This window comes from Mytilus californianus, unplaced genomic scaffold, assembly GCF_021869535.1.
Source record: "Mytilus californianus isolate M0D057914Y unplaced genomic scaffold, xbMytCali1.0.p SCAF_27, whole genome shotgun sequence".
Classification (NCBI taxonomy): domain Eukaryota; kingdom Metazoa; phylum Mollusca; class Bivalvia; order Mytilida; family Mytilidae; genus Mytilus; species Mytilus californianus.
The window spans coordinates 347,209-419,297 of record NW_026262676.1 but is presented as its reverse complement, the minus strand read 5'-3'; the positions used below and the strand labels follow the sequence as shown (position 1 = coordinate 419,297).

The 72,089-nt window shown below is 34.9% G+C and overlaps 2 protein-coding genes across 2 annotated transcripts; both read right to left on the bottom strand.

The window, feature by feature from the left end:
• Positions 1-43,674: 43,674 nt before the first annotated feature.
• Positions 43,675-50,022, bottom strand: LOC127732772 (RE1-silencing transcription factor-like). The gene is made up of 2 exons (XM_052241957.1): positions 49,878-50,022; positions 43,675-44,696 (listed from the first exon to the last, which is right to left on the bottom strand). Exon 2 carries the CDS (start codon positions 44,685-44,687, stop codon positions 43,803-43,805), a length of 885 nt encoding a protein of 294 aa, XP_052097917.1. The 5' UTR covers positions 44,688-44,696; positions 49,878-50,022; the 3' UTR covers positions 43,675-43,802.
• A 3,631-nt stretch (positions 50,023-53,653) lies between these two features.
• LOC127732771 (uncharacterized) lies at positions 53,654-65,071 on the bottom strand. Its single transcript, XM_052241956.1, has 3 exons — positions 63,739-65,071; positions 62,495-62,566; positions 53,654-57,569 (listed from the first exon to the last, which is right to left on the bottom strand). The coding sequence occupies exon 3, from the start codon at positions 57,557-57,559 to the stop codon at positions 55,460-55,462; it is 2,100 nt and encodes a 699-aa protein (XP_052097916.1). The 5' UTR covers positions 57,560-57,569; positions 62,495-62,566; positions 63,739-65,071; the 3' UTR covers positions 53,654-55,459.
• Between the last annotated feature and the right edge of the window lie 7,018 nt (positions 65,072-72,089).

The following is a 72,089-nucleotide window of genomic DNA, read 5'->3' as shown; positions in this document are numbered from 1 at the left end:
TTGACTTTGCTGATATTCGTAAGAAGCATTTCAATGTCATTAATATGTATGATTTATTTAATAATGTTCCATTTACAAATATTGTTTCATTCTTAAAAAGAAATTGGAATATATTATAAAATATAAAAAATGTTGTTATATTTAAAACGATTTTAATTTCAATCAAGTATCTTTCTGTTGATTTTAATTTGTAAATAATCAATTTGCTTTAGTCTAGAATTTTAGTTTATTGAAAGACATTTTGTCTGATTTTAAAAATATACCTTAAATTGTTATAATATTCGAATTAGCTCTCGCCGCGATAAAGCCTTTCTGTGCTAATGCGGCGCAAAGCAAACAACAATCAATCAATCAATCAATCATTTACATAAAGGGAGGTAACTGTAAGAAATTTGATTGGAGGGAAATTCAAATTTCAAAACGGTCTTTTACCAAACTGAACTGTTAGACATTATCACACGGTTTTCTCTACCTATATAATGAAAATGATCAATTTTATTTGTTTTAGACTAAAATATGAATTATATGATTTGTCCATCAACTGCAATATTTAAGTTCAAGTTTCACTGTACAATCCTATGGAAAAATGGTTGAAATGCCAGGAGTAAACTCAACCATGTCTGATCTGTATCATCACTGGTGTAATGGTGTTTGTCAAATCAAGGAGTGTGTCTGTAGGTGTTTGAGATTCTGGTGATGCTGGAGGGTTGGTATTTGTGCAGTCTGATAATATTGGAGTTTCTGGTTGTGAAATAAATGACTGGTTGTTGATGAACGCGTCATTGGGTCTTTGAATGGTTCTACAGATACGGGTTCTACATACTTGCTAAAGAGGATGTCAGATGGTATTTATAGTGATGGAGACAGTATAGGTGTGGTCATTTCATACCTAAACCCCTACAGCGGTGAAGGTGTCTTTGGCTCATTTAGGAGCTCAGCAAAATCTGGCATCTGTTCATCCAAAAGTGCTGTTATTTGTTGTATGGTTGCCTTAGACTGCCTTGGACTTGTACTTGTGGACGGATGGGTATTAACAGAGATACTTCTTGAAGGAAAAGTCCTTTCCACTCTTTCCACCGATGATCTGACACTGACTGCATGTCTTGTTGTGTCCCCTGGGTAAAATTGACGATAATCATGTCTTGATGTTTCATATTGTCGCAGTCGGTACTTATCAGAACTACAGGTCAGGGGGCGGTACCGGCAATGTATTTTGGTCACATGGTTGTGGCGTCCGGTTTATGTCACTTAGCTGTGGTAAGAAATCTTTTCTCACAGTCGTCACATTGATGGTTCCTTACTGGCATATCCATGGTCAGTGGTTGAGCCATACAAAAGGACTGACTGACCAGTTGATGTGGTAGATTGTTGAGACCGACTGCTTGAACTGGATGTCATTGGCCGATTCACAATTAAGTTGACTTCTGATTCAACAAAATGGCTGTTTAAGAATTGGCTGTTGTTGAAGCTTTATCTTAAGACAATAAGACCATGTCTACAACGGGCAACATATCTGCCAAATGTATCTTGTGGTGGTGTTGAAGCATTATCTTAAGACGAGAAGACCATGTCTACAACGGGCAACACATCTGCCAATTGTATCTTGTGGTTGTTTCCATTGCCTTGAAGGCAATACCTTTTTCCTTTCTTATTGCCTAAGCATATGAGGTTAACGAATCTTTGATATCAGACATAACTTGTCTAGGTTTGATGTTTCTGACAAAACTATAGGTTCGAAAAGATCAGACTGACCAAGAGTAATATCTTTGAAAGTTTAGCTATCGTTTACAATGAATTCTGGGAATGTGTCTTTAGAAACACTTTCATTGGAAGAGCTGACTTAATATTGCCATCCAATATCGGAACTTTGATCATGTCTGCTTAAATATTATACAATTGATGTCATGGAGTCGGCTTAGAAGAGTTCGTTCAAAGAGCGTGGCACTCTCTACACACGAGGCATTGGATTTAACAAATTTGATCTAGACCTTGAGCTTCTAGACACCTGTAAAAATGGTGAAGATGAAACAGCGTAAGTGGAAGATGAATGCATTTAAACAAAAAAAAACTAAGCACGGACAATATTAAAAGGTAATTCTACTCTACTTCCCTTCCGTCGGCGGCGTCCACAAATATTTACTCCGTGGTTAAAGTTTTTGAAATTTTAATACTTTTCTTAAACTATACTGGATTTCTACCAAACTTGGACAGAAGCTTGTTTATGATCATAAGATAATATCCAAAAGTAAATTTTGTAAAAATAAAATTCCTTTTTTTCCGTATTTAACTGATAAATAGACTTAGTTTTTCTGCCGGGAAACATTACATTCACTCTGTGGTTAAAGTTTTTAAAATTTTAATAACTTTCTTTAACTATCCTGGGTTTGTACCAAACTTGAACAGAAGCATGTTTATGATCATAAGATAGTATCCAGAAGTCAATTTTGTACAAAAATTAATTTATTTTTTCCATATTTTACTTTTAAATGGACTTAGATTTTCTGCCAGAAAAAAACAAATTCACTCTGTGGTTAAAGTTTTTAAAATTTAATAACTTTCTTATATTATTTTGAATTTGTACCAAACTTCGACAGAAGCTTGTTTATGATCAAAAGCTAGTATCTAGAAGGACGTTTTGTTAAAATTTTGTACCTGTGTATCTGTGTTGTACTTATAAATGGACTTAGTTTTTCTTCCAGTTAACATTACATACAGTCTGCAGTTAAAGTTTTTAAAACATTTATTAAGATTCATTTACTATCCTGGATTTTTACCAAACTTGGACAGAAGCTTCTTACAATCAAAAGATAGTATCAAGAGGAATGTTTCTATTGATTTGTTTTCCTCATTTTTGTTGAGCCTGCGATTAACAGCAAAAGTAGGCGAGACACTGGGTTCCGCGAATTTTTTTTCTATATCAATGGGGCGATATTAATAACGGATGACTGTCAGTTCCCTGGGGTAGCTTCGTCTCAGTAGTAAGTGCTTCTGAATGGAAATCTTTATTAAAACATTCGATATTTGTTTTATTTTGTCTATAAAAAGCCCACAGTCGATACCTACATACTAGTAGTCAGTATATGTTTGTGAACGGGATTTATTTAGTAAAACCAGCTGTCACAGATTTAACTAGCTTCAATTATTATAAAACTGTTTAACGGGGAATAATTCTTCAAATATTATTCCAAAGAACACTTTTGCTTTAGAAGATCTCATATTAGTTTTTCAAATTTTGAAATATTGATTGATTGTTGTTTGCTTAACGTCCAGTGGCAAATATTTCATGCATATTCAGGACGAGAACAAGTTAACAATAAATACAATAGGTAGGTTCTGTAATAGGTGCGTCCGGGATTAAGGTTGGAGAAATTTTGACTGCCACGGGAAATGAGGGTAAATTGGATAGGGACAGAAATTTAGCCTTGCAACAGGCCACCTACGGACCCCTCAAGGAGTTGTTGCAAGGGTTCTTAACGTGCAAAGAGCATGGCATTCTCTTTACACGAGGCATCGGATTTAACGTCCCCATTCTGACCGGACGTGACTGCGAACTTGTACATCCCGCACAGCCAAACGGACGCCCCACTTTAGCGAGGGTTTTACCGCCGGTCGGAGGAAGACCAATGGTGACCATATTTCTATTCCCCAGTCACCCTTGGGGGAGAAATTTTGAAATATGTTCAAAGGTGTAGGAGATAATACACACAACCTTTGTTTCCTGTCGGCCTATTGCACTCTCATATCACATAATTAATTTTAAATGGTGAATCTTGATTTAAAGTTTATGTTTAATTCTTTGCACTGATGATTATTTTGTTTATACAGTGATAACACAATAAAAGTTGTTGTTTAGTTATATGCTAATGATCATATTCTACAATGTGTATTTAATATATAATTTTTCAAAACAATATTTATATCTGTACATCCCGCAATGTCATACACAAATCCCCACATCTAAGTGAATAAGAGACATATGACAAGATGTAAAGAAGTTTCTACTTAAATTTAAATTGTAAAAAAGGAATATTTTAGAGAAAGTAAAGAAATACATAGTGTGGCTAAAAGATATCTTACCCTCCATGCCTCAACAATGTGCAAATGAGGAAATTGCTGTCTCTTTTGTAGGTAATTTCAACCAACAGCTTCCCACGGACAACAGTCAATATACCTGTACAACTGACTGCTTTCATCACAATCTAGACAATTACGATTATGCAAAAATGCAGTGCACAGAAAACATTCGTACAGCTGTTTGCTTATATTCTTCCAGTCCTGCAGGCTGTCATCCTTCTTTATAGCATAACGATTCTTACCTTAAAAAGAAATAAATAATTTTGTTCGCTTAAAAACTAATGTTAAATAGGATAGAATGTATACATATCAATTTAAATGGCAATTTGAGCTTGACCTTTGACAACATTTGAAATGTCTGACATCTTTTGTTAGCTATTATTCGTGTGTTTCTCTGTCCTATATTTTCTCCCATTTATTTGTATTATAGTTCCGTCAATTAATGTTGTCATCTTAATGTTCTATTTAACATTACCATCAGAACGGGAGATTTTGCATGCCACAAAACCAGGTTCAACCTACCATTTTTTTAAATGACCTGAACCAAGTCAGGAAAATGGTCAGTGTTATATTATAGTTCGTTTCTGTGTATGTTACATTTTAATGTTGTGTTTTTGTTGTGTCGTAGTTTCCTCTTATATTTGACGCGTTTCCCTCAGTTTTAGTTTGTAACCCGGATTTGTTTCTTTTTCTCAATCGATTTATGAGTTTAAAATAGCGGTATACTACTGTTGCCTTTATATATGACATACCTGTAATTTCATTGGACCATTCCTCGTCAGACGACCATTGGTAATCCGACATCGAACAAATCTGTAAAGAATTTATATCCGATGTTGATAAGCATACCCTGTTCAGTAAAATGTTCAATAACATTTTGCAGTCTTTACTAATACTTATAGACATGTCATTAACATAACATAGTATTAAAGATTAAAGTATTAAATAACATCCATTGCTAAGTTATAACTTGATGAATTTTAATTTATTGTTGCTTTGACAGAAATAACTAATAAGTTATCTCATTGGCACTATCTCATTGGCACTCATACGATCCTGATCTTTTTATTTATACAACATTTCCTTGTGAATATATAGTACAGTTCTGCAAGTTTTATTTAAATAAACTGTTCACATTTCCTTCTAATTGTTCTTTCATTTCCATTTGCATTATCTGGATATGTCTTATAATTTAAATAGTTATACATTTCTCCTTTCCACCCATTTTTTGTTTGTTTATTTATCCATTTCAAATTAAACATTCTTATCTGTTTAAAATTCAAGCATAATAAAACATTATAATGACCTTTGTATTACTTCCCTTTGAGGACACAATTTACCAGCAGTTAGAAGAATTTAATAGTGTATCCCATGAAATAATGTACACTAACATTTTGTAGTCAAATGGACACTATTTCACAGTTTTTGCTATAAAAATCTGTCCACTTAGAAGACAATATTTCATGGCAATGGCCATTATTGAATACGTATATTCTATGAAAAACTGTCCATGTGGACACTATTTTACAGGACACTATTATGTCTTACAAAGCTTTTGTTATTGCTAAGGGTCTTTCCGAACTGAATTTTACTCGAAGTTCAGTATAATTGTGAGGTACCTTTCTATTTTGGTCCTCGATGATCTTTACCTTCGTATTTTATTGGGCCTTTAATTTTTTTTTGGAATCGAGCGTCACTGATGAGAACACCATTGATGTGATAAATCGATATTAGAATGCAAATATACAATGCGGTATGGTCTGTGCTCATTGTTGAAGGCCGTACAATGACCTGTAGTTGTTTATGTCTTTGTCATAAGGTCTCATTTGGAGAGTTTTCTCATTAGAAATCTAACCACATCTTTTTTTTATATTAACTAGATATACCTCAGGTGTGTAAACATCAGGAACTTTTCTTTGCTCACTTGGTTGTAATAAAGTGAACAATTTTGAATTTAAACCATCAACCTTCAACGAAAAACAAACAAGAATAAAATTCATTGCACGAAGTGATTTTTAATATAATCAACAAAACACTTTAAAGACCATCAATTACTTTTTTCATAACAATATATTAAAATAATTTAATTTGCTCTCGGAAGATATTTCGGTAGAGGTCATGAATTTAAGGGTTGCACTGAAAGGCATCACTCACTATTTATCATTGACATCTGACTTAAAGTCTTTTAAAAAGGTAACGACATCAATGCTCCAAATGCTTTTATTTTCTTATGGTTTTTGAAATTCAATACAATGAGACCAATAAGGCTGGATCTGTTAGAAAAGATCAATTTCATCCAAGTTTCCAAAATAACGTATTTCAATTTTTCCAATAAATCCAAACCATGTAATTCTAATTGAGATGCCTTCCAGTTGGGAGCGATTGGTACTTTTACCGATATCGGTACTTTTAACATGGTCGGTAATTTTACAGATGCTGGAACGGTACTTTAACCGATGTCAAGGGCGCGACCTTTCTTTCCTCTCAGTAACAGATTGTATACAGCAAAAACAGATTTTTTTTATAAGTATAGACTAACAATAAAATTTGTACCAGGGGAAAAGAAAATCTACCGGGTATTTTAAAAAAAAATATTGCATTTCTTAATCCATTAGTAAGAAAAGTGAATCAGACTGATTTTGACTAAGAAATTCTGGTACCATCTTGTGCAAAATTACCATTCGCCATTGTCTTACGATTATCTCCCTTATTTACCGTTATAAATAATTCCTCCAATACAAAAGAGCGCTGTCGTGCTTAAACCATGGGAGATTCAGAAATTTGCTGTATAATAAAAAATAAAAAAAAGTTGTGGGTAGATGTGATTGTCTTTATACAAGAAAAACATATTTTTTGTTTTAATTAAAGATTGACAGATAACAATACCAAGGGTGACAGACGGTTTTGGGTTGGGTGCAAAGAGGGTGGGAAAGATAAATAAATTGCTTGGAGAGGAAAGACTAAATTGAACAATGCAATTGTAGTTTGAAATATGTACGATATATATGTCATCATTGGTCATTTAATTATGTTTTGTTTCAGATCTGCTGCAAAATCAGCTACCCCTACAACAAAGTGAATTTTACAGCTGAAAAAAAGGGGGGGGGGGGGGTTAAACAAAGATTAGGAGGACCGGCAAGGCAAGAGCTGATGCATATTTTACGAGGGGCAATAACATAATTTCTAGATCTGAAGAACTTCATACCATAACAGGGATAGAAATCAAAGTCATCAGAGAGGAGGGAAGCCTAAGGTACATTTTCATGAATATTTGCGTAGTTGAAAAAGAATCCTTGGCATCTTATGATATCGTTGTTAGTACGTTGATTATCTCTGTCAATTGGAACAATCAATTACTACATATCACCAGTCAAATCTATATTTTACACCTACATATACACTCATTATAGATTCATATATTTTGCATGTTTTCAAATTTGATATGATCATTGATGTAACTATTATAACCACTAAATGAAGGTTGCTTTTATAGCATCATGCTGGAATCGGTGTAGCTCTTTATTTCACTATTTACCAATCACTCAAAATTACCTCTTTGTTTCGTAATACAGTTATTGCAGTCCAATGATTTCCCTGACATACAGGAGGTCAATGTAGACCCCACCGTGAACGGGAAGGAAAATGCAGAAACTGTAGAGATGGCAGCAGTGGGAACATCCCCCAGTCCAAGGAAGGAGCCTTTGTCGGAGATCCAAGCCACCAATATAACTTCAACTTCAGCCTCAAAATCAAAAACCAAGTGCGCTATTTGCCACATTGTTTATGGTTCTGAGGCTGATATTGAGTCTCTATGGGTTCAGAGCTCTAGGAATGGCTGCAATTAGTGAGTACATTGCAGGTGTATCTGCATACAGTACCCAGTAACTGATGCCGGACATAGAGCACTGAAAAAATGGTCTATTTATAAAGTGTTTTGTCCCAAACATTATAAGGTATATGGTTCGCTACTGACCCCCTACGGATCCATAGAGGATTTTATTCACCCTCTATGGTTCGTAGGGGGTCAGTAGTTAACCGTATAACGAATTTATCGCACGCTGGACTTTTTCTGCTGCGTTTTGATGAAAAATAAACCACGAAACACAACAACATTAATAGATGACGTCACCATTAACGCGTCATGAACCCCCTATGAAATTAACTAACCCCCTACGGTCTCATAGGGGGGCACCACGTGACAGCGTTAAAACAATCACCACGTGATAATTGATAGGCAGTGCGATAAATTCAGTGAACTTATCATTGTAATACATTTTTTTATTGTTACTTTTTTGCTGTTTGAATCTGTTGAATTTATTTACTGATCTCGTACGTTTATTTAGATTATATGTTTATGTTTATATGTTTATGTTTATATGGGCTTTATATGTGGCATATTTGTCTCCCCTGTTTGTTTTATATTGTGGAGTATGGGATCTAAAGACTCTCTGGCCATAGATGAATGAACGTTCAGACTTGATTTCATAAGATATCCTCTTATTTCCCGCCTAATCATTAACTCCTCATTGTCTAATCTTGGACGACACGACACAGAACTGGAGTTTGATGAAATTGACATTTCTTTAAGTGATTTCAGTTCTTCGCACTTTCGCGAGACTCGTTGCCACACCTCTGAATTAGGAACACCCGGTGGTAAAAGGACTTTAAGAGTTTGTTCTTCTCTTCATGAACAATGTCTGCACCTCGGGCATTGTTATCAATTCCCGAAACGGAGAAAGACTCATTTTCAACCAATACTGTTGATAAACTATCGGGTAATTGCATTCGATCATAAAGATCTCGAACGATAAGTTCCTGATTTTTGGGATGATTTCCTGCAAAAAAACATCGGGGTAAAGAATAACCTAGCAGCCATCATATTATCATGATGGTTTTTACGAAAGCTTCGTTGTACATCTTAAACGACAACAGGAATGTTGTACATAGATCATATGGATAAAGAACACTTGGACTTTTGACGCTGTCTCGTACCTACTCGTGAAATGAACTTGCAGAAATGTTTTGCGGCGCTTTACGGATGAAAAAAACTAGTAGCTCTTTTTAAACGGATTCAAAGAAGGTAAAAAGGATTTGCTTTGAATATTGGTGATTTGGTTCACGTTTCACGACACCTTGTGCCTTATTATTTCTGAACCCAGGTAACTGAACAATCCTCATCTCGTCATCATTGACTCTGAAAACAGGCAGGTCTGTGGCATCTGTTTCGAGATGTCTTTGTCTGGACATGTTCATGATGTTGATCTGTCATCTCGTCATCCTTGACTCTGAAAACAAGCAGGTCTGTGGCATCTGTTTCCACAACACTGCACTGTCAAAAAGAATACAGTACTGTCAAAATAACTACTATGTCATACTATCAGGGAAGATTGTAATAAAGCTCTTTCTGGCGTATTAAATTATGATCCTGGTACCTTTGATAACTATTTATAAATTCGGAAATTGTTTGTTAACAGTTTGTTATTCAGCAAAAAAGACACTTGTTTGTTTTTTTGGTTCAGGAAAATTGGGGAGGGGGAATATGTTATTCATGAATTTAATTGATTAAAAGTAATATTTTGTAAATATCAATTATAAAAAAATGCATTGTAAAATTTTACTTTTAATCGATATATGGTAAAATGTTTTAGGATAAAAGGAAAACTCACAAACTGATTTGTTTGGCCAATATATCATGCCATTGCAGAGGGCACAACCAGAGCATGCATCAGTACTACTTATTGTAATTGATGTGCTAATAACACAATTTTGTAACAAGAGATATGTAAGCATTTATGATTCAGACTAATTAAAGTACCAGAATGAATACATTGATTTGTTAATTATAAAAAAAAATCGTAGTGGCCAGATGAAAAATGGTAAAGCATATACGAAAGTACTTGTAAGTTCAAGTTAGAACAATTCCACTAAAAGCTATTCACATATTAGATTGATTGATTGTTGTTTGCTTTACGCCGCATTAGCACAGAAAGGCTATATCGCGGCGAGAGCTAATTCGAATATTATAACAATTTAAGGTATATTTTTAAAATCAGACAAAAGGTCTTTCAATAAACTAAAATTCTAGACTAAAGCAAATTGATTATTTACAAATAAAAATCAACACTAAGATAACGTGATAAAAATTAAAATCGTTTTAAATATAACAACATTTTTATATTTTATAATATATTCCAATTTCTTTTAAGAATGAAACAATATTTGTAAATGGAATATTATTAAATAAATCATACATATTATTGACATTGAAATGCTTCTTCCGAATATCAGCAAAGTCAATACAATTGATTAAAACATGTTTAATAGTATACTTGCAGTTACAAGGTATACATTGTGGTTCTACTTCATTTTTTAAAAGATATTCGTGTGTTATTCTAGTATGACCAATACGACATCTAGAAATAACACACTGATCTTTTCTGCACATAAAATTATTGAAAGGTTTACATAAATTAGGTTTAATTTCATGTAATTTATTGCCATCTTTTTTACTCCATTCATTTTTCAATATATTAAAAACATATTCTCTAATATTAGATTTAAAATCGGTATATGGTATATCACAGTTGGATAAAGGGTCACCCAGGGCATTCTTTGCCTCAAGGTCTACAGCTGTGTTTCCAAGGATTCCAACATGACTCGGCACCCATAGAAATAATATTTCTTTAAGAAGAATTTTTAAATTCCTCATTACATATAAGATTTTGAGAATTGTTGGGTTTTTAATTTTAGTATTTTGTATAGCTTGTAAGCATGAAAGTGAATCAGAACATATAATAAATTTGGATTTATCTGAAGAAGCAATAAATTTCAAAGCCAAAATTATTGCTTCTGCTTCAGCAGTAAAGATCGATGCATCAGATGGCAAACGGAGAGTTGCAGCTCTGTCCATGAAGACAGCAGCAGATGCAACTCTGTCACCATCTTTTGATCCATCCGTATAGACAGTTGAAAAATCTGAATAATTGGCTTTGATTTCAGCATAGTGTTGCTGAATTAAAAGAGGATTTGTTTTATTTTTATTGTGTTCACGGAGATCAAATATCATTTTTGGTTTGGGAAGTTCCCATGGAGGACATTTGCAAGTTTCAACTTGAGCAACAGATTTAAAATCAAAAGAAGCTAAATGTGATTTTAAACGTATACCTAACGGAGGAATTTTATTTTCATGTTTTGCAAAAATATCTTCATAAATTGGATTAAAAACACAGCTGTAGGCAGGGTTATCTGAGTAGGCTTTTAGTTTGACAGCATATTGAAGTCCAAGCTTCAAACGTCTGTTAGAGAGTGAGTGCTCATCAGCCTCTACATACAGACTCTCAACTGGTGAGGTTTTAAATGCGCCAAGACAGAGACGCAAACCCTGATGATGCACAGCATCGAGAATCTGTATGTAGGACTTCCTTGCAGAGCCATACACTATAGAGCCATAATCTAGTTTAGATCTAACTAGAGATCTATATAAATTAAGTAAAATGTTGCGATCAGCACCCCAGTCGGTGCTGCCGACAACTTTTAAAATATCTAATGCTTTTAAACATTTCGATTTTAACATTTTGATATGGGGTAGAAAGGTTAACTTTTTATCGAAAATTAATTCACATATTAGAAGAAAGAATGTAAAAACTTCAAATGTATATGCAATTGTATGTCAGAATGAAATTTTAAAAAACTTAGTAAAAGCCAAGTCCTTTATGGTATAAAGAGGGATCGGGACTATTCTAAGCATGAATTACCATGCACTCAAAAGTTTGTGGCGTAATTTCACTATTATTTTTTTTAATAGTTTGAATGATTGAACATGTTAAATTATTGTATTTCTGTCACTAAAAGTTATTATCGTTATAACGTGTCTCTTAAATGACATTTCACCCAATTTCACCATTCACTAGCCAAAATTGTGTAGATATACTAGCGTAGGATTAGACATTTAGTATTACCATATTGAAGAACGATGTTGGAGTCTCATTGCAAAGAACTATGAGAAAACCGGCTGTAATTGGCCGAGGATATTACAAAATATTCAATCCGAAATATATGAACTGCCCGGACAGCTAAAAAAAAAAAAGGGGGGGGGGGTGTAAAAAGTTTAGGCGTTGAATGTCTGATGTAGTGAATCAATCAATCACCAGATGTTTTTTTTCTGATATGTGATAGAGAGGACTTATGTGAAATAGCATCGGATTCCTGGCTGGAAGCTGTTTCTCTGATGATTTGGTAACCAGGCCGTTGTATAAACTGTAGATATATTAGCGTAGGATTTGACATTTTGAATTTGCACCATATTGACGAACAGTATTGGTGTTTTCTTGCTTTCAGTTGTGCTTTTCTTCTATGTTCCAAGCAGGAACTGGTCCTTCTATGTTGAAGGACAATTGTATATGGTATATATGTTTTTTTTTTTTATAGAAGTACTTAGAATAGATTAATTGGAAATTCAAGGGGAGATTAATGAACTGGCAGCAATAGTGACATCTGTATTTATTGAAATTATAAGTATTTTTGATTTAATGGTGATAAATTTTTATATCATAGCAATATGTCGGGCGATTCGGGGTTGGACAACTCAATGTATGTGTTTTAAATAATTGGAACCAGTTATTAGAAAAAAACGGTGATCTATCGTCTCATATTGAGATGTTTCCAGAACTAGGTCTTGAGAGTTTGCTTGCACTTTTGGTCAGTGTGGAGCTTGGGCTCAGGTTACGGAATAACCGTTTCACAAATGATATCAAATATGTTCCTTACGTCGTAACTACAATCCCCTTCCCTTTCATGAATGTGACCTACCGAATTAGACTATTTACCGGATTTGTTATCACATAAATAAAGGCAACAGTAGTATACCGCTGTTCGAAACTCATAGATCGATAGAGATAAAAACAAATCCGGGTTACAAACTAAAACTGAGGGAAACGCATCAAATATAAGAGGAGAACAACGACACAACAAAAACACAACATTAAAATGTAACACACACAGTAACGAACTATTTTATAACAATGGCCATTTTCCTGACTTGGTACAGGACATTTTAAGAAAAAAATGGTGGGTTGAACCTAATTTTGTGGCATGCCAAACCTCCCGCTTTTATGGCAACGTCAAACACAACACCAAAACGACAACTTCACATGACAGGACCACAATACAAATAAATGGGAGAACATATAGAACAAAGAAACACACGAATAATAGCTAGCAGAAGGTACTAGGCTTAAAATTCAATACGCCAGACGTGCGTCTCGTCCACACAAGACCAACCAGTGACGCTCAGATAAAAAAAAGTTAAACATAAACAACACGACGGGTGCCACATGTGGAGCAGGATCTGCACACCCTTCAGGAGCACCTGAGATCACCCCTAGTTTATGGTGGGGTTCGTGTTGTTTATTCTTTACTTTTCTATGTTGTGTCATGTATACTAGTGTTTGTCTGTTTGTCTTTTTCATTTTTAGCCATGGCGTTGTCAGTTTGACTGTCCCTCTGATATCTTTCGTCCCTCTTGTAATGGGTAAGTTATGTACATGACAATAACAATCAAAGCCAAGGAGTAAACAAAGACTCACAAAACCAAAAGACATTAACATCAACAATTACAAATAAGAAACAACCACTAAGTTATGTACAAGACTGGTGATTCCAGGAATGGTACAGGCTGTAAGAGAGTTTGTGGTGCGACTTCGGTTATGACCAAGTACGTAATACATAAAAAGGAAAAGATTTTTGTTATTCTTTTAAAAATAAAGATTCATGATTCAAGATTTTTATTATCCAATCATGGTCCCTCCTACATTTAAAGTTGTAGGGTTTTCTGAAATAAATAGAAATTTGTTAGACAGAACAAGCTAGAAAAGATGGGCATTCTTTGGTAATAATACTAATATAGTGAAGAAAAAATTTTCTTCGCTGATTTAAAGAACATTGTAAAAGAAAATGAATCATATAAAATATTAGTAACAATGTCATATGTATAAAACTATTTGATCTGTGAATTATCAAGTGTAAAATGTTTCAATATGTATCAGGAATCTACCAAATTCTTAAAATGCAGCATTTATATCTTTTTGTAAAAAAAATAACCCCAGGCTCCACACACAGCCATCTAGGAACATCTGCGACTGCTGTTATTTTAAAACAACGCAAATGTTCAATTAACAGAGACATCTGAGCAGAGCTACACACTAGCGGCAAGTGTTTTTAACATTAGAGAACAATGACTCTTTCACACCTGGAACTATTGAACCCCCTTCGGATTAGTTCGTGTCGACAGCCTTCACTAGCGTCAGTGAAAAATACATATTAATACATGCTCCATCTTTATCACAAAGCAAAGAATCTGACAATGATTACCAGGAAAACCATGAAACAGCAGCTGAAAATGAAAACTGTAACAACGAGACAGTTCAATCTGACAAAGCCCCAACATGGTATCCGTTCTCATCGAAAACTGAAATGTTGCTGTACATCTTTATGAATTCTACAACACATCCTGTTGTAAGATTGACATTTTATTTAATATTAGAGGTTTAAATTATGTTTTCAAAAGCTGACTACCTGATCTTACTGTAAAGAGCCTGGGATTTTATTTGTTCTTATATCAATTAATTCACAATTGTATAAAATACAGGTAAGAAATCAATACAGTGGAATAAGGTATTAAAGAGCTTTGTTAATTATAAGTTGACATTTAATGTCAGACCACATTTAATATAAACAACCATTTCGTAAACATATGCAAAATTTGAATTTGAACATCAAACCTACACAATGTTGAAAATAAATATTGGTGACGCTGAAAATATAAATAACAATTCATTCTGCTTCATTTAAAATAATAAATGATCTGTCTTTGAAAACACTATAAATTAAATTAAGTGAGTGGCAGAAGTTGGCGGTTGTCAGGATACCCAGGGACCGTCCCTTCTGGAATCGGATGCACCTAACTTCAGGCCCCCTGGCTTCCACATGCTGGGTATGGTCACCCCAAGTACCGGGCAGAGGTGGCGAAAGGTATCGCTGCGATTAGACAGGGAGCTTCTATGGATGGGGCGCGTCAAGGCGGTGTGATGAATGCCCTGAGGTTTTATGGCTTCAGTTGTAAAGACGGAAGGACCATAATAATAGACAAGGTGTTCAAATTGTGAATACATTAATTGTTAATACAGTTTCATAGTATTATTCACTGGGGTAAATGTGATCTCCGTACCTGCAGTTACGCATATCCAAAGATGGCGGACGATGTTTCTGTTCAATTTTCTGTTGTCAATTTTGTAAAAATAATGTATTATTCTTCAGTATTTCGTGTCTTTTTTTATATATGACTAAATTTGAATCTGAAATACTAAGTGTTTTTGTCATAATTCAACCGCTAAATGGAGAAAACAGCCATCTAAAATATCGTGATGATGTGGGTAACTGAAGTAAATAAATTATCGGTGATATACATAACTGGCAATATTGATATCCGTAACTGATTGTATTTCCAAACAATTCAATCATGTTCGAAATGAAATAAATGTCTCCGGTTATTAAAAGTGTAATAAATATGAATCAGAATTGTTCTTCGAAGTCTTAAAATTATATGAAAATATTGATCAGGCTACCAATTCTGATATAGTCAGCAGCATGCATAGCGAGGAAGAGGACAAAGATTTGGTAGCTTATTACAGATGAAATATATAAGTAAAATTGAGAACGGACAGTCCTATAGGAGGTAATAAAATCAAAATCTCAAACACAACAAACAAATTGATAACAACAGTCATATTCTTGATTCGGTACAAGCATTTCCTGATGTAGAAAATGGTAGAGTAAACCTGGTTGTAAAGATAGCTAAGCCTCTCACTTGTACGAGAGTCACATATTATTAATTCCATTATATTAACAACAATTTTTTAGCAAAGCAAACAGACATGATAGGTCAAAATATCAAAATATGGGATACAATGTATCACAATCAACATAATTTTTAAATCTTAATCCCTATAAAACAAAAAACACAGAAACACAAAATGGCATATACACACTTTTAAAGATTAAGTTCTGGATCCAAATTTGAAGGCAAGAGTACAAAATGACCATAGCACCGTAACACAATGGAGATATGTGTGAATACTGAGCCACCAAACATAAAATATTCCAACAGTAACATAGAGTATAGGTTAATATTATACAGAGACAAAACACAATAGTACAATATCACTTACATCAGATGATAACCAACAGTTTCATAAACATTACATTTCAAGACCCCCAAGAGTAAATGTGGATTGGAAAATGGTCTCCATTGGTCTACCTCCCCTACAACCATAGCCAAAGTGGGGCGTCCGTATTGCTGTGCGGGATGCAAAAGAACGCATCCACGTCCGCTCAGGATGGGGACGTTCAATCAGATGCCTCGTGTAGGGAGAATTCCGTGCTCTTTGAACGTAAGGTACCATTGTAACAACTCTTTGAGGGGTCCATTGATGGAAAATGGCAAAAATAAATTCCGTTCCTATATCCAATCTGCCATTGCGGTGGCAGTCCAAATATTTTCGACATTCATCCAGGAAAACTGCTGATGCAAGACTCAACTACCGTATCTATTTTTTTTTACTTTTTCTAAATACATAATAAAAAAAACGAGGGTCAATGAGACAATTCTCCACAAGAGACTAAATGACACAGAAATTAACATTTATAGGTCACCGTACGGTCTTACTTGTGAGCAATGTCCATACCGCATAGTCTGTTATTAAAGGCCCCGAAAAGACAAATGTAACACATTTCAAACAAGTCAACTAATGGCCTTATTTGGGTAGAAAAAAAACCCGATGATTTCATATATTTTGACAAATTTATGACAGTTTATTTCCGAAATAATGATGGTCCGAACTATTAATTCGAACATAATAAATGACGCAGAAACAACACCACTCAACAGTTACGGATATCAGTCTATCCAGTTACCCATATCCTCGCGATTTTTTTAAATGATGATTTCTCCATTTAGCTGATGAACTATGAATTGGAGCTTTTATTTAAGTTTCAAACTTATCCATTCTTAAAATAAGACACGAAATACCGAAGAATAATACAGAATTATTACAGAATTGACAAAAGAAATATTGACCAGAAACATCGTCCGCCATCTTTGGATATACGCAACTGCAGTTTCAGGAGATCACATTTACCCCAGTGATTATTGTTTGATGTGTGCCAAGAAGGCTTGTCATTGTCCTTTTAGTACAGTGCTGGGTATTTTTCAAAATATGGGATTCCGACTTAATCAGATGGGTGGGGGTGGTTTTTAGTTTTCAAGACAGATGTGAGAGGATGTAAATCTTAGAACTGGCGCCAACACCACCATGATCATTGCAATTTGTTGGGCCCAGCCAAACAGGATGGCGGTATGTCACCTCTTGATCTCGGTTGGGGCCCTTCAAACAAAATAGGGGGAGTGTAGTGCTGGTTCCCGGTTTTACCTGGCCCTAATCCGGATGTCCAGGAATACCCGCACACGCACAATCTCTCAACGTCGCGAACCATTAAAGAAAACAGATAGTATTGTAATTTTTCAAATATTTATCCGTTGTATCTAAGAAATCCTTAGGTCGGAACAGCCATCGTTGATAGCATAACACTCGGAAGACATAAACACATTCTATCACATGCATAACACAGGACTTCATCGGTTGAATCTATTATGTCCTCTAAATAGTAATTTCAGGACGGCAAACGTGTATGCTTTCACTTTTTGATGTGTGACTGGAAAGTTCAGTGTTTTAGTGTCACTATCCAGTGACCCAGTATCTGAAAAAGCATAATCTTGTTAGGGATGGCATTTTACAGCTTCTCAATATAATAGCTTTCATTCTTCCCCCTGGATATCAACTTTGTACAAGTCTTCATCAATACAAGAAGTATTTTCAGAATCTAAAAAAGCCTATACTTAAAAACTTTTATTGCAATCATTGTCTTGGATTTATCGTAGATGAAAATGTGCTAGTGTGTCCTTATCCAGGATACAACAAAACATTAACTAAAGATATCAAGAGTTATTTTATTCAGATACCAGTTGAGTCACAAGCGCAAAACCTTTTTGCACAACAAGGATTCTATGACAAATTACAAAATCGATTTACTTGTTCGGAGACAACTGATGGTGCCACTTACAAAGACATATCAGATGGATATTTAAATCAATTATACAGTGAAAATGATGGACCTTTAAGTCAGCCAGAAAATATTTCCTTTACCTTTAACACTGATGGTGCTCCAGTCTTTAAAAGTAGTAAAGTTTCGGTTTGGCTATTATTTATGGTAATCAATGAACTCCCATACAAACTACGGACGATGAAAGAAAACATGATTTTAGCTGGTCTTTGGTTTGGTAACCAAAAACCACCCATGAGCACTTTCCTTTCACCTTTCTTAGATTCATTCAAGATTGATTGATTGTTGGTTGCTTTACGCCACATTAGCACAAAAAGGCTATATCGCGGCGAAAGCTAATTCGAATATTTTTACAATTGAAAGCATATTTTTAAAATAAGACAAAAGGTTCTTCAATAAACTAAAATGCTAGACTAAAGCAAATTGATTATTTACAATAATAAAAATCTACAGTAGGATAACGTGATAAAAATTAAAATTGATTTGAATATGATAACATTTTTAAATTTAATGAAAAATTCCAATTTCTTTAAAGAATGTAAGAATATTTGTAAATGGAACATTATTAAATAAATTATACATATTATTACATTGAAATGCTTCCTACGAATATCGATACAATGGTATTAATTGTTTCTCTCCAGAGCGAGGAAACTTTATAAGCAAAGCTTATTTACTATGTGGTACTGCTGACCTACCTGCAAGGTGCATGTTATGTAATGGTGTACAATACAATGGAAGTTATTCATGTTGGAAATGTATGCAGAAAGGTGAGACAGCAAAAAGTTGGAACGGACAGTCACATGCACATGTTGTTCCATTTATGCAATTGATTGATTGTTGGTTGCTAAACGTCCAGTGGCAAATATTTCATGCATGTTCAGGACGAGAACAAGTTAATAATAAATACAATAGGTAGGTCTTGTCATAATCGAGGCCATTCAGGATGATGGTCGGGGAAATTTGGACTGCCACTGGAAAATGAGGGTATATTGGATAGGGAATTTTGCCTTGCAACAGGCCACCTAAGGACCCCTCAAATAGTTGTTGCAAGGGTTCTTAACGTGCAAAGAGTGTGGCACTCTCTTTACACGAGGTCCCCATTCTGACCGGACGTGACTGCGAACTTGATACATCCCGCACAGACAAACGGACGCCCCACTTTTGCAAGCGTTTTACTGCCGGTCGGGAGAAGACCAAGTGACCATATTTCGTTTCCCCAGTCACCATTGGGGGTCCATTTATACAAGACAATCGCAAAGGTCCACAAAGATGCAGAGAAAATGTGATTGAAGATTCAAGAAATGCCTTTTAGAATATATGGGAAACAAATCAAAGGTCATTGCAGTGAAAGGAATAAACATTTTCCCATTGTTTAATATAATAGATGGAATAGCTATAGATTATGTGCACGGAGTATTATTAGGTGTAATGAAATTAATGCTAAACTATGGTTTTCCCCACAACTCAAGAACAAGGTTTTCAGTATTCGTATTCACATTGCTGATGTTGATAACAAAACTGGAAAGTATTCGCCCAACATTGAATATATCTCGTTTACCTAGTTCTATTGAAAATGATTTACAATACTGGAAAGCTAATGAATATAAATCATTGTTATTGTAGTATAGACTTCCTGTTTTACATGGTACACTTTACAATACTAGATTTAACCATTTTGCTCTTCTTGTAAATGCAATACATATTCTTTTAAAGAATGGTTCAACAAAACTTAAATTATTAGAGCTGAATCATTAAAAATATGTATATTTTTGGTTTTTGCAATGATTATTTTTCAACCTTTAAACGAATTGAAATGAATAACTTAGTTTATGGTATGGAATATGCAAGAATGACTAAAAGAGATAATTCAGCCATTATGTTTAAACACAATGAAAAAGTATGTTTTGGAAGAGTGTGCTTTTTTGTTAGACTAGATTGTATAGAGCAGAGACCTAACACAGTTGTTGCATATACAAAATTTTAAAAGTGTGCAAATTATTCTGACCATAGTGGTTAAGTTTGTCCGTCAAGAAGACTGAAATTACACAATGTGTACCTATTATGAACTGAGAGTTGTGTGTATGTATCACCTGAGGGTTCAAAAACATCGTATATTTATCGTTTTCCAAATAGGCTAGAGTCTGAGTGATATTTATTTAAATAAGTACGTACATAGTAACATAACTTAATCACTAATCATCACGTTTACAAAACTTTAAATTTTTCGAAAAACTAAGGATTTTCTTATCCCAGGCATAGATTATTATAGCCGTATTTGGCACAATTTTTTGAAACTTTGGATCCTCAATGCTCTTCAATGTCAATGATTCATAAACAATAATACAGTTATCCCACAAATCTCTTAGTCTCATAGTACCACCATATGTGATGATGCAATACAGTAAAGGTATTAATCTTCTTTCATATATAAACATTATCAATGTTGTATCAAAAAACTCAATTACTTACTATATATCACTAAAAGTTATTTTCCGCAGTTAGATTACTCTTCTACGTTTGGAACGAAAAAATGTTGTATGAAGAACACAAGAAAAAAAAATATTTTGCGGAACATTGTGTATGTCAAATGCGGAAAAATCAGTGACGAAAGCGTTGGCTTAAAAGAAATCCTGTACGACAGAAAAAAAGAAAGTCTGTCTGAAAGTTCTCGTCGTTTTAGCCATGTTTTAAAAGAAAAGTATACTTGTACTTCACAATAATGGAAATTGAGGTATTTATTATCCGCATAAATTCGGATTTGTATTTTCGACCTCACAGCCTTAATCCATTCGGAAAGAGTATCTACGTTTTTCTTTCTCGCGTTTAGCCCATTGCCTGACATAATCCTCGACTAAATCCATCAGTATTTTGAAGTTGTATGTCCAATTGATGGATTTAGGCTCACGATATTTCGGACCTTTGGATAACAAAATTCGTAGAGAAGTGTTATTGACAATGTTGAGGTCTCCGGTAATAACGTCGCCAGCCGGATTATATGTGAATTGGGAACTAGCACAGATGCAATCAGGAGGTTTAGAATTAAAGTCGTCAATGTTGAGGTCCTGCAAAACGTGTTTGTAATTGAAAATTTTAGTTGCAATTAGTTTGGTATAGGTATAAGAAATTATAGGTACAGACTGATCCTTAAAATAAGTAGGTATTTTCGACTTAACTAATTTATGATGAAGGATATTGCCTAAGTTGACGCCATCGAGACCTTTATTGGCAAAGGAAAGTTTAAGAAAAGATGTTTTCTCTTTTTTCATCTTTTCTAATGCTTTTCTGCAACAGATGAGGAAAGAACAGTTGTTTGTTAGTTTTACTAGAAATTAATTGTCAAAGCTCAAACTGTTTGTGATGATGATGTCGATTTCAAGGTACTAACCGCTATAAAGAATATCATGTCAGACCGGGCAGGTACTGAAAAAAAAAATTACTAGATAAATATCGAACAACCATATTGACTGAAATTATTAATTTTGATTGTTAGTAGAAATTCTTTTATGACCTGTGGTCTAGTTTGGTAGATTAAATATAGTGCAGCCTGTTGATTGAAAAAAAAATGTATATAACTTTATTTTCAAGTCATTTCTATTGTATATATTTTTTCAGAAGACTCGGATCATAAAGATGAACCCCCATGTTCATCCAAAAAAGTTTCAAAACTGCCAGTGCCACCAATGTTATCACCATTAAACAGAAGTTTGACCGGAGTAAATACCAGGCCATCAACATCAGCAGTTCATTGGCGGCCTTTTACCAGAAATGGCTAGACAGTTGACGCTATCACCAGCAGTAGATTGGTCACCACTTCATACAAGTAAGTTAGTAACAACATGATAGTGAGGCTTTCCTGTATCATTTAATTGCCATAAAAACTCATTTGTGCATCTTGAATAGATATCAGTGGTAGATCCAAAAGGGTGGGGGTCAGGGGTTGAAACGCCCCCTTTTTAATGAACAAAGCATATATTTTCAATTGCCTGTGTGACGTACACAAAATATTTGCCTACTTACTTACGTAAAAAATTGAAAACAACACGTTTAATAATTTCATGCGTCCGAAGCGCTTTTCTGGATTTACCTTCATCAGGAACGAACAAAGACAAACATTTGAAGTCCGAATATGGGTAAGTACCGACACCGTTGAAGAGCTATATATTAACAAAATTACCTAAAATAAATAGCCAAATTCATCTAAAGTCAACTTTGCCTGAGGGAGTTGAAACCTTAGTTTCCTTAAAATTTCAAAATTTATAAACGGACAATTTTAGAAAGGTTTGTTAAATCATGTCAGTACCGAAATAATGACTACTGAGCTGAAGATACCCTCGGGGACTGATATTCCACCAGCAGAGGTATCGACCCAGTGGTGTAAAAAATTGAAAACAACACGTTTAATAACGTCATGCGTCCGAAGCGCTTTTCTGGATTTACCTTCATCAGGAACGTTCATAGCCGAACATTTGAACTCCAAAGATGTTTAAAAACCCACGAACATGTAAATGTTGCTCAAACCACGAAAATTTATACCCACGAATTAAAGTTCTTTCAAAGTAACTAGTTCAACGGTTGTTTTAAATAAATCTGCACATTATTTAAAATGTTCATTGTTTCTGTTGGATCTTCCCCTTCCTTTTTTAGCAGAACTACAATGACAGAAGATCGGCTTTGTGGTTTTTGCATTATTCCATGTACACCTTTGTGACAATGTAGGGCAGGATAAAGCAGAAGCAGGATAAAGCAGAAGCAGTATTAAAAAGATGGGATTTGAGTGGAAACAAAAGGATCCACCTTGCGTTTACCGTCAATTAAAATTCAATAAAACATTTTCAGAAGCCAAAATTGTATGTTTTTACACAAGTGAAAATATTTCCTGAGCAGGATGCTATCCCTTCTACAAACCACAAGCATCTTTCCGACGGCGATCGTCTTTTGATTATGTGATCCTCAAAAGGAGTAGGGGTCTCGCAAAGCGAACATTCCCCGCATGAAAAACAACTATTGGAATCTAATGGACAACTTTCGATTTCGATGCATTTCCGTCAAAAACTCTGGTTTTAGTGAACATCATTCGTGCTTAGAGGCATCGTCACTTCCGTTCCAATGTTGAGCGAGTGGCCGGGAAAACTATAATGTTATATTGCACGAATTATTCGGCACATTAAATTCTAATAGTTGACAATCAGCACTGCTGTCGTAAGGGAATTGTAATTAAGTACTTACAAAACAAACATTATTTCTAGTTTATCCTGCACAATGACGATCACTAAGACGCTTGATGAACACTAATAGTGCAGGGATACAGGCGATTCCCTCTATCTGGTAAATGACGTCATAAAGGAGCGCATAATTGACGAGTTTTCCGGTGACGGATAAACTCGAAAGTGGTCTATTAAGGCAAACACATACAATATTCATGTGTCGGTAAATAAATTACACCATATTGATACCCGTTTTTAATTCAAATGCATGAATGCAATTTGTTATCATACATTTTTAACGACTGTCGCAGCTTTCGGGCTCATCGCCATTAATGAATATATGAATATTTAATGAGGTCTTTGCGAAGTTACCTCTGCCCAAATCGAATCGAAATTGCGTTAACATCACTGCGGATAAGTGTGGCCAAGTTTCGTTCTATTTGTCGCAGTAGTTTTAGAGAAGATTTTTGAAAAAAATTATTACAATTTACTTTGAAGGACAATACTCCTAAAGGGGGCAATTGGCCATTTTGGTCATAAAAACTTGTTTAATGTTTCATAATGAATAGCAAGATAATGACTATGAACCAGATCATGCAAATGGTGATAAATAGTTTCATGATGATTTGCTTTGATTTATTTGCTGCATTTCCAGAACTAAAAAGTATAAAATTATGACAAAAGTATTAATCTAAAAATATTTTAATCCTGGAACCCTTGATAAATATTAATACTAATTGAATAAAAGAGTATGATAATCTTTGTTTCAAGTGACAATGTATGACACCAAACACTTTTTCATTTACAAATATTCTTTGAGTGATAAAATAATACATACTTGACATACAACTTACTATCAAAATTATTGCTGAAAATGATTAAATTTAAACAGATTCTTTTAATAAGATTGCAATTCCCAAAACTTTACATTGAACTGCTAAATTTTAAATCATAACGAAAAAAACATCAAATGTTATGGTTTCAGACATAGTGATACTTGATTAGAATGAATATTTTGTTATAATTTGTTACCCGGCTTTGTTTGCTCTTAATCGATTTACGACTTTCGACTACTGTTGCCTTTATTTATGTCTAAGATAATCGTTAAACTCTACAGTAATGCAACCAATGTCTTTAAACAATTGTTTTTTTGTGAGCCACATTTAAATGTTGCACTTTTTAAATTGTTTTGAAGACACAAGTCTGAAGAGTCTTTAACATTAATATGTAATAGTGATGATGATGATGATTGCGAATAAGAATCTATCGATGCTTGAAATGAAAGCGCTGATAAACCTCAAGGACTAAAAAGAAGGGCTCTGGATATTAAAAAACTTTTTCTATGACGGCAATTTAGAAAAAAAAGTATCATGAAGTTACTGCCATACATGATAGGAAGTAAAGTTGGAAGGGATAATTAGATTTGGGAAAACATTATTAGACTCTTGCAGATTTTGCTTATTATTTCCCCTGTGTCATCTGCTTACGTTCTGGACACATTTGATCAGCTGATTTTTATGTTCTTGTTTTGTGAATTTTTTTCCAGATGTAAGTTTTACACCAAAATTACACTATTTAACTCATTGAAATGGCGCAAAATTAGATCTCTGACGTGTTGACTTGAGTTATCATTGCTATGTTCATAAATGTAAAATTAACTGTTAACAAAATTTGAATTTTTGAAATACTGAGACTTTTCACATCTACATTCTAATGAATACATATTACAACTAAAACAACCTTCGACACCCTCAGTTGAATTTTTGTATCCAACAATACCGCTGAGACAATATCTGTAGGTCTATAGTAGCATAAAATGTCATCTTAAATTCCAGGCATGCTTCTTGTATGGTACATATACTTATAATATAAAGAAGCAGTGTTCATTTCATTTCCTGAAAGTTACAAGTTATACTTCTTGGGTGTTTGTTGAGCATAACGTGGGTATCTGAAGGAAATTTCAAACCATACTAACTTCTGTCGTAGTAAAAACAAGCCTATACCAAAGCTGAACAATTTGGTGGTTAGTAATTATACATTTCATAACTTCCAGATCTTGATTTGAACACAGGCGACCAAACACACCATTATATACTAGTACTGTAATTTTGCAATTCCGTCAAATATATGGTGCGTATATCTCATTGCATGTGTAATGCATTCCATTGGTTTAAACATTAAAGTACTAAGTAACAAAAAGTATTTCGTTGAACAAATGACTGGTCAATTTCACTGTAACAGTTATGATTTTTTGATATTTTGGCTATGCAGCCCTGTAACTTGATGACAATTACCTCTTAAGATGTCTTCCTCTGATTAACAACTGATGTGTCCATATTTATACAGAAAATAATGTAAGACGAACCTTGCCAGACAGACATGTATGTAGTAGGTTGTTTTCTATTCTTGGAATAACAACTAACGAATAGGATGTAGGGTTCTGATTTTTTATTACCAGTAGATAAAACAAGTCTGAAATAGCAATACAACATATATGAATAACAAGCTATTTCAGATAACATAAATACTTTTACGAAATATCACAGTTTAAATAATACAGAAATATAATAATAAATAATACATTTATCTGTTATTAAAAAGTAGCAAGTAAAATGTTTTACAAGTAGATGATGTTCAAAGTTAACAGTCAGTGAAATTGACCTCGGTGTCACGTGTACTTTTACAACAAGATTGCCTTTGATTTACACTTTAAATTGGAATGTGAAGTACGATTGATTGATTGATTGTTGGTTGTTTAACGTCCAGTGGCAAATATTTCATGCATATTCAAGACGAGAACAAATTCACAATAAATACAATAGGTAGGTTCTGTAATGTAGGCCATCCGGGTAGAAGGTCGGGGAAATTTAGACTGCCACTGGAAAATGAGGGTAAATTGGATAGGAACAGCAATTTCGCCTTGCAACAGGTCACCTACGGACCCCTCAAAGAGTTGTTGCAAGGGTTCTTAACGTGCAGAGAGCGTGGCATTCTCTCTACACGAGGCATCGAATTTAACGTCCCCATTCTGACCGGACGTGGCTGCGTACTTGTACATCCCGCACAGCCAAAAGGACGCCCCACTTTAGCGAGGGTTTTACCGCCGGTCGGAGGAAGACCAATGATGACCATATTTCTATTCCCCAGTCACCCTTGGGGGTGTGAAGTACGATAATTTGTGTATCTGTGTTTATGTAATCACTACTGGTTTACCTTACAAACGGTATATAATAAATGTTAAATCTATATTTATTAATAATAACTTCATTAAAATATATAATACGTATAATAATTAACTACATAATATCATACAACAATCATAAAGTTGCAAATATAATAATCATAAAGACTTATGATGTCAATACTATTGATTCGTTAAAAGCTCCAAATAAAGGGGGTAACTCATGTTTACAATACAATATAAACAATTTCAAACTATAAATAAATATACTCTTACCACTTATGGAGTGAGTTGAACTAGTAAGGTTTACGGCACATCAAAAAAACATCACACAATCATGTGTCCTATATAATTACACATCACATGGAGTCCTGAAACCAAAATACGAACATAAATACTCGGACTTTAATTATAGAAATATACAATGTGACAAATATTCTTTACTCATTCATATTTGTACTTTATAAAATCTATTCGATACAAAACTATATTTTATACAAATGGAAACACTTTTCAGTCTTTTGTTTAACAAGCAGCCATTTATAAAATATAGACTATTCGTGACAATAATCAAATAGTAATGTACGCAAATTAACAATATAATTCAACCGTGGCAAATAAACCGTAGATTATAAAATCCTATACTCGTAGCTTTATAAAAATACTCTCATGTGCTGTACATCTTTCTTACTAGTGTAGCATGCATGCGATATGAGGAGAACGCTAGAAGACAAATAGAAACTTTGCTATAATATCATTTACGTGAAAAATATAAATAATGTTAATAAAGAAGTAAACTTACAGTATTCAAAAATATGTTGTCCAAAATATAAGGTTTACAAGTAAACTATGTGGTCAATATAAACAGACATAAATTCAATGGACTGTCATGGCTATCGTCCGTGGAAATATACAGGTACAAAACAAAGGAAATTAAACTTGACAGCCAATCAAATACAATGATTCAAGTAAATCCCTAATGAATATTCATAGAAAATAACGTGAATATTACTATACATAAAAGTAAGGTTTTCAAGTAATAATTTAAACTAAAATACAATATTCAAAATATGTAATTAAGCTTTTATGATAAATAAAGTAATTAAATAGATGATTTTTACAATATATAAAATGATCATTAAAATCACTCTGCTACATTCTCCCCGCTGTAGGAAAATGACTTCCACGTCATTCCAGTCTACTTTCCCCCTTCACTGAAAGTTGACGTCCTCGGCAAGCCATTAACCACTAGTAGTTGTATCGCATGATGTCAAGGATGGTTCTAGACAAATCCATCTCCAAGCCTTTAAATCTTCCTTTCTTAGCTTCAGACTCCAACCAGTGTATCTTGAGTAGCCAATCTGGCTGTTGGATCGTAGCCTGCTTGGATACAACATAGTCCTCGAGGTACTTCGGTGGTTTTCTGTTCCTCTGTGGTCTAGTTGACACTGGTGGATCTCGTGGTGGTGTCGGTAATATCCGTCTTCTACGTGGTTGTTCTGGAGCTATGGTGGGTTCATCTGCCTCTTATAGTTCTAGTGATACGTCTGTTGGCGCACTCTCATCTTGATCAATAGAAGTGTGTACTTCAGTAGTCTGAGCAGTCGCTTCTTCAGTATCCTCACCACTCACAGGGGTTGGTTCTGCAGCTCTATTGATGTCCACAGGAAGAGCGTCCCCTCCAAAACCAGTTCCCTGCTGATCACTACTCTCAGCTCCATCATGGTCGTTACCAGTGAAACCAAGAGTTCCTTTTTCTTGTCATTTCACAACTGGTACATAACTGTTAGTGTTGTCCTGTGTACTCTGATCAAGTATCCAATATACATACTCCTGCTCCGACTCCTCATCTGACTCCTCATCAGTGGTCCTGTTCTCACTGTTCCCTTCAGATTCCGTCGGTTCTTCAAGCTGTTTCTTTCTTCTTTGCCTGGGCGCAGGACGTTTCTTTTCTTTGTCTGTATCTATAACAGTTGGCAGATCTCCAATAGGCAAGAAAAGATTCCTGTGTAGTGTCCTCTCTTCCTTATTTGTTCTCTTTCTGAACCACGTGCACTGGAATTCCACAATTAGGTTGACTAATTATCCGGTACGGGTCATCTTCCAACCTATCTGCTAACTTGTGCTTTCAATCAAAAGCTAGTGTTTTGACCAAGACTCTATCTCCCGGTTTCAGCACAGCTCCTTTTACTTTCTGATCGTAATGTTTCTTCTGTCGTTTCTGGGCAGCAAAGATGCTTCTTGTTGCTGTATCATAGGCTTTGCGTAGTCTGTCATACCATCATACAATTAATCAAAAGTAGTAAGCCTTTAGCTTATAGTGTAGGAAAAACAAACCTTACCAGGAAAACACTGACTAGTATACTATAAAAATAAGGTGAAGGTCAGATCATCTTTGAAGATTGGACATTGAATTCATTTCTTCCATAGATGTTATAGAAACTCTTTGGATGGATGTTGCCGATTTAGATGTAGCAGTAGAAGTCAATGAACCTACTGCAAATTGATGAGAAGAGGATCCTGATAATAATGATGCAGACGGTATACCCGATACATGTACTTGGTCTGTTTCTGTGTCTATTTAAAAAATGTAATGGAAAAATAAAGAAAGGCAAACAAATTTGTTCCCATTAATAAAACTATTTTCAGAATAGGAAAATGTTGATTCCTCAAAAAAAAATTGAAAATAAGATTGTGACTGTCAAACAGATTTCAACTGATATTCTTAGATAAATTGATTTAAGTATTGTACAAGACCTCACACAAGTTTTGATACTGAAAAGAAACGTGGCAGGTGTTTCATGTAAAACAGGAGGTGCTCACCCTTCCACAACATCTGATATCAACCTTATATTCAAAGAATGTTGTTATATCCTTTAGACGGAGGCCATCATTGAGAAGTTTCATAAATTTGTCATTTTTCACATGCCGTTTCTCTTTAAGCCATGCCATTTTGAGTTTAAGGTACAAAGCAGAAACTTTGTTTATAAACTGTACTCACTTATGATTAAAAACAATTTGAATGCTCTTTAACTCCATTTTCTTTTCTGATTTCTACTTTATTTCTGGCTATTCGTATGTGCTCTCTTGTTCTTAATGTTATACGTTTTTTCCATTCCAACTCAAAGAATCGGAACTATCTGCCTGGAAAAAATGAAATCATGTTATTGTTATAGCGTAAACAAAACTTAAAAGTTTAATAAACGATTTATGTATTAAAAGTATAGGATTTTTAAGACCATATTTGACACACTTAGATTACACATTGTTACGTTACGTTATACAATGTGTTTACACTCTTGACAGAGCTACTAATTAAATTTGAAAAAAAATATTCTTAATCAATGAAAGTACTACAGAGTTGTAAAACGCCTTGATTTCAGAAATGTAAAACAATTCGAACGAGACAATTTTTGTACTTGCCACTGCTGTAGTAGCAGTTGTCAATTTCTGTTCAGTTTGGAAAAGTTCCACACTGCACTTTCTTTATTCAGAATTGAGATTAAAACACCCTTCAGCACAACTGTACAACCTTCGGCTACGCCTCAGACTGTACAAATGTGCTTAAGGGTGGTACAATATCAATGCCAACGGCTATAAGCATAGATAACTGATATACTACAGCTGCTGGATATTTTTTTTCAACCTCTCTACCTCTCCCTCTATTACTTTCTTCTACTGGTTTGGGTTTTTGTAATTATCTTTTCTTTTTGGTAAATATTATCTTCTTCATTGACTCTACGCTGACATGATCTTCCTCAGGAGGTGACTGAATATCCAGCAGCTGTAGGTTGATCAGCTGGGATTGTCTGACACTTTGTTCAGGCAGAAATCTCATCTGTTCAGGACCTTTTGTTGGGGATGGCTGCACTGCTCTTTTCAGTATTTTGGCTTTATTTAACCTTTGAATTATAGATTCCTGTTTAGCATGGAACATTGTTTCATTAAATGACATCATAACACTATGTGATTTAAAATATCATGTTTAACCCCGCAACATTATGTATGTATGTGCCTGTCCCAAGTCAGAAGCCTGTAATTCAGTGGTTGTCGTTTAAGTGTTACATATTTGTTTAACGTTCATTTTTTATATGAATGAGGCCGTTACTTTTCTCGTTTGAATTGTTTCACATTGTCATTTTGGGACCTTTTATTGCTGACTATGCGGGATGGGCTTTGCTCATTGTTGAAGGCCGTACGGTTACCTATAGTTGTTAATTTATGTGTCATCATGGTCTCTTGTGGAGAGTTGTCTCATCGGCAATCATACCACATCTTCCTTGTTTATATTATCAACTATTGTTATCCAATGATACGCTTTCGAAGTGCTCATCGTATATAATGCAATGTATACGATCCAAGCAGAATTCAATTCTCAACCCTTGATAATTTAACTTATTATTCATAAATAAAAAGCTTCTTAAAAATAAATATTAACTAAAAACTTAAAAAATATAACCAATAATTCTGTTTAATTTAATTTTTATTTCATGTCTCGATAAAGTTACCTGTTTGGATAATAAGGAATGCACCAAGTCGCTTTCTAAATTGATAATGTCTAATCTTGCCATTCGAAAGTCGACCCTTCTTCCACTCAATTAATTTTGTACAGGAATACAGAAACCTCAAGAAGTTAACCAAGCAGTGCCGTCTCTATTCCAAACACAACCACAAACACTAATGGCTGTACCAAAGTTCAGTTTCATGAAAGAAGCTACGCCTGGCCCATTCACACAACCAATAAATCGACGACAAAAAATTTACATGAGGTATGAAAGTTCCTTCATTTGCCTTTTCCGGGGAAATTAGTCTCGGCTAAACCTAGTGACATATAGTTTCTTGCTGTGTACTCTTTTTTTAATCTTAAAAATGCACAGAGTATTCCAGTTAATAATCTTTATACAATAAGTGTTTTTTTTGTGTGGTAAAAAGTTAAAAATAAATAAGATTATAATTACTATATTACTTAATATGTTTATGTTTGGTAACTATTACTTTTGCCCTGTATTAGCTTTCTTTCAGATAAAACATGTAAATGTATCGACAACTGTATCGATTGATTGATTGTTGGTTGCTTAACGTCCAGTGGCAAATATTTCAAACATATTCAGGACGATAACAAATTAACAATAAATACAATAGGTAGGGGTTCTGTAATAGGGGCGTCGGGGATTAAGGTCGGAGAAATTTAGACTGCCACGGGAAATGAGAGTATAATGGACAGGGACAGCAATTTAGCCTTGCAACAGGTCACCTACGAACCCCTCAAAGAGTTGTTGCAAGGGTTCTTAACGTGCAAAGAGCGTGACATTCTCTTTACACGAGGCATCGGATTTAACGTCCCCATTTTGACCGGACGTGGCTGCAAATTTGTACATCCCGCACAGCCAAACGGACGCCCCACTTTAGCAAGGGTTTAACTGCCGGTCGGAGGAAGAGCAATGGTGACCATACTTCTATTCCTCAGTCACCCTTGGGGGCCAACTGTATCGAAATTGTATGATTGGTTGCTTAACGTCCAGTGGCAAATATTTCATGCATATTCAGGACGAAAACAAGTTAACAATAAGTACAATAGGTAGGTTCTGTAATAGGGGCTTCAAGGATTAAGGTCGGAGAAATTTAGACTGCCACGGGAAATGAGGGTTTATTGGATAGGGACAGAAATTTAGCCTTACAACAGGTCACCTACGGACCCCTCAAAGAGTTGTTGCGAGGGTTCTTAACGTGCAAAGAGCGTGGCACTCTCTTTACACGAGGCATCGGATTTAACGTCCCCATTCTGACCGGACGTGGCTGCAAATTTGTACATTCCGCACAGCCAAACAGACGCCCCACTTTAGCAAGGGTTTTACTGCCGGTCGGAGGAAGACCAATGTTGACCATACTTCTATTCCCCAGTCACCCTTGGGGGTGTATCGAAATTGAAAGTTGGTGTTGACATTCACAACTATTTGCACATGTACAAGTTAATTGTTCTTATTAGAATATCAAAGTTGTCTTATAAATAGGAAAACATCGATGCGAAAATTATTTGGTAACAGGAATTTCAGATGTTGAGAAATGTACACTGAATGTTGATAAAGTGAAACAAAGAATTTCGTTACCGTGTCAGTTCATGCCCGCTTGGTAAGAACCTATATCCGCTGTACCAATGATACAACACTATACATACAACACTTTATTTCATTTCGAAGGAAAATATTCATTTACTTTTTTCTATTTAAAGAAACTTTATACTTTTTGATTTGACTGTATATATAATATATGTAATGCTATATTTAAATTTTTAAAATCACACTTGCAAGTTTGTTTCATTTGTTTCATTATGGGTTTGTTATTATATGAAACGATATGTCTTCGGTGAAATAACAGATTGTTTGTTAACGAACATAGACATATCCAATTTTCAGCACATTCTCGTACACCCAAATATAGGTAGTGACCGACCCTTGTAAACAGTGTAACAACCTGAAATTGTTAAAATATGTACTCACTTATTAAATATTTGAAACATTTCTATCCACATTTTTGGTACAGCTGATTTTTCAATTTGTACGCAAACAAATGCCATTGGTGCGTGTTGGTACACAGTTTGAATAAAACTCTAATTTGATTTACTGCTTCAACTGTATTGCAAAATAAAACAAAAGTTCATCTAATCAAAGTTCAAAGCAAAATAAAAAAGTCTCTTCTTGTCCTTACTATTTAGGTTTGGTGTCCAGAATAAATTTCAATATCTGATAGGCCATTGAGACGCTAGTCCAATGATTTTTTGCAAATTACTCCACTGAATGAACTGCTTTTTTATATCGTGAAATAGCTATATATATATATATATATATATAAGTCTGAAAATTACACCCAACAGTGTTAGAATTAGATTTTTCTGCTGACAAATTTTTGTCCGTCCCTCAGCGGGATTCGAACTCACACCTTTGATACACTACAGCACCAATCTCTTAGCCTCATGTCCAGCGCTCTAGACCACTCGACCACATCCGCTATATATAAATATAACTTCAATAGTCGTAGTGTTACCTTGTCACGGAAGGCGAATCTAGAGATAGACATAAGACATGTGTTTAAGCGTGTGTAGATGTTATATTATTATTTTATACACAATGTATTTTTTTATTTGTCAGCAATCTAACTCAACAATTTTTATATACCGTATGGGATAATGATTCAATTCATTATACAGTCACTGGAAATAAGTATATCATACAAACAAGTCTAAACAAGTGACAACCATACAATATATATGCCCACTGGATCTCAGTGTGATAGAGATACATAGTTAATACAAATATTTATATAAGTCTGAAAATTACACCCAACAGTGTTAGAATTAGATTTTTCTGCTGACAAATTTTTGTCCGTCCCTCAGCGGGATTCGAACTCACACCTTTGATACACTACAGCACCAATCGCTTAGCCTCATGTCCAGCGCTCTAGACCACTCGACCACATCCGCTATATATAAATATAACTTCAATAGTCGTAGTGTTACCTTGTCACGGAAGGCGAATCTAGAGATAGACATAAGACATATATATATATATATATGTATGGAATATGATCACTGAAAATCATTCAAAAGTGAATACAAGGCAGTTGACACTATTATAATGGTTATTCATTGAAGTCTTAAAATAGATTGCTATTATTGATTGGTATATTTATGTAATAGTATACTGAACTTTAATACCACAACCTCATAAGCTGTAAAAAATTCAATTGTGCACTATATTTACCCATTCATTAAGTAGTGTTAAAATATGTCTAAAGAATAAATAACTAAAATATGTCTTGAGATAAGTATCAAATACTACAAAACCTAATAAATATAAGTATAGCTTACATCATAACGAAGTAAACTACATGATATCTTTATGTGAATATATTTTAACGTGGTAGATATGATCATTGCCACTATAAGGTTGGTTTATTACTTGTAAATATTAATTATAAAAACTCTACACGAAACATATATAAGAATACCATCATACAACACTTCATGAGCTGTGCTTTCCATTATGGCCATTCAGTATGAATACAAAAGTATTGAAATGAGAGTTCCTTTAATTCATTGATTGATTGTTGGTTGCTTAACGTCCAGTGGCAAATATTTCATGCATATTCAGGACGAGAACAAATTAACAATAAATACAATAGGTAGGTTCTGTAATAGGGGCTTCCGGGATTAAGGTCGGAGAAATTTAGAATGCCACGGGAAATAAGGGTATATTGGATAGCGACAGAAATTAAGCCTTGCAACAGGTCACTAACAGACCCCTCAAAGAGTTGTTGCAAGGGTTCTTAACGTGCAAAGTGCGTGGCACTCTCTTTACACGAGGCATCGGATTTAACGTCCCCATTCTGACCGGACGTGGCTGCAAATTTGTACATCCCGCACAGCCAAACGGACGCCCCACTTTAGCAAGGGTTTTACTGCCGGTCGGAGGAAGACCAATGTTGACCATACTTCTATTCCCCAGTCACCCTTGAGAGTTCCTTTAAATGTGACTATTAATGATTAACTGATTGTATATATATATTAAGATTGTTTCCTATCATATTCATAACTATTTCGAAATGTCGTTAGGAAGACGGAAAAAAGGGAAAAACAACTGGAGGGCAAATAAAGGTGTTTGATTTCAGCAATTCATGGAATTTGTATTCTTTGTTAATGAAAAATGACACTGAACTTGATGAGTGGGTCCGAGAAGAAAACTTTCTTGTCACTTCCTATGACGTTTAAAGGAATGTCTTCAAATTTATTCGTAGTTTTAATTTTTAGAGATGAACACTAAGTTGTGTTCAGTGAGTTCCGAACTTGCATACAAGAGTACCACCATGTACTGAGCCTAAGTTGCTAGAAACTTTTTGTACAGTTCATTTGGGATAATACGTCTTGAAAAGTTTAAAAAGGGGAAGATTAATTCGACGAATCCCTTTGTGGACAAGTACACAAGTTCTACAAGGGAAAGACAGTGGAACGAAAGATTGGGTTTTCGGAATTATAGAAAAATCTTCAAACAGAATTGTTCTTTACCGATTGGACAAGAGGTCAAAGGAGGTGTTGCTACCGTTGATAACAAAGACACGTAGAGGCTGGCAGCACAATATTTTCAGACGGTTTGGTGGCTTTCATGACCCTTAACCAGGACAGGTATAGGTATTTTGCTGTTTCGCTTGCCTCAACCTTCAAACAGGTATGTCATTTTAACAATTGGTTTTTTTTTGTGACATAACAATATAAATAAAAAAGATGTGGCATAAATGGCAACTATCTAAGTTACAAAAAAAATGATGGTCGAAGTACGACCAACAACATGGAACCTTCGCTCCGATTGAACAGCAATTCGCCTTCAATAAGAAAAAATATGCATTTGATTAAATAACTTTTATATATTTTACGTACATAATGGTAAGTCAAAGGTTATTATTTCCTGTACTTTATACAATACTTTCAGTAATTAATTGTTTATAAATGAAACATTTTACGTTTGAACCCCTGTAAGTATATATGTTTTATTTAAAATTCTGACCGAACATATTTTTATGCACAGATGAGTCATCTGAACAACAAGATGTGGTAATAAAATGGATATCGGAATGTATTTAAAGAGGAGAAAGACCAGTTTCCAAAAGACCATAATATATGTCAACTCAATTGCTCTTTGTAAAACATTATATATATGGATACATTCAGAGCTGAAATCTGCCACAAAAAGGGGTATCAACCAGTGAAAACCGCATGGTACATTGTCCACTCATATGAGGAATCAAAGCAAAGGAGCATGGAACAATTTGTTTCAACAGACAGTAACATTCGTGTTTTGGTAGCAACGATGGCATCAATGCATCAAAAGGGGAGTATCTCTTTTTGGTTAACTTACTTTGATGAATCTTGTAAAAATTAATGTTTTGTGTCCAAGGATATTAATTTTGTTAATTAAAGGTCACACAAGGTCAGTGAAAATGATCTTACACTTCACTATAAAACATATAAATGAACTAAAATTAAAAACCATTCAAGGCTTTGATTTGGGAGAGGAACAAAAATGGGGCGGGGTTAAACATGTGTTGTGAAATCTCAACCTAGACAAAAGTAGATTATCACAGAAAAAATGTGCAAAATGTATTGTATTTATGGTCCTTATCGAACGGCCAGTTTGATGCACGTGAAATGTGAAGAGCTTTGTACATAAAAGTTGAAGTCCATCATAATATTTCACTAAATCTGTAATAAAAGCACTTATCAATGATAAGTGCACCTTATTCATTTCATATTCTACCTTTATTTTCTTCATTAGGATAGTTAAGTGGTTCAAATATATGCCTGTTTGGACCAAAACTACATGCAAATTTTCCATTGAAAAGTGAAAAAACTGCATCAGACCATACTGTCTGCAAAAAAAGTTGAATGCAAGAGTTTTTTTTGCGTTCAGACTTCTTGTATCATGACATCTTAACATAGAAATGAGCATAACGTAACAAATTTCTATTTCTTATAGCTTCTGTATGCTTTTTTAAATGTAAATATGTGCTACGGCCTAAATTGACCCAAAATAATTTTCAGTCTTACATGGCCTAAGACCATTTTATACTCATGTGGTATGCTATTTGTAACTTTTCTTTCCATTTAAAGTTCATTAAATATATATGAAAGAATAATTTATGGTAAAAAAACTTCAAAAATTTTAAATTGGTTAAAAAAAAATGTATGTTTATGTAAGGCACCCCTTAATTCGAAAATCCCCATTTTCAGGCACAGGCTCATATAAATTTGACTTTTGAATCAATATAACAAATCTGATAAATCAAATGAGTGTTCAGTTGCTTTAAATACACAATACATTATATAAAAAGGCATTTAAAAAGCAAATTTTTCTAATATTTAAATTTTTGAGGCTCAAATCTTGATAGTTGAAATTGTTCGATTTAAGCGTCAAAAATAATCATCCACAGTTCAATATTAAAATGGCCATTGTTTCTATAATATAAATCCTATGGCTATGAAACTTGGCCAACTATCTTATAATTTGCTAAGCTTAGGTCATGCAAAGTTTTATTAGAATTGGTCAAGTCTGACTATCCTATTAGGTCCGAGGACACAGTTATCGTCCTTTCATTTTCGTTGTCTACAAATATAGTCCCTATTGTGGACAGTGTATAACTTGCAAATTTTGTTCATACACTTCCAAATTTATTTCTTTATATTTTATGCATGAAATATTAAGTATGGAAATGAAATTACATGTTAAAAAAATTTGGGTGAAGAATTTGTATGTAAAGTAGTGATTTGGTCCAGTTAAAAAAGGTCAAAAATTAGTATGTCTGAAGTTGTCAAACTGAATTATAGACCCCCTTAACATAGAATTGTCCATATTTTGAGTTAGAGCTGGTAGACTTTTCTATAATTTTGATATTATTTGTCCCAAAAGTAGTACACTACACTGTAAAAATATTTTTGAGATAGAGCAGGTGGTTTTTTTTAATCTGAATTTATTGTATAAAAGAAATGCACTACGAAATAACTGTGTTCTCGAGTCATCTGTTACGGGCACTCCTGAACTATTTTATGATATAGTTTAGGTTAAGTGAGGTCAAAAATACACGTGCATGTATCTATGACGTATATAGAATCAACCAATCACCATACGAGATCTTGTAATCGCGTGGAAGCAATTAGATAGAAATATTTGACTGATAAAATACACATACTTATCTATCACACAGTGCAGGATCTATTTTAACGTTACAACATAGGAAGTAAAGGACTTTTTTGCAGAATTTTAGGATTATTTGTTTACGAAATATAAGGTAATAAGGTTAGACCGGTTCTTTTTCAAGGGCGGATTTATAGGGTTTTTCACCCCCAAGGGTGACTGGGGAATAGAAGTATGGTCACCATTGGTCTTCCTCCGACCGGCGGTAAAACCCTCGTCAAAGTGGGGCGTCCGTTTGGCTGTGCGGGATGTACAAATTTGCAGCCACGTCCGGTCAGAATGGGGACGTTAAATCCGATGCCTCGTGTAAAGAGAGTGCCACGCTCTTTGCACGTTAAGAACCCTTGCAACAACTCTTTGAGGTGTCCGTAGGTGACCTGTTGCAAGGCTAAATTTCTGTCCCTATCCAATATACCCTCATTTCCCGTGGCAGTCTAAATTTCTCCGACCTCAACCCCAGACGCCTCTATTACAGAACCTACCTATTGTATTTATTGTTAATTTGTTCTCGTCCTGAATATGCATGAAATATTTGCCACTGGACGTTAAGCAACCAACAATCAATCAATTATAGGGTTTTTCAGGGGGCCCGGGTCCCCCCTTTTGTGAGAAAAATTTGGTTGATTATATAGGGAATCACTGAAGCATGACTCGGAGCAACATACGCTGTAAACGTCTCGGAGCGGCTATCGACTCGAGAGGTTTATGATCGCTGTCCACATTAACAATTCGTCCGTAGGTGTACTGGTGAAATCGCTCTAAGCCAAATACTACGGCTAACATCTCTTTTTTCAATTTGAGCGTAAAGGGTCTCAACATCCGTAAGTGCGCTGCTTGCAAACGTTATCGGTTGTCCATTTTGCAATAAACTTGCTCCTAGTCCTGTTAACGAAGCGTCACACCGAAGCGTCAATTCTTCTTTCGGATCATAGTATCTAAGAACTGGACTAGCGCATACTAGTTTTTTAATCTCGGATACCGCTCTATCATGTATATCTAACCAGCACCATTCTGCGTTTTGTACTGTCAGTTTTCGCAACGGCTCGCATAAATCGCTCAACTTTGGCAAGAACTTACTCAAATATGTCACGAAACCTACAAATTTCTTGACGGCGGACACGTCGGTCGGGATAGGCATTTTCGTTACGGCTTTCACTTTGTCGGGATCGGCTCGAACTCCTGCATTTGTCAAAAGGTGTCCTACGAATCTTACCTCATTTTGCTTAAACTTTAACTTGTCACTATTTAGTTTGAGGTTCTTATCTCTGCATCGATCCATTAGAGCTCTGAAATTGCGGTCATGGTCGCGAGAAGCTGCTTCATCGGTTTCGCCTTCATCGAAAATCAAAATATCATCACGAACGCAACGCACACCGTTTAATCCTTCCATATTCTGATTTTGCCTACGTTGGAATTCTTCCGGCGCGGAATTTAGTCCAAAAGGCATTCTAAGCCATCGAAATCGTCCATGCGGAGTGTTAAATGTAGTTAACATCGAGCTATCATTGTCAAATTTCACATGCCAAAATCCGTTTCGCGCATCGGCAACGGAAAATATCCTAGTTTTATTCAAATCTGGCAATAACTCCTCTATAGTCGGCATCGGGTAGTGACTGCGCTTAATAGCCTTATTCAAATCGCGCGGGTCTAAGCAAATTCTCAACTTGTTAGGTTTTTCGACGATCACGAGATTGTTCTCCCACGGAGTTGGCTCAGTAACCGGTGTAATCATTTCTTTGTCGGTTAAACGTTCTAATTCAGTTTTCAGCTTTTCGCGCAACAGGTATCTTGCGTGGTGGGTGCACGACTGGTCTAACAGTTTCATCTATTTCGAGACGGTATGTTCCTGGTAAACAGCCTGTTCCGTCAAACACGTCCTTGTATTGCCTAAATACTGATTTTTCGGATAAACTTATCTCACTGGTATCTAATGCCTGTATATTGTCATAATTTATTGTTACCAAATTCATGTGTTGAATAGTCTGATTACCCAAAATGGGTGTTGTGTTTTCCTTTACAACAATAAATGTCTCGTCGAAAATTTTGCCATTCTTAGCATTTACCAATTTCAATGTTGTCTTTTCAAGAGGTCTTATTTCAGATTTGTCGTATGTCGTTAAGACTATCAGTATGAACTACTTGAATCTGAAAACAGGGTAATAAAAAAAAATCCAATCAAATGTAGAGCATTAGGCGGGAATCTAATCATTTTCAGACCATTAATGAACGGCAGTGGCGTACCCGCATCGGCTCAATTGACTTTCGTAGGATTTTATAATGAACCGTCGGCTATTTCTTGACTTTGTGAAGACAATGATGATAATGTCAAATAATATTTGTATGCCCCACCTACGATAGTAGAGGGGCATTATGTTTTCTGGTCTGTGCGTTCGTCCGTTCGTTTGTCTGTCCCGCTCTAGATTAAAGTTTTTGGTCAAGGTAGTTTTTGATGAAGTTGAAGTCCAATCAACTTGAAACTAAGTATACATGTTCCCTATGATATGATATTTCTAATTTTAATGCCAAATTAGAGTTTTTACCCCAATTTCACGGTCCACTTTACATAGCAAATTATAGTAGGAGTGAGGCATCCGTGTACTACGGACACATTCTTGTTTAAATTGAATTAATGTATTAGGAAGAAAAATTGAATTAATGTATAAGTAAGAAAAATAGAAACTAAAAGAATAAAATTATACTGAATTTGATGTTAAAAACTCGAGCGTGAAAGATAAATTCTTTCTAAATTCGGAACAGAAACAATCATTTTATAACATCTAAAACGACTATCAATAAAGTTTGAGTGTATACACAATTTAAAGTAATACGATAAAATACGTTTAAAACCCATGAGATGCATTTCGTAAATATATATCCATTCAGAACTCTGGATTCATTGCTTTCTACGTCTATTTCAGGTCTTCATATTTTGGTTAAAATGAAAATTAAGTGTTATGTATGATGAATTAATTTATTTGAATTAATGATGTGTTATGTAAATGAATACATAATCTATAATTATAATTATTATTTAAAAGGAAAAATATTCTGATCCCCAATTTGATAAACAAAAATATTATGGTCAAGCAGATGAAAAAAAAAAATTCTGACTCTGACAAAAAAAACCAACTTCCCCCATGAAGTTAAATGGTCGGTCCCTAATACAATATAACAATGATGTTCCTTTTGACATGTTTGGTGATGGTGTAGATGTAACAGGTTGTCTTATATGAGTACTTGGTGTGGTTGCTCATGTTGATGCAGGCCGGTTTAACATTCTAGCAACTGGTACTTGACATCTGCGGGCAGATTGAACTGGAGGTGTCTCACTCATATGCACTGCTGCTGTGGTTGTCTGCCGTATTGGGGTGGAACTATATGGAGCAGTTTCCATACTAGTACTGTCATCATCATTATCATTCAGAACTTGATTTACTGATAAGTGTCGAGTCATTGTATTCCCTACCTGAAAGGAGGTGATTGTATGTCATCTTGTAATAAAATTAGAATTAATTAGCTCTCAAACGATTTTATTAAATGTCGGAATAACGGAACATGTACATTTACACTAGACATAAGTCACAATTAATTTTTGTACGTTACACAGGTAATTTAAAATAAATTTGTCGCTATTAGTATGAAGAGGTGCAGTTATACGGTTTCTACATGAATTCAATGTATTATCCGAAGTATTAAACTACGGACGTGATTATTTTCCGCTAGTGAGGATGAGCTTTACACATTAATAATAAATGCACGACGGGTAGAAATCAACAAATAACTGATATGAACTTCGATCAGGTGTGGTCTCGAATCATTGGTGTTGTAACGTGTAACGGGCGATCAATGGATCCGTATCTGAATAAATCAGGATTTCAAGTGTTCAACTCAAATTTGCACCACAACAAGTTGTCCTATTTAAAACAATTAACACACCCTTAAATGAATTCACAATGTCAAATATATACGCTACACAATGCACATAAATTAAATTACAAGGTGAAGTTCCTCATTCACAATGTATAAACACAATGTCTTATAACAGAATATATATACACAATGTCACTATGCAATCACTATGCAACATGTATTAGGCCTGATTATTCACAATGTCACTAATATATCACTATGCAACATGCATCAGACACTTTATAACACAATGTCACCAACAGATTACTATGCAACATGCATCAGATAAATATCACACAAAACGTATGAACACATTAGCACATATATACAACATCTATTAACAATATCCACCAATTTGTAATATCACCTTATGAATGTTTAATTAACCACAATAACACAATGACACAATGACACTTGCACAATGCTTCAATGCACAAGGAATTTATATGAACACAGCTCAACTCACACACACTAATTATCACTATGAATCAGAACGAAATGAATATATTCCAAACTGGTAAGATTAAACACAGTGCACTTTCACTTATACACTTCCACAATATAACAACTTGCAACACCAGCAAGTATACACCTTGTATTCTCACTAATACACTTCCACAATACAACAACTTGCAACACCAGCAAGTATACACCTTGTACTTTCACTGTACAATAACTTATTATATAAGTTCACTTTATAACACAATCACTATTCCAAATATTCACATATAAATCCAAACACTATTTATATCCTTTGGAATCACTAAATTCACTCTACTTACCAGTTAGAATATATAATCCTTGAAGTTTACCCTTCAATGGTCCACATAAAACTGACAGAGTTTCTCTGTCTTGAGCTGGTTTATATACTACCATCTGGATCAGTCCATTATACTTAAAGGGGTGAAAATCATGACTATACCAACTTTAGGGGTATTTTAAGTAACATATGGTGCTCCGACTATGGAGAAACTTATAAACATATAGAAACACAATTAACAGGAAAAGACAAGTGGTATTTCACATCAAATTAAATGAACTATGACCGATTTTCGTTACACTACCCACGCCTCAAAACTCATGCGTCCCGCATGATGTAAATTCTTCACTATCCATTGATACAACCAGTACTACACACATGTTTCAATAAATATTTAGACCTAATTTCTAGAAGCACAACCATATCAGAGTTTTGATTACCACTGGGAAATATATTGCATTAACCAGGTTTGAAGAAATTTAGCCTCTGCAGCGGCAACAAGGCCTACTCTTATCGAAATCTGCAGGAGGGGTCTTTTACATGCACAGGTCGTGGTATTTCCCTGTACATGGGACCTCGGATTTAACGTCCCCATCCGAAGGACACATAATGATAAAACACAAAAACATGGCAGAATTATATGATTTATTTCAGTCATTTCTTTCGACTGAATAAAAATAAACACAAAGTAGCAACACAATCATATAATAATCAAAGTCAAATTAAACTAGTCCATGAAATCACAAATTGTTCGTTATTCACTTAGGAACCTTCTTTTCAACAACCTTCACTTGCTTGCCATCTTTCAGATACTTTGTAATTGTCTTCACATATACAGTCTTCATGTTATCCAAATTACAATTACATTGACAACTGTGAGGCATTTTATCCGATCCCAGAGTCGCTGTATTAATACTGGTTATACCAGGCATTGTCTTTACAAGTTTCTTCTTGAGATCCTGTACTGTAGTTGTTTTCCTTTTCTTTGGTGCAATTATAGGCATGGGATCTGTTTTCTTCCTGAAAATTCTTCCCATGTTCACACTCTCATCTATTTCGTCAACAGGCTTCTTTGGCTGACTAACAATTAGTTCGCTTGGTTTATCAATAAGTCCTATATCATCATCATCCTCATCACTAGAGATATCGTCATAATCTGTAAACAGACTCTTTGAATTGTCCAACTTTACTGTATCTTCAAAATTTCCTCCTTCTTCTGGTTCTGTGGTTATGTTTGTTTTATTTGTGTCAACTGTTTGAGTTGAAGGCTCACCTGAAGATACAGGTTTCTTGTTGTTGTTTTCATCTTTACTTTTATCTCCAGAGATTGGTTTTGTTATTGGTTTTTGCTTTTTAGTTGTCTTATCATCAATCTCACTCTCCACTTCTGCCTCAGTGTCCTCAGATTCATCTTTATCATCCGTACTACAATGGACCTTCTTAAAGTGCCTGGTAAGATTGGTTCTCTTATTTGTGTTATAGGAACATAATTCACAGAAGAGCCTTGAATCTGTGCATTCTATTAAATGTCGGTTTCTGTCTTCCTTATTTCCAAATTCAAGAGGACAGAATGGACATTGAAACTTTTCCTCTAAGACTTGTGTAAAAACAACCTTCCTTGCTGTTTTCTTGGTATTTGGCATGATGTCCTTCTGAAAATACAGCAATAAAAACACACTATTAATCTTTAGAATAAACTATAAAAAACAACACCAACTATATATACAATTTTATGTACATCATAAAAAAAACTAACTTTTATATACACGTAAGATACACCTGGATGCCTATTCAACACAGTAATCCTTCATCCATACTGGTTTACAACGCCTTCTCTTTTCAGGCTCATGACTACTTTCTTCCAAACACTTTGTTCCTGAGTCACTTGTCACAATCTGTTCTTCATTTTGCATGTCCCCCCAACCTTCCGTACTACATACATCGTTAACTGGTTCTCGTTCCTGACCGTTCTCACTTTCTATCGCCTCGTCTCGGAGCCTTTGCATATTCTTCTTGCGGATTCTATCAACATGAATAACCTGCTCCTTTCCTCTATAAGCACAGTTGACTCTGTATGTAACTTCTGTACACCGATTTATTATCTTAAATGGACCTCTCCAAAATGAAGTAAACTTTGGTGATCGTCCACTTTTTCTCACAGGGAAATAAACATACACTTCGTCATCCTTTTCAAACTTTTGCCACGACAGCTTTAAATCGTGATATCTCTTTTGTCGACGCATTGCTGTCTCGGTATTCTTTCGTACTATTGAATGTGCACTTTCCATCCTTTCTTTCATTTTCCAAGCCCACTTATTGGTTGGTACTTCTTTTTGTGCCTGTGGCATCTCGTACATAATATCAAGTGGGGTTGATACTTCTCTACCAAACATCAAGTAGTTCGGCGTATAACCTGTTGTCTCATGTTCGGCACTGCGATATGCCATCATGACATAAGGTAGATATTCGTCCCAGTCATCATGATTGTCGTTCACATATGCACTCAGCATTTTCGCAAGTGTTCCATTGAATTTCTCCACCATCCCGTCGGATTGGGGGTGATATGGCGTTGTTCTTGTTTTCTTTATGTTTAAAACTCTGCACATTTCATAGAACAAGTTGCTTTCGTACTGTCGTCCCTGATCGGAATGAATGTATGCTGGCATTCCAAACCTTGTTATTACTTCTTCTACTATCAGTTTTACGACCGTTTCAGCCTCCATATTTGGCATCGGAAAACTCTCTGTCCATTTTGAGAAATAGTCTGACACAACGAGGATATACTTGTTTCCATTCCTTGTTTCTGGTAATTCTCCAAGTATGTCTGTCGCTATTCTCTCCATTGGAAAACTGCTTTGTACTATTCCCATTGGTGCTCTTTTTGTTGGAATTGGTCGTTTCTTTCTAGAGCAAAAATCACAACCCCTGATGTACAATCTTACATCTGATTGTAATCCAGGCCAGTAAAAGGTAAGTCGTATTTTTTCTAATGTTTTTCTTGTACCCAAATGTCCTGATGTTTTATCATCATGACATCGCTGAAGAACATTTCTTCGTTCTGTAAATGGTAGAACCACTTGTCGTCGATTTTTCTCGTTTTCACTTTCATAATTTCGGATTAGAATTTCGTCTTTTAGTTGCAGATTCTCCCACTGAGACCACAAGCTTCGAACAACAAAACCCTTACCTGATACTTCACTGAACATTGGACGTTTTTGATTTCGTAAACAATTCTTTATGTAAAGGAGATCTTTGTCATTGTTTTGTAATTCTTTGAGATGTGATTGATCATCCTTATATTCGTCTGAGGTGTCCGTTAAAACGCAAACACTGGCTTCATTTTTCTCCTGTGTTTCGTCCCAGTTGGAAAAATAACCACACTGTTTACAGGGTACACGACTTAGAGCATCGGCATTTCGATGTTGCACACCTGGACGATGTACTATTTGTATTTCATACTCACTAAGGACTTCTAACCAGCGAGCTAATTGGCCCTCTGGATTTTTAAACTGCATAAGCCAGCGTAATGAGCCATGGTCTGTCCTTACTACGAATCGCCTACCGTAAAGATAGTGTTTATAATGTTTTACAAAGTTAACAACTGCTAGGAGTTCTTTTCTTGTTACACAGTAACGCCTTTCAACCTTGCTTAATGTTCGGCTAGCATAACCTATTACAACTTCAGATCCTTGATCATTAAGTTGTGATAAAACGGCACCAATTGATTCATTACTTGCGTCTGTATCTAAAATGAAATCCTTTGTGAAATCTGGATGTGCCAGAATCGGGGCTTTTTTCAGGTGGTTTCTCAAAATTTCAAACGATTCCTGGCATTTAACACTCCATATATAGGGTTTTCCCTTTTCTGTAAGGACGTGTAAGCACCTGGCTATACTTGCAAAGTTTTGTATATACCGTCTGTAATAACTGCATAGTCCCAAAAACGAACGTATTTCAGTCACATTGCTTGGGGTTGGCCAGTTTTTCACGACTTCAATTTTTGAGGGATCCGTGGCAATCCCCTTTTCTGAGATGACATGTCCCAAAAATAATACCTCTTTTGCACACAAAGAACATTTCTTGGCTTTAAGCTTAAGACCAGCTGAACCTAGCCTTTCAAATACTCGATCAAGATTAACTAACATGTCACTAAATGTTTTTCCAGCTACGATAACATCGTCTAAGTAAACTAAACAAATGTCCCATTGCAACCCAGCAAGAACTGTTTCCATCAATCTTTCAAATGTACTGGGTGCACAGCATAGACCAAACGGCATAACTCTGAATTGGAACAAGCCTCGTCTTGTAGCGAAAGCTGTTTTGTAACTATCATCAGGATGCATTTCCACTTGCCAGTAGCCTGAACATAAGTCCAGCGTTGAGAACCAGGCACTGCCAGCAAGTTGTTCCAGGGAATCGTCAATACGAGGGAGAGGATATGCATCTTTTACCGTTACGTTATTCAATCTTCGATAATCAACACAGAAGCGATAAGATCCGTCCTTTTTCTTCACTAATACAACACCTGATGCCCAAGGACTATTAGATGGTTCAATGACTCCTTTTTCTAGCATATCGTCAATGTTCTTATCTACTTCTTGTCGTAAATGAACTGGAGCGCGCCTAGGAGGTTCTTTGACTGGTTGTGCATTCCCAGTATTGATTCTATGTTTCACAAGATTAGTGTGGCCTAATTCCTTATCCGATTCAGCAAATAACCCTTCATATTTGCTTATAAGTACTTTTAACTGATTACTTTGTTGTTCGTCTAAATTTTCACAAGCCTTCTCATATAAAGCCTTCAGATCCGAGCGAAGCTCAAATGATTGCTTGTTTTTCAAATCCGTATGTGTGTCCTCACAAACAGATTCAATCTTATGTACTTGTCCAATTGTTGAACCCTGGTACACAACATGCGAATCTTGCTTCATATTCAGTAACCTAACAGGAACACATTCATTAACTTTTACTAAAGTTCTTGCTATCAAGGGTCCATCGTTTTTCGCATTGTTTTCCGATGGTTCAATAACACCCTCAAAGCTATTCAGATTATATCCACCAGGAAAACATACCTTTCCGTTTACAACAACTTCTGAGGATGGAGGAATACTTACTGTTTCTGATGACACAACCCGATAGCATCCTAAGGGTCCCTCAAATATTAATTGTATCTCAGATTCTCCGAGAAAAAGCTTTTCAGACACAACATCCAATACGCATTTGTTTGCCTTAAGAAAATCTAGTCCAAGTATTCCTTCGGCTTTAATATCCGCTACAAGTGCTTCCAACTTGAATGACTCCTTTCCAATTTGAATACTAAAATATCCTTTACCGTACAATGTCAAAAGTCCACCATTGGCTGATGTTATGTTTTGAGATGTTTTATAGAGTTCAACCTTACAATGTTTTGGCAAACTTTCATAAAGTTTAAAGGATACAATAGATAACGTTGCTCCTGTATCAACAAGAAACTTACAAGATCGTTTGTTTAGAATTGTATCAACATACATACCGGCGTCTTCAATGATTGAGACCCTTGATTCAGCATTATGATTTTGACTTCTGTTTGTAAGTAATCTTCTTGTTGTATCCCTTCGTGACGGATTTCTACATTCCGCTCGAAAGTGTCCTAGTTTACCACAATTAAAACACTCTTTATTTCGCTTATTGTTTGTTGCCCATCTCTTATTGTCAAAATTGTTCCCAGAACTTTTCATTTTTTCTAATTCACTTTGCAAGTCTTTTATCATTCCCTCCATTGTTTTCATTGACATCTCTATTTTTTCCATAGCACACGTGTCTGCACGAGAATTAATATCAGTAGTGTCAATGTTTTCACTTTGATTTGTGGACCGCAAATGCCCACGATTCCCCCTATTACTACTTTCAGCCTGATTAAAGGCTTCTAATTCTACTGCTAAGCGAATAGCTTCATCTAAATTAATGGGCCGTGATTGCTTTATTTTTAATCGCATTTCTGAATCAAACAATCCGTCAATAAATTGATCTTTTGCTAATGTTTCGCGCACTTCACGCGGAGCTGTTGGATATGCAAGGTTAGAAAGTCTCCTTACTGCTTGTCCCATTTCAGGCAAAGTTTCAGATGGCTTTTGTTTCCGTTCACGAAATTGAACTCTGTACAACTCTGTTTGACTGGTCGGGGCAAAACGTTCCTCAAGTGCATTAACAAGTGTCACAAAATTACTTCGCACATCTGTTGGTAGATCGCCTAACACTGCTTGCGCTTGGCCTCGAAGTGAAACTGCTAGATAAAGACCCTTCTGGTTTTCGGTCCAATTGTTAACTAATGCAACCATATCAAAATGAGACTTGTAGTCTATCCATGAACTTATCCCGTCGTATGTTGCCGGTTTGCACTTAACACCTTGATTATGGGGTTCACTATTCCGACACTGTTTGTCCCTATCTGTTATCTCATTTTTAGTATTTACATTACGTTCACCCTTTTCGGCACAACTATTGTCACTTTTTACAATTTGTTTACTTGCACTCAGGGGCAACGTATCCTTTTCGGAAAAACTATCACTTTTGCCCGGTAAACTATCAACAAAACGTACTTTCGGTTTTTCAGTCCTAAACACTACCGTATCTCTTGTTAAAACATTCTCCTCACTACTCATATCAACACCACTTGCTACTCCTGAATCTTTTTCACTTTGCGAAATAGTAGACTTAATCTTATCACTTTTAGGCGTTGAATGCATAAAGCTATGTTTTAAACTGCTTTCTAATCTTTCAATTACATTGTTTAACTGTCCAATATCTGAATCAAATTGATTTTGTGCCATTGTATATTATTGAACAGTACTCACCTTATGTAATTTTCTTCAACTTTATCTTTACTTCTTTTAACTCTATCTCTATTTTAACTACAAAAAGGAAAATAACAATTATCTATAAAATATTCACAACTGGATCAATCATATATGTATTTACATTAACGACAATGAAACACATGAAATCCCACCGCTTGCCACCAAATTTGTAACGTGTAACGTGTAACGGGCGATCAATGGATCCGTATCTGAATAAATCAGGATTTCAAGTGTTCAACTCAAATTTGCACCACAACAAGTTGTCCTATTTAAAACAATTAACACACCCTTAAATGAATTCACAATGTCAAATATATACGCTACACAATGCACATAAATTAAATTACAAGGTGAAGTTCCTCATTCACAATGTATAAACACAATGTCTTATAACAGAATATATATACACAATGTCACTATGCAATCACTATGCAACATGTATTAGGCCTGATTATTCACAATGTCACTAATATATCACTATGCAACATGCATCAGACACTTTATAACACAATGTCACCAACAGATTACTATGCAACATGCATCAGATAAATATCACACAAAACGTATGAACACATTAGCACATATATACAACATCTATTAACAATATCCACCAATTTGTAATATCACCTTATGAATGTTTAATTAACCACAATAACACAATGACACAATGACACTTGCACAATGCTTCAATGCACAAGGAATTTATATGAACACAGCTCAACTCACACACACTAATTATCACTATGAATCAGAACGAAATGAATATATTCCAAACTGGTAAGATTAAACACAGTGCACTTTCACTTATACACTTCCACAATATAACAACTTGCAACACCAGCAAGTATACACCTTGTATTCTCACTAATACACTTCCACAATACAACAACTTGCAACACCAGCAAGTATACACCTTGTACTTTCACTGTACAATAACTTATTATATAAGTTCACTTTATAACACAATCACTATTCCAAATATTCACATATAAATCCAAACACTATTTATATCCTTTGGAATCACTAAATTCACTCTACTTACCAGTTAGAATATATAATCCTTGAAGTTTACCCTTCAATGGTCCACATAAAACTGACAGAGTTTCTCTGTCTTGAGCTGGTTTATATACTACCATCTGGATCAGTCCATTATACTTAAAGGGGTGAAAATCATGACTATACCAACTTTAGGGGTATTTTAAGTAACATATGGTGCTCCGACTATGGAGAAACTTATAAACATATAGAAACACAATTAACAGGAAAAGACAAGTGGTATTTCACATCAAATTAAATGAACTATGACCGATTTTCGTTACAGTGTCTCTGAGTCTCTCTAGAAAATTCTTTCGCTATTACGACATTAAATATACCATTTCCTTGCATCACTCTGCAATCTAGCAATTATTTTGTAAAATCTCACATTATTTGAAGTCTTTAAAGTTCAGTAAAAAATATTAGGAATTTTATATCGGAGAGCAGCCAAAATCGCTTACAACTTATAAATGCCCCAACATGTTTACAATTGCATACCAATGTTAACTCAATCTGTCCAGCTGGAGTTGAGATAAGTGCAACAAAATAAGGACGGACGGCAGAACAAGTGATTCCAACATGACCAACCAATTACCATTCAGTGAGTGGGGGTATAATAATCTGCAGTTAAATAATCTTACCTTTTTATTTTTCAGCTGAGGTTAATGCAGATGTTTTTTGGCAGCAACCTCCCATCTTCATCTTTAGATTTTCTTGGCCTTAACATAATCATGTTAATTACCCCCTAGAATTAAACTAAACTAAAACTAATAAAACTAAAAATGCAAAATATATTTACTATGGATACACGAGACTTAATAATCCTGGAGTTAATGTGGGATGTGTTGACCTCTTCTTCGTGCAATTGTTTCCCTTTTGGATTTTTCGTTATCAAGGGCATAATTGCCCCTATGGCATATAGTTGGCATTGTAGGGGAAAAATTCCCGCGACAGACACAGCCTGATTCACAATCTGAAGTATTGTTATTTTGCCACTAATAAATGGTGAATGTGCCTTTAAAACTAACTCCTCAATGATTGAATACATAAACTCAGGAATTATCCATTCAAGGTTTTTTCATAACATCTCTTTTTTCAATTTGAGCGTAAAGGGTCTCATAATCCAAGTGTGCGTTTCTGAAGTTGGTGTCTGATTCTAGCAAAACCTATATAAAAAATGCATACCGCATAGTCAGCTATAAAAGGGCCCAAAATGACAATGTAAAACAATTCAAACTAATGGTCATATTCATGTACAAAAAATGAACGAAAAAAAGTATGTAAAACAAACGACAACCACTAAATAACAGGCTTCTGACTTGGGAGAGGCACATACATACTGAATGTAGCGGGGTTAAACATGTTAGCGGGACTCCAACCTTCCCCTAACCTGGAACAGTGTTGTAACAGTACAAGATAAGAACGAACTTAAAAAATCAATTGAAAAAGGGTAAACCCATCAGATAGATAAAAATAATACCATTACAAATCGACGTGGCCGGATACTTGTACATACATGGTTATTGTAATTTTTAAATGATATCATTTTAATATGTTTTAAACTACCTAGTGTATTTATTGTTAACTTGTTCTCGTCCTGAAGATGCATAAAAATATTAACCGCTGGACGTCCAGCAACCAACATTCAATCAATATTTAAACATGTTTAATCTAATGTCAAATAGAAATGCGCGTGTGGTTCCAGTTTCGTCCTCAAATGTGGCTGTTGGTAGGCTTTAAAAAAAATTGTCATAATCCGGAAACTTTCGGTTTTTCACCGATGCCGTTATTGTACAAGGCCATTACCGGAAGTTTGCCATTTTCTATGTCTGGTTGTCAAATAAACCGACGAGTTAAGTTACATTCTGTTCATTTTGAGTCGTAGCGGATATCTCTAATGGACATCCAGAAGACAAATGTATGCAAATTTAATCATTGAAGTTCTCATTCTACGGTCGGCAATTTTTTACCTGGGTCGATCGGTTGCGTAACTGAAACCACATATATATATTTAATTGGCCAAATGTTATTTACCATTTGTTTCTTCTTTTTGAAGTATTCCAAGGTTGCGAGCTTCTGAGTTTCTATCGCTGCATCTTATGCAATTTTCTGCGTAGACATTAGAAAACAATAACTACAAAATTTTGTCTGCATAAAGGACAAGGTATGATAAGGGGCGTTTTTGGCCCCCTCTCAAAATAAGCTTATATTCATATCATTAATAGCCTTTGTATAGAAACTTGTGAAAACAATGATTTTTTTATGTTCCGGTTAAAGGAAGGTTGCTTAGCAACGGTTTTATTTAATAGCCAAATTATCACTTATGGATTGCATTATCTATACAAATGAGCTCAATTCCAAATGTTATTGTTTGCTTTAGAGGGACCTGAAGTTACGATCGAATGGTCACGTTAATTTTCAGTTTACTAAAATGCTTAGCAACAACCTAACAACAAAATTGTTGCCTAGCAACATATCAAACATTGGTAAGTTTTTCCCTCTGAGGTATTAAATAATAGCAATATTTGTAGATTAAGCATCCATAAATTGTTTTTCAGTCTTATATTATAGTTCAGTCATCTTTTTTTTTTGTCGATGTTCATATTGAGCATAGCAACACAAATATTGCTTAGCAACAGTCAAAAATGAATAAATTGAAGAGAAATATAAAAACAATTCTTTTATTGTACAAGTTACAATAAAAGCAAAACTGATTGGCATATAAGAATAAATAACTGTAAGAAATAAAAGTAATTTTAATTGAAGTTCATGTTTATCAACAACGTTTCAACCAAAATAGTGCATAGCAACGGTTTAATAACGATTCTTTTTTTATCTCAAGTATGAATTTTGCTATTTTTAAAAACTTACTTTCACATATGGAGTACACTATGATATGAATATCTTATTCAATAGTCTTTTTTTATGAAGTCCATATTGTGTATAGCAACACAAATGTTGCTTAGCAACTATCAATCATGTTAAGATTAAAGACAACTAGACTAGTATTTTCATATTATTCTACAAATAAATAGATTGTCCAGTTCTGTACAAGAAGACTAGAAAGAAAGAAATAAAAAGACAGTTCAGTTATAACTTTTTTAGTAACTATCAACAACCTAGCATGTGCATATATATAATTTTCCAACAGAAAATAGTATTATATACATTTAAACAACACAGTTATCATACTGACATCCAGCTAAAGCATATCCAGAAGAGAAGATCGTCATACCAACATTGTTTGCTTTTAGTTTAAATTATAATCATAGTTTGTGTTAATGTATGAATTTAAGAACGTTAATTAAATATAATCGTTTTTTTCATATCAGATTTCATTCATACACTCGCACTTATAAGCATTGATAAGTAACAATTTCATATTAAACAATCTGCAATCACATACAAAATAATTCAAATGGATCTTGTTCATACAATTTTTCATTCTCGTACATACACTTTCACATGAACTTTTATGATTCCATCAACAGTAATTAACCAATATTAACAAATTGAGTAACATTAAAAAGCTTTTAAGTGACACTTATCTTTATAAATATTAGTAAGAATCAAAAATAAAGCATTGACCCTACCGTTTTGTAAACTACATTAAAACACAAAGAGATTAAAAATACTATTGAAAATTGAGTAACAGATCAGGAAGTTTTCTGTATTTGTAACAAAAGCGTGTTGCTAGAATTCAATTTTTTATCTGTTGGTGAACTGTTAACCAATTACAGGGACATTTTAAATACGTAATAGCGAATGCAAAGTTCAGTGTTCTTGGTCAACACTTACTAAATAAAAGAAATAGGCATAAAGAAGGTGAACTCCATGAACTATTTCATTTTTCTCTAAAAAAATATATTGCTAGATTTCTTGAAATTAACACATATGGTCTCGTCTCATTTGCAATCATACCACATCTCTTTATTTTATACAGAATGGGACACTTATGTGTATATGGAAAGATAATTATACATATGTACTTGGAATGAAATATTTTACGAAAACTCTACATTTTAAATTGATTAGATATCTTAAACGTCCTTTTACAGTATGTTAATGTTGTGGCCAATAGTATCAAGGGAAATAGACACAGTTACACGACACACTTGACCAAACACGACAATGTAATGATTTATACAAAGCGACATGTGTATTGTCCAGTGGGTATGTCTGCAACAAAAACATGTGTAAACAAAGCGAAAAATTGAAATAAATACCAAATCAAGTCTTCCACTTCTCACACTCAAACATGTTCCAACGAGACACCGAAAAGATTGGTGGCCATTCTTCAAGTTAGGTTTTAGAAAACAGCCATTACAAGTTAGATAAAATAAATCTCGTGGTTAAAAAGTGCTTTTTTTCAGAAAAATTATATAAATGTGATGACATATGGAATGTGAAAACAGTGACACTTAAATGACCTTCATTCATTTTAGATTATAACAGCAATGTACATCTTACAAATAAACAAGAATAGTTGCGAGGCGTTTGTTCAAGTCATTCTTAGCTACGGTTAAATTCATTATGATTGTAAGTTATTCTTCTATATATGAATCAACACTTTCTACGTCAGACAGGTCGGACTCTTCAGGAACATCTTTAGCATTGAGTATGGAACTCGAAAACTTTCCGGAAGCATTGACAGATTGAGCAGCCCCAATATTCCACCTATGATATCCAAGATACCAAACAACGCTTGCGATGTGGGCACAACACCCAACCATACGTGACCCAACTTTACAAGTACAGTACCAACCAGTGACTTCATTTTCATCGTACTCCAACCACAAATGGTAGCATCTTGAAGATGAATGGCGAGAGTGCATCTTTACTCGCAACAGATCTGGCCTATCCTTGCAAATGAACAATGCATAGTTCTCGTCCTCCTGATGGGCATCCGTGTACCTTTTAGCTGATTTGATTTGGTAAATACCCATTGTAATTTGTCTAAGATGGTCTAGAGATATTCTGGGAAACATATCAAGCTCAGTCGCACCATCAACTTCTTTGTAGACAGTTTTTCTTCTCAAAAGGTTGTGCTCCTCTACATATGTTTTTACATGGTTGTCTAGTTGTGCCTTTTCAATCATTTCTTTACCTATGTCATCATTGCCGAAATCATTTATAAGAGGCGGTCTAAAACAGTTGACAAGTGCACAGACAATTCTTACAAAGTCCCCAATGTGTGGCACGTAGTGGTTGGCAACAACTTTATCCAAAAATTTCCACTGTTTTATTCTACCATTTGCACTTTCCACTACCCAGCGAACTTTAGTCACCAGTCGCGTTCTATTCGCTTCATCAACTGTGTGTTGTTTTGCTCCCTTAGAAAGAAAACAAGGCATCTCAACTTTGAAATTCATTTTTTTCAAAAACTCTTCTGCATCACGGAATCCTCTGTCTACAACCATGACATCATTCTCGTGCATCCATGTGTTAATCTCATCAGCATTAGTCTTAAATGCATGCTTTATGATAGAAGCATCATTGTTATGACCGTCAGCATAATATGGGCCGAGGACATTAAGAATATAACCGTCTGTAGCGACAATCATCATGGGCTTGACTAATGACCTCCCTTTATGCATACTGTATGTCTGCTTTTGAAAATGATGGTGGGAACTTTTCTGTAGGTAAATGTAAGTCCCATCAAGGACAAGAATCCCAGTATCTTGTTGATTATCTGCAAACAAAGTTCTCGCTGTTGGAGTGGTGTGGTCCCTAGTGAACTTGTCGTGGGACATATGTTGAAAGCCAAGAAACGAAGGCACGAATGACTTCATCAAGGATGATCTAGCTGCGTGTGTCGCTCTTTGAATTTGGTGTATTTCCAATGAAAATAATGTAGCTAAAATGGAGTTGGAGAGTCCAGTCCTAAGTTTAACTAAAAGAATGGCCAAACATGTCTTTACAGATCTTATTTCAGATTTTCTTAGGTCAGTTACTGTATTTGCAACAGCTTCGAACTGATTCCTGGTTAAACCAGTCAGTCGCTGGTAGTCCTCCTCTGACAATGAGTGTGAACAATCAAAATTAAGTTTGCCATTTAATGTCAATGTTCCTCGAACCCTGTTTAATAGTTCAGTGATGTCACTTCTATTAAAAAGTATAGTGTTATTTACCTCTGGTATATTTGAAATAGACTCCTGTGTAAAATAGTTTCCCAAAAGATGATTTGGACAGCATCTGCTATTTGCTGGTATAACAATACATTTGTCAATGAAAGCCTGAGTTCGAGCCTCATGCGGTACAACTACCTGTCGATGTCGATTACTGCTATTTTTCTGGCAAACAGTACAACGTCTATGTGATTTAGATGTAGATGAAAGGTTTAACTGTATAGATTTCGGGCTAATTAGTTCTGATGGTAATGTTTCCTCTGCTAAAAAATCTGGATCATCATCATCGTTTGACTGGCAAGTTGCTATACCTTGTCTTATCTGTGGTGAGTTCATCACTGTTTTCATATCTCTGTATACTTGTGCCCTGCATTTCAAGCATATAGTTGCATTCTCAACATTCCTTTTAAGAGTCCTGGCCAGATAATCTCTTAATTTTTCATTTATTATAGTTCTTCTGTTATTCACTGTTAGGTGTGTCTTATTGCAGAGAACACAACTGTAACTTTTTGCCATGGCTAAATGCCTAAATAAAATAAAAATGAAAAAATATATTATACATATATTTGTATGTATTAACTAGTATCCTATATATGTTTATTGCAAATATTTAAGATAAGAAGACAACACAAGTCTGTTTTGAGCACATGTACTCAATTGTCTTGAATTGTCTTGTCTTGTCATGCTAACAGCACCTTGTGCTGTGTCATGACCTTTATGTTATTTGTATCGTCTTGTTTAGTTTATATTGTCTTGTCTTTTGTCTCATGTCTTTTTTCTTGTTTTGTCTCTTGTCTCGTTCACATTGTCTCTTGTCTTGTTTATATTGTCTTCTCTCTTGTATTTTGTCTCGTTCACATTGTCTTGTCTCTTGTCCTGTTTACATTGTTTCTTGTCTTTTGTGTCTTGTATCATGTCTCATTTACATTTCCTTTTGTCTCTTGTCTCATTTACATTGTGTTTTGTCTCTTGTCTCGTTTACATTGTCTAGTCTCTTGTCCCTTGTTTCGATTACAATGTCTTGTCTCTTGTCTCGTTTACATTGTCTAGCCTCTTGTCCCTTGTCTCGATTACATTATCTTCTCTCTTGTCTCGTTTACATTGTCTCTTGTCTTTTGTGTCTTGTATCGCTTACATTGTCTCTTGTCTCATTTACATTGTGTTTTGTCTCTTGGCTCGTTTACATTGTCTGAAGTCTTGTCTCGATTACAATGTTTTGTCTCTTGTCTCGTTTACATTGTGTTGTCTCTTGTCTTGTTTACATTGTCTTTTCTGTTGTCTTTTGTCTATAGTCTCATTTACATTGTCTTTTGTCTCTAGTCTCATTTACATTGTCTTTTGTTTCTTGTCTCGCTAACAATGTCTCTTGTCTCGTTTACATTGTCTTTTGTCTCTTGTCTCTCGTTTACATTGTTTTGTTTCTTGTCTCGTTCACATTGTCTCTTGTCTTGTGTACGTTGTTTTGTATCTTGTCTTGTTCACATTGTCTTGTCTCTTGTCTTGTTTACTTTGTCTCTTGTCTCGTTTACATTGTGTAGCCTCTTGTCCCTTGTCTCGATTACATTATCTTTTCTCTTGTTTCGTTTACATTGTCTCTTGTCTTTTGTGTCTTGTATCGTTTACATTGTCTCTTGTATCGTTCACATTGTCTCTTGTCTCATTAACATTGTCTTGTTTCTTGTCTCGTTTACAATGTTTCTTTTCTTTTCTTGTCTCTTGTCTTGTTTACAATGTCTTTTGTCTCTTTTCTCATTTACATTGTGTTTTGTCTCTTGTCTCGTTTACATTGTCTAGTCTCTTGTCCCTTGTCTCGTTTACATTGTCTCTTGTCTTTTGTGTCTTGTATCATTTACATTGTCTCTTGTTTTTTTTGTCTTGTATCGTTTACATTGTCTCTTGTCTCATTTACATTGTCTTTTGTTTCTTGATTCGTTTACAATGTCTCTTGTCATTTCTTGTCTCTTGTCTTGTTTACATTGTCTCTTGTATCGTTTACATTGTCTTTTGTCTCTTGTCTGTCTCGTTTACATTGTTTTGTCTCTTGTCTCGTTCAAATTGTCTCTTGTCTTGTTTACGTTGTCTTGTCTCTTGTATCTTGTCTAGTTCACATTGTCTTGTCTCTGGTCTCGTTTACATTGTCTCTTGTCTTTTGTCTCTTGTATCTTGTCTCATTAACATTTCCTTTTGTCTGTTGTCTCGCTTACATTGTCTAGTCTCTTGTCCCTTGTCTCGTTTACATTGTCTCTTGTCTTTTGTGTCTTGTATCATTTACATTGTCTCTTGTCTTTTGTGTCTTGTATTGTTTACATTGTGCCTTGTCTCATTTACATTGTCTTTTGTTTCTTGTCTCGTTTACAATGTTTCTTGTCTTTTCTTGTCTCTTGTCTTGTTTACAATGTCTCTTGTCTCTTGTCTCATTTACATTGTGTTTGTCTCTTGTCTCGTTTACATTGTCTAGTCTCTTGTCCCTTGTCTCGTTTACATTGTCTCTTGTCTTTTGTGTCTTGTATCATTTACATTGTCTCTTGTTTTTTGTGTCTTGTATCGTTTACATTGTCTCTTGTCTTTTGTGTCTTGTATCATTTACATTGTCTCTTGTTTTTTGTGTCTTGTATCGTTTACATTGTCTCTTGTCTCATTTACATTGTCTTTTGTTTCTTGTCTCGCTTACAATGTCTCTTGTCTTTTCTTGTCTCTTGTCTTGTTTACAATATATCTTGTCTCGTTTACATTGTCTTTTGTCTCTTGTCTGTCTCGTTTACATTGTTTTGTTTCTTGTCTCGTTCACATTGTCTCTTGTTTACGTTGTCTTGTCTCTTGTATCTTGTCTAGTTCACATTGTCTTGTCTCTTGTCTTATTTACTTTGTCTCTTGTCTCATTTACATTTCCTTTTGTCTCTTGTCTCATTTACATTGTGTTTTGTCTCTTGTCTCGTTTACATTGTGTAGCCTCTTGTCCCTTGTCTCGATTACATTATCTTCTCTCTTGTCTCGTTTACATTGTCTCTTGTCTTTTGTGTCTTGTATCGTTTACATTGTCTCTTGTATCGTTTACATTGTCTCTTGTATCGTTTACATTGTCTCTTGTCTCATTTACATTGTATTTTGTTTCTTGTCTCGTTTACAATGTTTCTTTTCTTTTCTTGTCTCTTGTCTTGTTTACAATGTCTTTTGTCTCTTGTCTCATTTACATTGTGTTTTGTCTCTTGTCTCGTTTACATTGTCTAGCCTCTTGTCCCTTGTCTCGTTTACATTGTCTCTTGTCTTTTGTGTCTTGTATCATTTACATTGCCTCTTGTTTTTTGTGTCTTGTATCGTTTACATTGTCTCTTGTCTCATTTACATTGTCTCTTGTTTCTTGATTCGTTTACAATGTCTCTTGTCATTTCTTGTCTTGTTTACAATGTCTCTTGTCTCGTTTAAATTGTCCTTTGTCTCTTGTCTGTCTCGTTTACATTGTTTTTTTCTCTTGTCTCGTTCACATTGTCTCTTGTCTTGTTTAAGTTGTCTTGTCTCTTGTATCTTGTCAAGTTCACATTGTCTTGTCTCTTGTCTCGTTTACATTGTCTCTTGTCTTTTGTATCTTGTCTCATTAACATTTCCTTTTGTCTCTTGTCTCATTTACATTGTGTTGTGTCTCATTTCTCGTTTACATTGTCTAGTCTGTCCCTTGTCTCGATTACATTGTCTTGTCTCTTGTTTCGTTATCATTATCTTGTCTCGTTTACATTGATCTGTCTTTTGTCTCGTACATTTTGCTTGTCTCTTTTCTCGTTTACATTGTCTTTTGTCTCGTTTACAATGTCTGTTGTCTTTTGTTGAATCTTGTTTCTTGTCTTGTTTACAATGACTTTTGTCTCTTGTCTCGTTTACATTGTATTTTGTCTCTTGTCTCGTTTACATTATTTTGTCTCTTGTCTTTTTCACATTGTTTTTTGCTTGTTTACATTGTCTTGTCTCTTGTATCCTGTCTCGTTCACATTGTCTTTGTCTCTTGTCTCGTTCACATTGTCTTTTGTCTCTCGTTTCGTTATCATTATCTTGTCTCGTTTACATTGAACTGTCTTTTGTCTCGTTTACATTTTGCTTGTCTCTTTTCTCGTTTTCATTGTCTTTTGTCTTTTGTATCGTTTACAATGTCTGTTGTCTTTTCTTGACTCTTGTTTCTTGTCTTGTTTACAATGTCTTTTGTCTCTTGTCTCGTTTACATTGTCTTTTGTCTCTTGTCTCGTTTACATTATTTTGTCTCTTGTCTTGTTCACATTCTCTTGTCTCGTTTACGTTGTCTTGTCTCTTGTATCTTGTCTCGTTCACATTGTCTTGTCTCTATTGTATCGTGTCTCGTTTACATTGTCTCTTGCATCTTGTCTCGTTTACATTTCCTTTTGTCTCCTGTCTCATTTACATTGTGTTTTGTCTCTTGACTCGTTTACATTGTCAAGTCTCTTGTCTCGTTTACATTATCTTGTCACTTGTCTCGTTATCATTATCTTGTCTCGTTTACATTGACCTGTCTCTTGTCTCGTGTACATTTTGATTGTCGCTTGTCTCGTTTACATTGTCTTGTCTCTTGTCTCGTTTACATTTTGATTGTTTCTTGTCTCGTTTACATTGTCTTGTCTCTTGTCTTGTTTACATTGTCTTGTCTCTTTTCTTTTGTCTCGTCTCGTCTTGTCTTGCTTAGAGGCCCTTGTGCTGTGTCATGACCTTTATGTTATTTGTCATGTCTTGATTTTTGTCTTGTCTTGTATTTTACTATCTTGCCTAGTCATCATATCTTGTTTTCTGTTGTTTCTATCTTGTCTTGTAACTGTTTTTCAATGTAATCTTATTTACTGTTTTTTGGCCTATCTGACTTTAGTGTTCATGTCTTTCTTGTTTCTTTTTGTTTTGTATTATATTGTTGAATGTCCTGTAAATTTTTGAAACTAATGCACAAATAACTACTGTGAATGTTAACGGAAGAGGAACATTTTTTAAACTTGACAAATTGTGTTCTATTTTCATTTTACTCTTTGGCAATTTCCAATTCAGGGTTTGTAAGAATGAATGCGAACTATATATAGGCCTAGTTACCGTTATAAACGTATGCCACATGCCGGGGCAATGTATATATTTTACAGAAAAAGGATTACCATATAACTGTTTTGTTATAGATTCGGCCGTGAGTTTTCTCAATTGACTTGTTAAATTTTTTCATGTCTGGGCCTTGTATAGCCAACTATGTGGAACGGTTTTTCTCATTGCTAAAGGCTCCACTGCTTCATAAAATTGTTTACATCTATTTCATTAGAACTTTGGTGGATAGTTGTCTAGTTGGGAATCATACCACCACTCCTTATTTCATATATGCACAACGAAACTATCTTGGTTTCTTCGAACACTTAAATAGTTGTGTGGTCAGATTGGGAGTATATATTTCTGTATTTTGTATTTATTCTTATAAATTACCTATTTTATGAATCCATTATAACATGTATCTATTCTGTTTATCATAACCATCTTGCTGGAATTTCGAAAGTGCTGCAAAATGTAAAAAAATAATCCATATATATTTGATGATAAATCTTAAAAGATTTGCAAATAAACAAATACTGGAACGTATTAAGTCCGTCAGAGTTTCACCTTTGGTTGATACTTCAAAGACCATGTTTCAAAAACTACTTTCGTAGCAAGGTAAGCACTTTTTTGATTTTCTGATAAAGATTTATGCGCGATACACATGCATGCCATTGGGATGCTTGGTTTCCTAGAAAATTTGAAATTGAGAAAAGTTCCAGAACTGTTAGATTAAAAGTACATGTGTATAATGGATAACAAAGAAAGATAAGACACAATAATTTAGAAAAAAGTATATACAACTATACAATACATTTTACATGAACATTTATAATCGATCTTGGCGTATTAAATAAGTTTAACGTAATGGCATAATATGACGTCGTACAAATAAAAACTTTTAAGCTAAACAATACTCCGTTACTTGTATGCTTCATATTAGGATATTCCCCTGAAATGGAGACTATAAAGTAAGTGTTGTTTCAATGTATTTGTATTAGGGTTGGGGGTTGGGGTTGGGGGGGGGGGGGGGGGGGGGTTTGGGGTTGGGAGGAGGTGGTTCATTATATATTCTTCATATAGTTTTTAAATCAAAACAATCATAGCTTCTTTTTTTTATTCATAAGTTCATATTTCACTTCACAAAAATGAAAATATATTGATTAAGATTCGATTACGGTGAATTGTTTTTATAGAAACCATATACTGAATATGAAAAATATCATTGACTTATTTTAGTTGTTTGGGACTGTAGACTCTCTTATTTTCACGAGAACTGCGAACAACAGAAAAGATAATCACTATTAGTGTTTTGCATTGCCTGTGTAAAGTGGTATCTTTTAAACAAAATTTAGCAAAGAATCATATGGCCAGATTGCACAGTAGACATTTTTTTTAATTACAAATGAAAGGGGAAAAAGATTCTGCTTAAACTTTTAGCCGGGCCTTTTTTTCTGTGTGAGTATGCACCATTTGAATACTGGTACATTGTTATGTTAGTGTACGGAAGTCATCGTTTATGAATATTGCAGTACATCCGAAGAGTTGTAAATGTGTTGTAACAGAAGTGGTTCGGATAGATATATTTTGGAAAGAATGAGCACTGATATAAAATAAGCAGATATTGTATGATTTACCTAAATATCTTCTATCGGATATAACTAGTTATACATTTTGTTCTGGTATACTCTTCTTTGGGTTTTGTAGTGTGTTTTGTTGGCAATATCAACAGGAGCTAAAAGAAAAGAAATGCTAAATAAACAACAAACTTTTATTTTATGAATACAGCTTATCAAGTTCAACAATTGTGAAAGAGTGCTTAACAATCTAAATTAACTGGAGAATGTGTCCATGGGACATGATGCCCCTCCCACTCTGCATATAATTATATAAAGAGAACGGTAAAAGTGACACCACCCAAATTCGAACTTGGTCTGTGTTTTGTGGTAATAAGCATTGTGTATCAGTTTCATACCATTTGGCTGAGACAAACTAAAGTTAGAGAACGAAAACCAATTTTGTGACGGACGGACGTACAGACGGACAAGGCTAACACTTAATGCCCCCTCCGGTTACGGTATGGGCATAAAATGTATTAAATGTAAATAGGGTGTCAATATGTAAATTACATTATGGATGAGTATTAATATTAGCTTGCTTTCAGTAACTGAACTCTATATCTTGAAGGAATTATATTGTTTACTGAGTCTTTTAATGTTGTTTACCATTGGTTAGAGTACAGTGTTTTACCAGTACCTATTTATATGCATGTTTTTTTTTAAAGAAACGTTTTGTAAGTAAAGTAATTAACACACGAAAGGGAGAGGTTGAAATCTAAGTGTTATCACTCCTGCATATGCATGTTCCAAGTAAGACCTCTTTTGGTGATAAGCTTTTGTGATACTGATAATTTCATAATCTTTTATTTTTTATTGTGTTCTTTCTTTCTTTTTTTTGTGAATTTTGTCATGACCGCAGATCTTTTCAGTGTTTTTGTAGATATAGTTTCTTTTGTTTTGCTATTGAGTTGAGTTTCACATGTAGTATACACATTTAAAAAAAAAAAACTGATAGTGCAGATTTTAAATCGGTCAGAGCATGCATTTTGATGACATTGAGTACAGTGGGCTCTACTGAAAGACTTCTGCTATCTGATTACCCCTGTATAACTATAACTTGGATATTTATCAACCTTTACTCCCAATGAGGGTCTCGAACTGGGCGGCCCACGATTAGTTTTACTTTGATGGCTTGTAGATTGAATACTCTTTTAATAGAAGTCTATGCGACTTCGTACAAGTGAGAGGTTTAGTTAGCCAGGTTTATTTCATCATTTTCTACAGAGGAGAGTCATCAGATATTTGATTGAATTAGCCATTTGATATAAAAAAAAAACCCTCTTAATAAATTGATAAATGACTTCTTGTACATGTTTTCCCTTTGTATTGAATGATGTGGATAGCTAGTGACGACCTGGATTACCCATGGAGTTTACATTTATTTATTTGTTGTATAGTGTTTAACTTATTTCCTAGATTGCTTCTGTTGGTGTTTAACGACTTTGAATGGCTGGTAAGCCATCGCACGTTCGGCAATCTGATAAAATACTTATGGACAGTTCTTTTATTATATATCCCTCTACATCTCGTTCTCTGTACTTGGTACAATATAAAATTTCCAAATGCAAAATATATTGATGCAAATGAACAATTTACTTCAAAGTTATAAAAAAGAAATCTTTTTATAAAAACCTTATTCTAAATTATACTTCAAAGGTATTTTTGAATATTTGAAAAACTTATAAGCTGAAAATTAATTCACCAATTTTCAGGGGACATCACTCTTTTATTATGTAAACAAAGCTACGTCGTCTGCACTGCGGTGGACTTTTATTGCCTGTGTTTAATTACACGTCTAACATATAATCTTTATGAGAGTAATATGTGTTGTGGAAATACGTTATAGCTATGAGTGCCTGATATTTTGATCAATTATTAACCCCCGGAATATATTTAATTTGGCACCCTCCCCCTACAGACTACATGCAGTCACAAGAAATTCTATCAAGAAATATCTTCAATCTGGCAAAATATAATTTGAATAATAATATATGATTAAAAGTTTATTCCCAGTAATTGAGGCAATGATACATGTTATTTGTATCCAATATGCGATCGTTTATTGTTGTCAATGCTGATTCCGAATCCAATGCCTGATCACTGGCCCGGCTTGTAAATAAAAATACACTTGCATTCATAATTGCTTATTGCAAACATGCAGATTACCAGTATTTTTTTTTGATTTTCCTGCAATTAAGTTTTGGGTTGGAAATTTGTTGCTTACCCGTATTTTCTTTGGAGTGATTGGCAACCTTGGTTGTCCGTCTGCATCTAAAGCTACCGGAATAGTCCCGGAACCGGACCGTTTCATTGGCGTATTATATCGACTTGTCAAAATTGTAAACAATCGGATATTTATTTTTTTCAATTTAAAATATGAGCGCCAACGTAGACCACCATGATATTTTATAAAATGAAAGATATATCAGAGAAGAGTAGCTGGTTGAACATTTCAGGATGGTCTACGTTGGCGCTGATGTCGAATATCTTCTCCAAACGTTACAAAACTTGTAGATTTTACACACTTTGCGTCGTTCATGACCTTTTAAGGTCTCTTTATGCAGAATTTGAGTACATAATTCAACAAAATAAGATTCTACGTTGACGAACAGATACTTCAGGTCATTTTACAAGCAGGATGGGATTCAACATAAAATTTTCTCAAATCGGGAAAAAGGGGGGCCAAATATGCCCCTTATCATACCTTGTCCTTTAGGTTGCCAGCATGTCCTTCTTTTATTCAATATATTGATAAGTAACAAAATTTCAGTAGTTTTGATACCTTAGGCTGACTTGTGCAACAAAATTATTTGACTGCATCAACCAAAACTGAGGGGCCTCGGTGGCCGAGTGGTCTAAGTAGTTACTACTGTGATCACTAGCCAGTCAACATTGAGGTTGTGAGTTCGAACCCCGCTCGTGCGGGTGCACTCGACTCCAATCTTAATTGACTAGGATTGTCAGTTTTCCTATCGAAGGTCGGTGGTTTTCTCCGGGCACTCCGGCTTCCTCCACCAATAAAAACTGGCCGCCACGAAATAGCCCAAAAGCGGTGCTTAAAAGTGGCGTTTAAACAACAAAAATCAAATCAAATCAACCAAAACTGACCATATTTGCACTTTATTTTGTAAATCTATATAGCCGCATAGTAAATCAGCCATATTTTTTTATGTCAGGATTCAATGTATAATACAAATGACAGCAATATTAGAATACAATAACTACAAACTTTTATCCGCATAAATTTAGGGTGCCAGCATCTCCTCCTTTTATTCAATATATTGATACGTAACAAAATTTCAGTAGTTTTGATACCTCAGGCTGACTTGTACAACAAAATGAGTTGATCACATCAACCTAAACTGACCATATTTTTTCTTTATTATGTAAATCTTTATACCCACACAGTAAATCAGCCATATTTTTTATGCCAGGATTCAATGTATAATACAAATGACAGCAATATTGGAATACAATAACTACAAAATTTTGTCCGCATAAATTTAGGTTGACAGCATGTCCTTCTTTTATTCAATATATTGATACGTCACAAAATTTCAGTAGTTTTGATACCTTAGGCTGACTTGTGGAACAAAATTATTTGACTGCATCAACCAAAACTGACCATATTTGCACTTTATTTTGTAAATCTATATAGCCGCATAGTAAATCGAACATATTTTTTTATGCCAGGATTCAATGTATAATACAAATGACAGCAATACTGGAATACAATAACTACAAAATTGAGTCCGCATCAATTTAGGGTGCCAGCATGTCCTCATTTTATTCAATATATTGATACGTAACAAAATTTCAGTAGTTTTGATACCTCAGGCTGATTTGTACAACAAAATTAGTTGATCACATAAGCCTAAACTGACCATATTTTCTCTTTATTATGTAAATCTATATACCCACACAGTAAATCAGCCATATATCTTATGTCAGGATTCAATGTATAATACAAATGACAGCAATATTGGAATACAATAACTACAAAATTTTGTCTGCATAAATTTAGGTTGCCAGCATGTCCTTCTTTTATTCAATATATTGATAAGTAACAAAATTTCAGTAGTTTTGATACCTTAGGCTGACTTGTGCAACAAAATTATTTGACTGCATCAACCAAAACTGAGGGGCCTCGGTGGCCGAGTGGTCTAAGTAGTTACTACTGTGATCACTAGCCAGTCAACACTGAGGTTGTGAGTTCGAACCCCGCTCGTGAGGGTGCACTCGACTCCAATCTTAATTGACTAGGATTGTCAGTTTTCGTATCGAAGGTCGGTGGTTTTCTCCGGCTTCCTCCACCAATAAAAACTGGCCGCCACGAAATAGCCCAAAAGCGGTGCTTAAAAGTGGCGTTTAAACAACAAAAATCAAATCAAATCAACCAAAACTGACCATATTTGCACTTTATTTTGTAAATCTATATAGCCGCATAGTAAATCAGCCATATTTTTTTATGTCAGGATTCAATGTATAATACAAATGACAGCAATATTAGAATACAATAACTACAAACTTTTATCCGCATAAATTTAGGGTGCCAGCATCTCCTCCTTTTATTCAATATATTGATACGTAACAAAATTTCAGTAGTTTTGATACCTCAGGCTGACTTGTACAACAAAATGAGTTGATCACATCAACCTAAACTGACCATATTTTTTCTTTATTATGTAAATCTTTATACCCACACAGTAAATCAGCCATATTTTTTATGCCAGGATTCAATGTATAATACAAATGACAGCAATATTGGAATACAATAACTACAAAATTTTGTCCGCATAAATTTAGGTTGACAGCATGTCCTTCTTTTATTCAATATATTGATACGTCACAAAATTTCAGTAGTTTTGATACCTTAGGCTGACTTGTGGAACAAAATTATTTGACTGCATCAACCAAAACTGACCATATTTGCACTTTATTTTGTAAATCTATATAGCCGCATAGTAAATCGAACATATTTTTTTATGCCAGGATTCAATGTATAATACAAATGACAGCAATACTGGAATACAATAACTACAAAATTGAGTCCGCATCAATTTAGGGTGCCAGCATGTCCTCATTTTATTCAATATATTGATACGTAACAAAATTTCAGTAGTTTTGATACCTCAGGCTGATTTGTACAACAAAATTAGTTGATCACATAAGCCTAAACTGACCATATTTTCTCTTTATTATGTAAATCTATATACCCACACAGTAAATCAGCCATATATCTTATGTCAGGATTCAATGTATAATACAAATGACAGCAATATTGGAATACAATAACTACAAAATTTTGTCTGCATAAATTTAGGTTGCCAGCATGTCCTTCTTTTATTCAATATATTGATAAGTAACAAAATTTCAGTAGTTTTGATACCTTAGGCTGACTTGTGCAACAAAATTATTTGACTGCATCAACCAAAACTGAGGGGCCTCGGTGGCCGAGTGGTCTAAGTAGTTACTACTGTGATCACTAGCCAGTCAACACTGAGGTTGTGAGTTCGAACCCCGCTCGTGCGGGTGCACTCGACTCCAATCTTAATTGACTAGGATTGTCAGTTTTCGTATCGAAGGTCGGTGGTTTTCTCCGGGCACTCCGGCTTCCTCCACCAATAAAAACTGGCCGCCACGAAATAGCCCAAAAGCGGTGCTTAAAAGTGGCGTTTAAACAACAAAAATCAAATCAAATCAACCAAAACTGACCATATTTGCACTTTATTTTGTAAATCTATATAGCCGCATAGTAAATCAGCCATATTTTTTTATGTCAGGATTCAATGTATAATACAAATGACAGCAATATTAGAATACAATAACTACAAACTTTTATCCGCATAAATTTAGGGTGCCAGCATGTCCTCCTTTTATTCAATATATTGATACGTAACAAAATTTCAGTAGTTTTGATACCTCAGGCTGACTTGTACAACAAAATGAGTTGATCACATCAACCTAAACTGACCATATTTTTTCTTTATTATGTAAATCTTTATACCCACACAGTAAATCAGCCATATTTTTTATGCCAGGTTTCAATGTATAATACAAATGACAGCAATATTGGAATACAATAACTACAAAATTTTGTCCGCATAAATTTAGGTTGACAGCATGTCCTTCTTTTATTCAATATATTGATACGTCACAAAATTTCAGTAGTTTTGATACCTTAGGCTGACTTGTGGAACAAAATAATTTGACTGCATCAACCAAAACTGACCATATTTGCACTTTATTTTGTAAATCTATATAGCCGCATAGTAAATCGAACATATTTTTTTATGCCAGGATTCAATGTATAATACAAATGACAGCAATACTGGAATACAATAACTACAAAATTTTGTCCGCATAAATTTAGGTTGCCAGCATGTCCTTCTTTTATTCAATATATTAATATGTCACAAAATTTCAGTAGTTTTGATACCTTAGGCTGACTTGTACAACAACATTTTTTGACCGCATCAACCAAAACTGACCATATTTGCACTTTATTTTGTAAATCTATGTAACCGCATAGTAAATCAGCCATATTTTTTTTATGTCAGGATTCAATGTAGATTGATTGTTGGTTGCTTAACGTCCAGTGGCAAATATTTCATGCAAATTCAGGACGAGAACAAATTAACAATAAATACAATAGGTAGGTTCTGTAATAGAGGCGTCGATGATTAACGTCGGAGAAATTTGGACTGCCACGGGAAATGAGGGTATATTGGATAGGGACAGGAATTTAGCCTTGCAACAGGTCACCTACGGACCCCTCAAAGAGTTGTTGCAAGGTTTCTTAACGTGCAAAGAGCGTGGCACTCTCTTTACACGAGGCATCGGATTTAACGTCCCCATTCTGACCGGACGTGGCTGCAAATTTGTACATCCCGCACAGCCAAACGGACGCCCCACTTTAGCAAGGGTTTTACTGCCGGTCGGAGCAAACCAATGGTGACCATACTTCTATTCCCCAGTCACCCTTGGGGAGCTAAAGTTAGTAGATCAGGATGGTGTGTAAAACAAAACTTTTTGACCGCATCATCCAAGTTCCAACACTGACATGTCTGAATTCATTTGTACATAATACAAAGTATACGAGGTTCTCTTCTGGGAATAGTATACTGTTAAATAATATATTATGTCGGTTGATTGATTTTGTTTGTAGCAAAACATCAAGTGGCAACTATTTCATTCATGTGCACAACGAGTATATTTTTTTGGGACGTCCCATATATCAATTATTATCGGCAAAGACAAATCTCTCGACAAATCTGACGAAATTTACGAGAGTGTTGATATTTATACATCAAGTATCCTTAAGTATCCAGACACTGTACACTTTTCGTTAGAATATTTTGCGGAAAGCAGAATCGTAAATCCAATGCAAACAAGGTGAATTACGATGAAATATCCATGCGTGAAATGCAAAAAGTAAAATTTATGAAGAGACAGTAAAATATGGGTAAAGAAGCAACGTCGACAATGATGTTGATATCCCATGATATATAAGATTGATTGATTGTTGGTTGCTTAACGTCCAGTGGCAAATATTTCATGCATATTCAGGACGAGAACAAATTAACAATAAATACAATAGGTAGGTTCTGTAAGAGGGGCGTCCGTGAAAGGTCGGAGATATTTAGACTGCCACGGGAAATGAGGGTATATTGGATAGGGACAGAAATTTAGCCTTGCAACAGGTCACCTACGGACCCCTCAAAAAGTTGTTGCAAGGGTTCTTAACGTGCAAAGAGCGTGGCACTCTCTTTACACGAGGCATCGGATTTAACGTCCCCATTCTGACCGGACGTGGCTGCAAATTTGTACATCCCGCACAGCCAAACGGACGCCCCACTTTAGCCAGGGTTTTACTGCCGGTCGGAGGAAGACCAATGGTGACCATACTTCTATACTCCAGTCACCCTTGGGGTGAACAGAAAGACGAGTTATAATGAAAGGACTAAAGATTTCTATATAAATGTTTACTATGAATCATATTTTTTTCAATTCTGAATTTTGCTATTTCGAGAAATGTTTTAAATCTAACGGGATAATCAATTAAATAACGTTAAGCACGTATCACTGGTAATAGCACTGTCCAACTGTAAGTCAATATAATATGAATATGCCTGTGTATGTTTGGAACTTCGCGCAGACACTGGTTTTTTGGGTTGGCGTTATTGGCCCGACTGTAGGTGGCATGTTCCAAAAACAAATCACTCGAGATGTTATTGATTTAAACGGATAATACAATAATTGTTATAAATATGAATCTATACTTCTTGTCTGTAGATAATAGCAGTATACCAAATATTCGTAATGCTTGCATTTTTACATAAAATGCATAGTGATGGTAACTTACAATG

Coding starts and splice junctions, on each gene's coding strand:
- LOC127732772 (XM_052241957.1), bottom strand. CDS start 44,687: ATGCCAAATACCAAGAAAACAGCAAGGAAGGTTGTTTTTACACAAGTC.
- LOC127732771 (XM_052241956.1), bottom strand. CDS start 57,559: ATGGCAAAAAGTTACAGTTGTGTTCTCTGCAATAAGACACACCTAACA.